General features: G+C 40.9%; 1 protein-coding gene and 2 pseudogenes across 5 annotated transcripts; 1 reads left to right on the top strand and 2 right to left on the bottom strand.

Annotated features, from left to right (window-relative positions):
- Window positions 1–20048: 20048 nt before the first annotated feature.
- On the bottom strand, window positions 20049–66208 carry LOC110589872 (CGRP receptor component). 5 transcript variants are annotated; one of them, XM_021700512.1, is made up of 6 exons: window positions 66097–66208; window positions 54040–54076; window positions 49383–49481; window positions 44924–45018; window positions 27707–27764; window positions 20049–21765 (listed from the first exon to the last, which is right to left on the bottom strand). In XM_021700512.1, the coding sequence occupies exons 1-6, from the start codon at window positions 66102–66104 to the stop codon at window positions 21619–21621; spliced, it is 444 nt and encodes a 147-aa protein (XP_021556187.1). In that variant the 5' UTR covers window positions 66105–66208; the 3' UTR covers window positions 20049–21618. The 5 variants fall into 5 exon arrangements, with proteins under 5 accessions (XP_021556187.1, XP_044771626.1, XP_044771627.1 ...); XM_044915691.1 differs by lacking the exon at window positions 66097–66208 and adding an exon at window positions 54290–54297; XM_044915692.1 differs by lacking the exons at window positions 49383–49481; window positions 66097–66208 and adding an exon at window positions 54290–54297.
- Window positions 31509–32127, bottom strand: LOC110589774 (annotated as a pseudogene).
- Window positions 55201–56193, top strand: LOC110589871 (annotated as a pseudogene).
- Window positions 66209–72089: the final 5881 nt, after the last annotated feature.

The raw sequence follows: 72089 nt of genomic DNA, 5'->3' as shown, positions 1-72089 counted from the left end.
TGAGCCACCCAGGCGCCCCTAAAAAATTTTTTAAAAACTTTTTTTTTTTTTTTAAAGATTTTGTTTATTTGAGAGCGAGAATGAGAGACAGCATGAGAGGGAGGAGGGTCAGAGGGAGAAGCAGACTCCCTGCTGAGCAGGGAGCCCGATGCGGGACTCGATCCCGGGACTCCAGGATCATGACCTGAGCCGAAGGCAGTCGCTTAACCAACTGAGCCACCCAGGCGGCCTTTAAAGTTTTTTTCTAAGATTTTACTTTTAAGTAATCTCTACACCCAATGTGGGGCTTGAACTCACAACCCTGAAATCAAGAGTCGAATGAGCCAACCAGGTGCCCCAAGAGAAAAACATTTTTTTCCAAAGACTTTATTTATTTATTTGAGAGACAGAGAAAGAGAGAGAGAGAGAGAGCGTGGACAAGTGTGTAGAAGGGCAGAGGGAGAGAATGAATCTCAAGCAAACTCCCTACTGAGTGTGGAGCCTGATTTGGGGCTAATCCCGTGACCCTAAGATGATGACTGAGCTGAAATCAAGTGTTGGATGCTTAACCAACTGAGCCACCAGGTGCCCTGAGAAAAAAACAATTTTAATTGTAAGGAAGTCTTATAGAAAAGAACAAAATGAATTGACTGAAAATGACAAATATGTAGGATAGGCAAAGGAGAGCCAATATGGGACATCGAAGTCCCTGGAGTTGAGAACTAAAGCAAGTAAATAGAATAAATATAAAAATCAAGAAAAAATATAAAAAATCAAGATATATATATGTATCTTGATAAAAATATGCATAAATCAAGAAAATATGTAAAATTAAAAAATTAAGAAAATGTTCCTGAGTTGAAGAAAAAGAAAAGAATATTTGAAACTATACACACACACACACACAAACACCATGTACCTAAGAATACTTGACCCAAACAACCACTATCAAAACATATTCTTTTTTTTTTAAAGATTTTTATTTATTTATTTAACAAATAGAGAGCACAAGTAGGCAGAGCAGCAGACAGAGGGAGAAGGAGAAGCAGGCTCTCCGCTGAGCAGGGAGCCGGATGCGGGGCTCAATCCCAGGACCCTGGGATCATGACCCGAGCTGAAGGCAGCCGCTTAACCGACTGAGCCACTCAGGCGCCCCTATCAAAACATATTCTAATAAACTCACTAGACTTTTGGGAGAAAAAAATCTTTTGGGCATCTAGGCAAAAAAAAAAAAAAAAAAAAAGTCGTTTATATGAGAAACAAAATGTGGATTATTTCCAGACTTTTTTAACAGCAAAAGAAAAGAAAATGTGACCCAAGGACTTTATATCCAGCAAAATTGACTTTCAAATATAAAAGAGCACTGGGGCACCTGAGTGGCTCAGTCGTTAAGCGTCTGCCTTCGGCTCAGGTCATGATCCCAGGGTCCTGGGATCGAGCCCCGCATCGGGCTCCCTGCTCAGTGGGAAGCCTGCTTCTCCCTCTCCCACTCCCCCTGCTTGTGTTCCCTCTCTCGCTGCGTCTCTCTCTGTCAAATAAATAAATAAAATCTTTAAAATATATATATATATAAAGAGCACTTACTATTATCAACATGCAAGAACTCAGGGAATACTGTTTCCATGAGCTCTTACTGAGGAATCTACTAAAGAACAAGTTTCAGATAACCAAAATGAGAGATATGAACACAGCATAACCAAAACTAGGGAGATATGAACATAAGGTATGGCGAGGAATGTTATAGATATGTATAGTCAGTTGTGGAACTAAGACTAAATAAGGGTTAAAAGAGGAAGTAATGGTTATATTTCTGGCCAAGTGTGTATAGAATGATTATTACAAAACGCAGGGTCAAAGGGAAAGCATATACAAAAAAATATATTTTTAACTATTTTCAGTAATCATATTGGTAGTGGCAGTATTACTATTGTTATTCTGAGGTTGTTATGTATGTAAAGTGGGTAAAGCAAATAAATAATTATGAGATATTCTAATTCTATCCTATAGAAGAGTTTAAGTAAAAACCCTGAATTTGACGTGAAAGTATTGTTAAAATGAACTCAGAAGTTACTTTATCTTTAAAAATGTACATACACATATATGCATATATTTACATAAAATACATGTATATTATGTACATATCATCCTAGCATATATATATTCATATGTGTATGTATTTTGTGTATTTATATAACTTACTTTTAGAACATATTTTGTATCACATATAAATTCCTATCTCTGTTGACCAAAAATGCCTAGAAATGATGTAGACACAATGACCAGCCAGTGGCAATGCAGATATGGTTTCAAAATACTATTTTGCACTAGAAGAAACCAGGGCTTTTTGAAGAAATGGATGATTCAAGGATAGGAAAGGCACAAGATGAGCCCAGAACTCTTTGCTTGCCAGATCATATGCAGCTCTCAGAGACTCAGGAGCCAACTTTGAAGAGGCTTCCATGGGTCAGAGGACAATTTGAGCTGCACTAAAGATAATAATTATATAGATTGAAGCCCATCAATAATGGGTTAAGTCCATGGGTTAATAATGGCACTTAAAACAAACAAAACTGGGGCGCCTGGGTGGCTCAGCCATTAAGCATCTGCCTTCGGCTCAGGTCATGATCCCAGGGTCCTGGGATCGAGCCCCGCATCGGGCTCCCTGCTCCGCGGGAAGCCTGCTTCTCCCTCTCCCACTCCCCCTGCTTGTGTTTCCTCTCTCACTGCTTCTCTCTCTGGCAAATAAATAAATAAAATCTTTAAAAACAAACAAACAAAACTAATTGGACACCTTTGGAGGATGTTTAAGAGCCAATTCATTATTTTGAAAATTGGTAAATAAAAGGAAAGAATCAAACATGTATCTTGCTTTCCCTACATGAACTTTATTCCTAGATGTAGGGTAAACAAAAATCTAAAAATAATAATAAATTTAAATATCTCTGGTGCTTAAAAGAGAACATTCCCCTTTCTTCCTTCTTTTCAGCACTTCCTTTACAAAACCTGAAATTATAAATGCTAAATAGACTTCTTGCCAGTTTTTCATACCAGGAATGCCTTTCTTGGAGGCTAGCCTTGAAATGTGAACTTGTCTTTTTGCGATTTTAAACCTAGGTGCTGGGCTCCTTAATGTAACACCCTGCTTGTCATAGAGATAGGAGAAGTTTTTTTTTTTTTCCTTTGATAAAAACAATTAACATGTATGTAATGGATTTTATTTACCTGACTATATATAACAGGATTTATTTTTCTTTGCAGTCTCCTTGATGGATTGCCATTATGTGCATTGCAGTCTGGTTTAATGCTTATTCAATGAGATTGTTTCCTTTCCTTCCTGTATTTTGTGGAAGCAAATTTCTGTGTTGGCAGGGGATCTGATTTATAATTATATCTCCCCAAAATGGGTAACCAATAGTAGATGAGGAAAAACATCTCATTATAAAAATATTCCATTTAATAAATAAAGAAAAAGTGATAGAATTAGAATACCACCATTGTGCAACCCCCAGTGAATTAACAGATTCAGGCACTGAGCATCAACACCTGCTAATATCACAAACAGACAAAACAGTACTATATGCCTCTTGCTGAAAGAACACAGTATCACCTATAATCTTGCCAAAGGGATCAAACTGATCTGACCAAGCCTCTGGACCTTTGCTAAAATGCAGGAAAAAAATAAGAGAGAGGAACAAGTTGAACTGTACTATAAATATGCCATCAGCAAAATCCAGGACTGTGGGAAAATCTGTAGATCAAACAGCCTGGGATTTTCATCATGAAATTGTAAGAAAAGCATGGTGAGTGATCTTGAAGATTAAGAGACTGAGCCCCTGGGTGGCTCAGTCGTTAAGCGTCTGCCTTCGGCTCAGGTCATGATCCCAGGGTCCTGGGATCAAGCCCCGCATCGGGCTCCCTGCTCCGTGGGAAGCCTGCTTCTCCCTCTCCCTCTGCGGCTCCCCCTGCTTGTGCACTCTCTCTCTCTCAAATGAATAAATAAAATCTTTAAAAAAAAAAAAAAAAAGAGACTGAAAAGGTATGTTTAAAAAACAACAACAAAAGTGCCAGAGAAAACTATTGTGGTAGGGGATGCACACTTGGGTAACAAAACTATAAAGAAATCCTGTGACGTGGCTACCATAAAGTTCAGGAGTGTGGACATTTTATGCAGGAGGAAGGCAACTGTATTTGGGACAGGGTGAAAGGAGGATCTCTGGAGTGCCTGGCAAAGTTCTGCTTCTTGACCCGAGTGGTAGTTATACCGGTGTTCTTAGAATTCATTAAGCTATGAATCATAATTATAAATTCTCTTCATAATCCAACTCCTTATAATTCACATGATTTATGTGGGGTTTTTTGGTATCTGTGTTTTATTTATTTTACAATAAAAAAAGGTTTAGATTATTTAAACCAAGTCCTGTGATCATTGTCTTCCCCAGAAAATTCTGCATGGAATTAAAACAGAAGTGACTTGCTAATGAACTGGATGGAGGCTGGAATCAAGGGTGACTTCTATTTATATAACAGGGCAAAGTGAGCATCACAAAAAGACCACGAGGCCATGCATAGCTTATAGCTAATAACCAACAAACTTGTTTAGTTTATAGCAAGGAGAGAATAAGATGATCAGGAAGGGCTTTCTGGAGAAGGGTGCATATGAGCCAAATATTGACTTGGATTTGTTTTTTAAGATTTAATTTATTTTTAGAGAGAGCACGAGAGCAAGCGCGAGATGGGGCAGGGAAGGAAGGGCAGAAGAAGAGGGAGAGAAGCAGACTTCCCCTGAGCACGGAGCCCAACACAGGGCTTGACCTCACCACTCTGAGATCATGATCTGAGCCAAAATCAAGAGTCAGTCATTTAACCGAGCCACCCAGGCGCCCCTAGAATTTGGATTCTTAAAAAAGGCATGTAGTACAAGCAGAGGGCACCCTGTACACTGAAGCACAGAAATGAGAAAACAACCATCTCTTGAAGAAATGTTCTTTCCTTCATTGACCAACTTTTACTCATCCTTTAAGTCCACACATTACTTTCTCCAAGAACTTCCCTGATTCTCCCAGACTAGGTCAGGTTCTCTGTTATATGCTCTCTTGGCTCATTCTCATGTCCAACTCTTACCATAGTTGTCATGAAATGATGAACTATGAAATTAGTCATTTAGCATCTGTCCCCCTAGAACATAAAACTTTCTGAAGACAGCAACTCTGGATGTCAGAGTCATGTCCCATCCCCACCGCCCAGCCCTAAGCCTTGAATGGTAGACACTCAAAATAATGAGTGAAACCATACGTCTGGAATGGAGGGTTGTGCAGGAGATTAATAAAGTTGGAAATTTTATTGGGAGACAGATTGTGAATGCTCTAGAATGCTAGGGTTAAATGCTTAGATTTTTATCTTTTTTTTTTTTTTAACTTAAACAACAGAAATTTATTGTCTCATAGTTCTGGAGGCTAGAAGTTCCAAATCAATTACATTCACCAACTTACAGGTGTCAACGGGGCTGGTATCTTTGAAGAGCTCTCTCCTTGGCCTTGTCCATGGCTGTCTTCGGCATGTGTCTCTTCACATGATGTTCTCTCTATGCGTATCTCTCTGTGTCCTAATTTCCTCTTTTTTCCCCTAAGATTTTATTTATTTATTTGAGAGAAAGAGGACAGCGGGGAGTGGGGGGGAAGGAGCAGAGGGAGAAGACTCCCCACTGAGCAGGGAGCTGGACATGGGGCTCAAACCCAGGACTCCGAGATCATGACCCAAGCCAAAGGCAAGATGCTTAACTGATTGAGCCACCCAGGTGCCCCCAAATTTCTCTTTTATAAGGACTCCAATCATTTTGGATTAGGGTCCACCCTAAGGACCCCATTTTAACTTGATTATGTCTGTAAAGAACCCTATGTCCAAAATAAGGTCACATTCTGAGGTACCAGTGTTAGAACTCCAAAATATTTTGTTTTGTGGGGGACACATTTCAACCCATAAAATATGGCTAACTCCCACTCAACATTTGAGACAGTTCAAAAGTTTTATTTATTCTACATAAATTTCTGTGAAACTCTCTCTTCGCTGGAGCGATCTCCATGTTACATGCCCTTCAGTGTGTTTCCACAGTATGTTCGCTTTCCTTTCTCTTGGTATTGATTAAGCAGTATTAGAAGAGCCAGCATATTAAGTTTCAGTGGACTATGCTATGAGTGCTTTTAAAAACAGAGACACTCTATATTATCTTTGTATTTCATATGCCTAGAACCATTTTTGGAATGATACTACAATCTATATTTTTCTAAATCTTAATTTACCCTGGTCACAGTATCAAACTAAAATACCTTTAATATTTTTCAAAGACATATATATATGTATATATATATGTTGCATATTAATATAGTTTTACTTTTAATATTATTTAGGCAAACAATATAGCTTATATTCTAAAACAAATTAATCAGAATATTGAGATTTATATTCTTAAGTAATAAGATTTCAATCTTTTTTTTTAAGGATTTTATTTATTTATTTGACAGAGTGAGAGCACAAACAGGGGGAGTGGCAGGCAGAGGGAGAAGGAGAAGCAGGCTTCCCACTGAGCCAGGAGCCCGACGCGGGGCTCGATCCCAGGACCCTGAGATCATGACCGGGGCCGAAGGCAGACGCTTAACCGACTAAGCTACCCAGGTGCCCCAAGATTTCAATCTTAATTCAAGGATATGTTCTCTGTAAGTGGTTTTCAAAGTACACCCACAGCAGTATGACCCTATTCTGGAGGAAATCTGAAGCATGGCTGGTCTGATTGTATTGGAATGGGTGCCTATAGCCCTACCCTTTTGTCTGATCTTGAGATCCATGAGTTGGCTTCTGAAGTTCTTGGTAATTCAAGGATTGAATACAACAGAGTGTAAAAATCACTAATCTAGGGGCGCCTGGGTGGCTCAGTCATTAAGCGTCTGCCTTCGGCTCAGGTCATGATCCCAGGGTCCTGGGATCGAGCCCCACATCGGACTCCCTGCTCAGCAGGAAGCCTGCTTCTCCCTCTCCCACTCCCCCTGCTTATATTCCCTCTCTCGCTGTGTCTCTGTCAAATAAATAAATAAATAAAATCTTTAAAAAAAAAATCACTAATCTAAAGGACAGAAAGTGAAGACTCTGAATACATATTGCTTTCTAAAAATCCTTGTTTCCTTTATTAACCAAAAAATCATAATTTCTGAATTTTGGCCTATATTTTTGTATTCAATATTTAACTTTCAGGGCATCTGGGCGGCTCAGTTGGTTAAGCGACTGCCTTGGGCTCAGGTCATGATCCCGGAGTCCTGGGATCAAGCCCTGCATCGGGCTCCCTGCTCAGCGGGGAGTCAGCTTCTCCCTCTGACCCTCCCCCCTCTCCTGCTCTCTCTCTCTCTCAAATAAATAAAATCTTTAAAAAAATATTATATAGTTCTATACTAAAAATAGTATATAGTTTGAATTTTAGCTGCTATAATTTAAACCAGTGCAATAGTTTCCATTAAACTATTGAAACCATTCAACATGTTCTTGGCACTATGAGAATACGTCTTTTCTCTTGGTTCCAGGAGGCTCAGAGCCAAAGTGAGTGCTCAGTTTTAACTACACCAATATTTCTGGTTAACAAACCTGCTTCTTCTGCCTTCTACCCTGGCTTTCTAAAAATTTTTATTGGGGTAAAATATACACAACATCAATTTACCATTCTCACTATTTTTAAGTCTACAATTCAGTGGCTGTAAGTACATTCACCACCATCATCTCCAGAACTTCTTCATCTTCCCAAACTAAAATTCTGTCCCCATGAAACAGCAACCCCCCATTTTCCTCTCTGTCCAGCCCCTGGCACCCACCATTCTACTTTCTGCCTCTGTGAATTTGGCTGTTCTAGGTATCTCATAAAAGTGGGATGATACAGCATTTGTCCTTTTGTGTCCGGCTTATTTCACTTAGCATAATGTCTTTAAGGTTCAATCATGTAGCAACTGCCAGAATTTCATTCTTAAGGCTGAATAACATTCGTGTGTGTGTGTGTGTGTGTGTGTGTGTGTTGCATTTTCTTTATTCACCCATCAACTGATATTTGGATTGTTTCTACATTTTGGTTATTGCAAATAATACTGCTATAAACATGAGTATACAAATATCTGTTCAAGTTCTTTGGGGGTATATACCCAGAAGTGAAACTGCTGTTTGATATGGTAACTCTACGTTTAAAACAACTGAGGAACTACCATCCTATTTTCCACAGTGAAAGCACCATTTTACATTCCCAAAATCAATGCACAAAGATTCGAATTTCTCCACTTCTTCATCAACACTTGTTATTTTCTGTTTTATTTTATATTAGCTGTCTTAATGGGTGTGGATCTCATAGTGGTTTTGGTTTATATTTCCCTAATGACTAATGATGTTCAGCATCTTTTCACAAATGGAACATTTGTGTATCTTATTTGGACAAATGTCTATTCAAAATCCTTTGCCCATTTTTGAATTAGATTTTTTTTTTTTAAGATTGTATTTATTTATTTGACAGAAAGAGAACCAGAGAACACAAGCAGGGGGAACAGCAGAGGGAGAGGGAGACAGGCTCTCCACTGAGCAGGGAGCCCCATGGGGAGCCTGATCCCAGGACCCTGGGATCATGACCTGAGCCAAAGACAGACGCTTAACTGACTGAGCCACCCAGGTGCCCTGTTTGGTTTTTTTCTTGTTGAGTTCTTTATACATCCTGGGCATTAGTTGCTTACCAGATGTATAATTTGCAAATATTTTCTCCATTCTGTGTGTTGCCTTTTCACTCTCTTGACAGTGCATTTTGACACGTGAAAGTTTTAAATTTTGATGATGATCAACTTACTTATTTTTTCTTTTGTTGCCTGTGCCTGCCGAAAAAAAATCATTACCAATGCCAATGTCATGCAGCTTTCCTCATATGTTTTCTTCCAAGAGTTTTACAGTTTGTTTGTTTTTTAAAGATTTATTTATGTATTTTGGGGGGGGGAGGGCCGGAGGGAGAGGGAGAGAAATCCTCAAGCAGACTCCCCGTTGAGCGCAGAGCCCAATAGGAGGGTCAGTCCCAGGACCCTGAGATCATGACCTGGGCCAAAATCGAGTCAGAGGCTTAACTGCCTGAGCTACCCAGGCGCCCCAAGAGTTTTTATAGTTCTAACTCTTTGATCCACTTTGAGTTAATTTTTCTATATGGTGTAAGGTAATGCTCTATTTTTATTCCTTTGCATCTGGCTATCCAATTTTCCCAGTACCATTTGTGGAAAAGATCGTCTTTCCCATTGAATAGCATTGGCACCCTTGTTCAATTGACTATACCTATAAGGGTTTATTTCTGGACTTTTTATTCTATTCTATTGGTTTCTATGTCTGTCTTTATCCAGTACCACACTGTTTTGATTACTGTAGCTTTGCAGTAAATTTTGAAATAAAGAAGTGTGAGATCTTCAACTTTTTCTTTTTCAGGATTCTTTTGGCTATTTGGGTGGTCCCTCAGGATTCCATATGAATTTTAGGGTGGATTTTCTATTTCCACAGAAACATCAATGGGATTTTGATAGGGACTGCATTAAATCTGTAGATCACTTAGTGTAGTATTGACATCTTGACATTATTAGGTCTTCCAATCTATGAACATGGGATGTCTTTCTATTTATTTGTGTCTTCTTTAATTTCTTTCAGCAATATTTTGTAGTTTTCCATATACAAGTCTTTCATCTCCTTGGTTACATTTATTCCTAAGGAGTTATTTTTTTTCAAGGCTGTTGTAAATGGAATAGTTTTCTTAGTATCTTTTTCAGATTGCTCATTATTAGGGTATACAAATGCAATGGATTTTTGTGTGGTGATTTTGTGTTCTACCACCCTGACTGAAATTGTTTGTCAGTTCTAACAATGTTTTTTGTGGAATCTACGGTTTTCTACATATAAGATGATGTTATCTGTCAACAGAGATAATTTTACTTCTTCCTGTCCAATTTGGACACCTTTTATTTCTTTTTCTTGCCTAACTGCTCTGAAGAGGACTTCAAGGATTACGCTGAATAGAAGTGGCAAAAGTGGGCATAATTTTCTTGTTAGGATTTTAGAAGAAAATGCTTTCAATCTTTCACTATTGAGTATGATGTTAGCTGTGCATTTTTCCCATATCGCCTTTGGTCGTGATGTGTAATCCTTTTAATATGCTAGTATGTTGTTGAGGTTTTTGCATCAATATTCATAAGGGATATTGGTCTTTAGTTTTCTTGAAGTGTCTGTCTGGCTTTGGTTATCAGGGTAATACTGGCATCTTAGAATTACTTAGTATGTATTCCCATTCTTCAATTTTTTTGGAAGAATTTGATAAATACCGGTGTTACTTCTGTCTTTAAACGTTTAGTACATTTCACCAGAGAAGCCATCTGATCCTGGGCTTGAATTTTTTTGGTTACTGATTCAATATTCTTAGTTATTCATATTTTCTATTTCTTCATGATCATCTTGGTAGGTTGTGTGTTTCTAGTAATTTGTCCATTTCATCTGGGTTATCCAATTTGGTGGCATACAATTATTCATAGTACTTTCTTATAATCTTTCTAATTTCCATAAAATCATAGTATTATCCTTTTTCCCCCCATTTTAGTAATTTGAGTCTTTTTTTTCTTAGTCAACCTAGCTAAAGTTTGGTTAGTTTGTTGACTTTTTTGAAGACCCAATTTTTGGTTTGATTTTTTTCTTTATTGTTTTTCTATTCTCTATTTTATCTGCTTCCTATGCATAGAATGTTTGTGTCCCCCCAAAATTCATATGTTGAAATACTAACCCCCAGTGTATTTGGAGGTGGAGTCTTTGGGATGTGATTAAGTTAGGAGAATGGAGCCCTCATGAGTGAGATTAGTATCCTTTTAAGAGACCCTACAGAGCTCCATCCCCTCTTCTACCACAAGAAGACAGAGTTAGCAGATGGCCGTCTATGAACAAGAAACACATCCTCACCAGACACCAAATCTGCCAAGGCCTTGATCTTGGACTTCCCAGCCTCCAGCACTTTAAGAAATAAATTTGTTTACAAGCCACCCAGTTTATGATATTCTGTTATAGCAGCCCAAACAGTCTAAGACACTGTGACTCTTTATTTCCTTCCTTCTGCTAGCTTCGGGTTTAGTTTGTTCTTTTTCCACTTCCCAAGGAGTAAAGTTAGGTTGATGATTTGAGATCTTTCATCTATTTTTAAATTTAATTTTATTTTAGAGAGAGAGAGAGAGAGCACACATGTGAGCAGGGGTGGGAGGCGCAGAGGGAGAGAGAATCTTAAGCTCATGGGGCTCGATCTCATGACCCTGAGATCATGACCTGAGCCAAAATCAAGAGTCGGACACTTAACTGACTCACCCAGGTGCCCCTAAATCTTTCATCTTTTTTAATGTAAGCATTTATAGCTACATATTTCCTCCTTAGCACTGTTTATGCTGCATCACATACATTTTGGAATGCTGTAGTTTTGCTTTTATTTGTCTCAAAATATTTCATAAGTTCCCTTAAGGTTTCTTCTTTGACTCATTGGTTTTTATTTTTTTTTTTAATTTTTTAAAGATTTTATTTATTTGACAGAGAGAGAGACAGTGAGAGAGGGAACACAAGCAGGGGGAGCTGGAGAGGGAGAAGCAGGCTTCCCGCTGAGCAGGGAGCCCAATGCGGGGCTCGATCCCAGGACCCTGGGATCATGACCTGAGCCGAAGGCAGAAGCTTAACGACTGAGCCACCCGGGCACCCCTGACCCATTGGTTTTTAGAGTGTGTTATTTAATTTCCACATAATTATGAATTTTTCAGTTCTCCTTCAGCTGACTTCTAATTTTATTCCACTGGGATGGGAAAACATATTTTGTCTAATTTCAATAGTTTTGAAATGTATTTGTCTTGTGGCCTAACCTATGGTTTTTACTGGAGAATGCTCCATGTGCACTTGAGAAAATTGTGTATTCTGCTCTTGTTGGATAGAGTGTCTATATGTCTGCTAGTTTCAACTGGTTTGTAGTATTGCTCAGGTCCTTTATTTCCTTATTGATTCTATCTGGTGTTCTATCATTATTGAAAGTGGTACTGAAATCACCTACTATTATTGTAGAGCTATCTATTTCTTTCTTCAATTCTGTCAATTATTGCTTCAAATATTTTGATGGTTTGTTATTAGGTACATAAATGTTTGTAATTGTTATATCTTCTTGCTGTATTGAACCCTTTACTAATATATCTTTGTCTCTTATAGCCTTTTAAAAATTTTAAGTCTATTTTGTCTCATATTAGTATGTTCACTGCTACTGTCTTTTGGTTACTATTTGCATGAAATATCTTTTCCTATCCTTTCATTTTTAATCTATTTGTGTCCTTAGATCTAAAGTGAGTCTCTTGGAAACAGCATGTAGTTGAATCATGTTTTAGAAATCCATGCTGTCAATATGCGCCTTTTGATGGAGGAGTTTAATCTATTTACATTTAAAGTAATTGCTGGTAGGGAAGGACTTACTTTTGCCCTTTTGTTGTTTTCTGTATGTCTAACAGCTTTTTTGTCCCTCATTTCTTTTATTGCGGCCTTCCTTTCTGTTTGGTTGATTTGTTGTTTTTGTGACATATTCTAATTCCCTTCTCATTTCCTTTCATGTATTTTCAAAATATTTTACTTGTGGTTATCATGGTGATTATATATAACATCCTAAACTTATACTAATCTTTCGTTGATACGAACTTAAATCATAAACAAAAATGTTCTTTTACAGCTCTGTCTCTACCCCTTCTCCAGTTGCCACAAATGACATCTTTGAATAATGGGTACATTTAAACATAGGTTTATGATTATTTTTATGCTTTCTCTCTTAAATCCTGTAAAAGAATAAAAAATAAAATTATAAATCAAAATCACAGTACTGGTTTTTATCCTTGCCCTTGTATTTACCTTTGCTGGAGATCTTTACATCTTCATATGATTTTGAATTACTTCTCAGAGTCCTTTCATTTCAATCTGAAGTTCTTTCCTTAGCAGTTCTTTAGGTCAGATCTAGTGGTAGTAACTCCTTTAGCTTTTGCTTATCTAGGAAAGTCTTAATTTCTCCCTCATTATTTTTTTGTGGTAAAAATATACAATTTACCAGCTTAACTATTTTTAAGTGTATAGTTCATTAGTGTTAAATATATTTATATTGTGCAACCAATTTTCAGAACTCTTTTCATTTTGCAAAACTGAAACCCTAAACTCATTATATACAACAGTAACCCATTATCCCCTCCCCTCAGTCCCTGACAACTATCATTCTACTTTTGTCTTTATGAATTTGGCTATACTCTGGGTATCTCATATAAATAGAACCATACAGTATTTGTTTTTTTGTGACTGGTTTATTTCACTCAGTGTAATAGCCTCAAGGTTCATCCATATTGTAGCATGTTAGATTTTCCTTCCTTTTTAAGGCTGAATAATATTTCATTGTGGGGATATACCACATTTTGTTTATCCACTAATCTGTCAATGGACACTTGTTTTGCTTCCATAATTGGGGTATTGTGAATAATGCTACTATGAACATGGGTATACAAACGTCTTTGAGAGCTTGCTTTCATTCTTTGAGTATATACCCAGAAGTGGCCACTTGGTTACCATAGACTTTTAACTGTTTTCCTGAGCTCCCTCAAGCTCATTTTATTATTATTATTATTATTTTTTTTTTTTTTAAAAGATTTTATTTATTTATTTGAGACAGAGAGAATGAGAGACAGAGAGCATGAGAGGGAGGAGGGTCAGAGGGAGAAGCAGACTCCCTGCCGAGCAGGGAGCCCGATGCGGGACTTGATCCCGGGACTCCAGGATCATGACCTGAGCCGAAGGCAGTCGCTTAACCAACTGAGCCACCCAGGCGCCCTCATTTTATTATTTTTTAAAAAGATTTTTATTTAGGAGAGAGAGCACAGAGGGAGAGGGAGAAGCAGACTTACTGCTGAGCAGGGAGCCCAATGTGGGGCTTGATCCCAGGACCCTGAGATCATGACCTGAATCGAAGGCAGACACTTAACCAACTGAGCCACCCAGGCACCCCCCGCCCCCCCAAGCTCGTTTTAGCTAGCTTTTGATTGTTTTCAATGTCTCTGTGAGAGAACAAGAGCTTAGAGCTTCCTAGCCCTCCGTTTTGTTGATGTCACTATGGAATTTTTATTCTCAATGCCATAGGAAGACTTGCAGTTTTTGAGCTGAGGATATGATGTAAAGAAAAAGTACTTCAGGATATTAAGTACAGGCGATACACAATGGATCAGAAAGTAAACGGTGGAGGCGTTAATTAACCTTACTTTGCAGGCTCTATGTATCTTGAGGCTTGACTTTGTGGCCCAACTATACAGCACTGATCTTGGCATATACTGTGTGCTCAGCAAGCCTTTGTTGAACTAGATACGCAAAATTATAGTTGTTGTGACTGAGCACAGAGTCCTTAAGGCAGCCTCAATAGTGTGTGGTAGCGTAAGGCAGTCAAAACTAAACACACTCCATGAGACTTCTGTATCATGCCAGTGAGTAGAATCTCAGCCAGGATTGGGCATGCCATCTCTTGAAGCATTTATGGAAAAATCCCAGATGTCCTGCAGAAAAGTAAGGAAGGTTATTGGTGGGTAGGGAACCCTCTTCTCCCTACTCTAGAAGCATCTAAACCAGGGGTCAGCAAATCATAGCCTGTTGCCCGACTTTGTGGTTTTATTGGAACACAGTCACACTCATCTATTTACGAATTATCCAAAGCTGCTTTCGTGTTGTAACATCAGAATTAAGTAGCTGTGACAGTAATCTTAAGAACTGCAAAGGCTAAGGTATTGTCTGGTCCTTGCTGAACCGTTCTAAACAACACAGTGAAGTCTAAGGGGCTAGAGGTTGCTGTAGATTATCATATTTAATAAGGGCCCAAGATGACAGATAACTAAGTAGTCCACAGAACCTGACTGGTAAAATTTAGTAGTCCCCTTCTTTTCAGGGACAGAATGGTTGGAGGGCAATAGGTTTCAACAAATGGTACCAGGACAAATGGATATCCACACGCAAAGAGCGAAGTTGGACCCCTTCTTCACACCATATACAACAATTCACTCAAAATGGATTGAAGACCTAAATGTATAAAATGTCTAGAAGTTACAGAGGAGTAAATATTTATGATCTTGATTTAGGCAATGGATTCTTAGATATGATACCAAAACCAGAAGGAACCAAAGAAAAAAGGTATGCTGGACTTCATCAAAATTAAAAACTTACGTGCTTCAAAAGACACCATCATGAAAGTGAAAAAAACACTAAAAAAAAAAAAAAATGAGAGAAAATAATTATTTATCTGCTAAGGGTTTAGTATCCAGAAAATTAAAGGACTCTTGCAATTCAACAATAGAGACAAACAACTCAATTACAAATGGGCAAAGGAGGGGTGCCTGGGTGGCTCAGTTGGTTAAGCGACTGTCTTCAGCTCGGGTCATGATCCTGGAGTCCTGGGATCGAGTCCCGCATCGGGCTCCCTGCTCAACAGGGAGTCTGCTTCTCCTTCCGACCCTCCCCCCTCTCATGTGTTCTCTCTCAAATAAATAAAATCTTTTTTTAAAAAATGGGTAAAGGAGAACAAGGAGATTGATATTACATGACTTCAAGACTTAATACAAAGCTACAGTAATCAAGACAGTGTGGTATTAGTGAAGGAGTACACAGATAGAAAAATGGAACAGAATAGAGCCCAGAATTATCTATACAAAGAGAGGCGACTGATCTTTGACAAAGGATCAAAAGCAATTGGATGGAGAAAGGACAGTCTTTTCAACAAAGGGTGTTGGAGCAACTGGATATTCACATGCCAAAAAAAACAGATGCAGACCTTACATTTTTTGCAAAAAATCAGTCAAAATGAATCAGACCTAAATGTGAAATACAAAACTATGAAACTCCAAAATATAACACAGGAGAAGATCTAGGTGACTTCACGATGATAATCTAGTTTTCATGATGACTTTTTAGGTACAACATCAAAACCATGATCCATGAAAGAAAAAATGGACACGTTGGACTTCATTAAAATTAAAAACTTTTGTTCTGTAAAAGACTGTTAAGAGAATAAATAGACAAATCAGGGACTAGGAGAAAATATTTGCAAAACACCTATTTGATAAAGGCCTAGTATCCAGAATGTATTTTAAAAACCACTTAAATCTCAACAAAAAGAAAACCTAATTAAAAAATGGGCAAGAAATCTGGACACTCACTAACGAAGAAATAGATGGCAAATAATATGAATATCTTATATTTTAAGAGAATTGCAATTAAAACAACACAATACCATTACACACCTATTAGAATGGCCAAAATCCAAAACACTGATACCACCAAATTCTAGTGAGGACATAGAACAAAAGGAACTGATTCATTGCTGCAAAATGCTATAGTCACTTTGTAACATGGTCTGGCAGTTTCTTACAAAACTAAACCTACCCTTACCCTATGAACCAGCTATTATACTCCTTGGTAAGATGAGCTGAAAACTTCTGTCCACACAGATGTTGACACAAATGTTTATAGTGGCCTTTTTTTAAACTATTTATTTATTTATTTGACAGAGAGAGAGACAGCGAGAGCAGGAACACAAGCAGGGGGAGTGGGAGAGGGAGAAGCAGGCTTCCCACTAAGCAGGGAGCCCGATGTAGGGCTCGATCCCAGGACCCTGGGATCATGACCTGAGCTGAAGGCAGACACTTAACGACTGAGCCACCCAGGCACCATACAGTGGCCTTTTTTTTTTAAAAAAATTTTTATTTATTCGAGAGAGAGAGAGAGAGAGTGAGAGAGAGCATGAGAGGAGAGGGGGTCAGAGGGAGAAGCAGACTCCCCACTGAGCAGGGAGCCAGATGTGGGACTCGATCCAGGGACTCCAGGATTATGACCTGAGCCGAAGGCAGTCGCTTAACCAACTGGGCTACCCAGGTGCCCAGCCTTTTTTGATAATTACCAAAATCGGAAGAAATTAAGATGACCTTCAATAGGTGAATGGATAAACAAACTGGTACATCTAGACAATGGAATATTACTCAATACTAAAAATAAATGAGCTATCATGCCATGGAATGACATGGAGTAACTTTTTTTTTTTTTGGTAAGATTTTATTTGTCAGAGAGAGAGAAAGAGAGAGAGAAAGAGAGAGAGCACAAGCAGGGGGAGCAGTGGGCAGAGGGAGAAGCAGGCTCCCTGCTAAGCAAGGAGCCTGATGCAGGACTCGATTGCATGACCCTGGGATCATGACCTGAGCGTAAGGCAGACGCTTAACCATCTGAGCCACCCAGGTGCCCCGTAATCTATGAACTCTAAGTAGTAAAAGTTTATCAACATTGGCTCATCAATTGTAATGAATATACCACACTAATGCAAGATGTTAGTAACAGGGGAAACTGGGGGGGGGGGGGGGGGGGGGGGAGGGGCCCTTATGGAATTCCCCTTTTTTTTTTTTTAATTTTTTTTTAAAACCAAAAATTCTTTAAAAAAAAAAATTTTTTTTTAAGTGCAAAGGATTTCAATGAGCATTTCTTCAAAAAATGGCCAGTAAGGACATGAAAAGATGCTCAGCTTTAATAGCCCTTAGGGAATTATAAATCAAAACCACAATGAGATAGCACTTCACAACCACTAGGATGGCTGTAATCAATAAGAGGGACAGTAACGAGAGAGAGATTGGATTCCGTCATGCACTGCTGGTGGGAACATGATATGGTACAAATGCTATGAAAAACAGTTTGGCAGTTCATCAAATAAAGAGAGTTATCACATGACCCAACAATTCCACTTTCAAGTATATGCAAGAGAAAAGAGAACATAAGTCACATTTTGTACATGAATGGTCACAACAGCACATTCGTAACAGCCAGAGTAGAAAAAGCCCAAATGTCCACCAACTGATGAATGATGAATGAATAAACAAAAGTGGTATATCCATTCAATGAACTATTGTTCAGCCATAAAAAGCAATAGTACAACATATCTGAACCCTGAAAATATGCTAAACGAAAGAAGTCAGATACAAAACGTCACATTCTGTTAAGACTCGATTTATATGAAATGACCTGGATAGGCAAATACATAAAGTAGAAAGTAGGTTAGTGGTTGCCAGGGGCTGTGGGGGAGATGTTAATGAAGAGTGACTGCTAATGGGTATGGGGCTTCTTTTTAGGATGAAAAAAATTCTGGAATTAGGAGCAATGGTGGTACAACCTCGTGATAAATTCAAAACCACAAAATGGTGTAATTTTTTTTTTTTTTTAAAGATTTATTTGACAGAGAGAGACACAGCGAGAGAGGGAACACAAGCAGGGGGAGGGGGAGAGGGAGAAGCAGGCTCCCCACTGAGCAGGGAGCCCGATGCAGGGCTCGATCCCAGGAGCCCGGGATCATGACCTGAGCCGAAGGCAGACGCTTAACGACTGAGCCACCCAGGCGCCCCAAGAATGGTGTAATTTAAAAGGGTAAATTTTATGGCATGAAAATTACATCTTAATTTTAAAAATATATAAAAGGATCTCTAAGCAGTTTTACTTCTTATCCCATTTGTTCATTGTGTAATTAAATAAAGTTGATGATTCTGTTCAGAGTATGTGATCTGTTTTACAGTTTAACTGAGAAATGATCCATGTGGCACAAGTGGGTGTTAAATTAGCTTCAGGGGAGAAAATGATTTAGCAAAGACTATTCTGGAGCATTAACTTACTTCTCACTAGGGTGTAAGCTTTTGAGAACTGGTACACAATTATTAATTAGGGAAACGGTACCCATTATTTTATGAACAAACCCTGAATAAATGGGAAGTCCTCTGAGGTGGCAGTAGGTCATACTGTAACTTTTTTAAAAAAAGACCTTATTTATTTAGAGAAAGCGTGCATGGGAGGGGGAGAGGGAGGGACAGAGAGGGAGGGAGAGGGAGAATCTCAAGCAGACTCCTCATTGAGCACGGAGCCCGACGTGGGGCTCGATTTTACGACCCTGAGATCACGATCTGAGTCAAAATCAAGAGTCTGACAGTTAACCAACTGAACCACCCAGGCGACCTCATACTGTAATTTTTAAGCAAAACGGGGCAAGGGAAATATCTGGGTAAACCTCTAACTGGGAGTCAATTTTTTAAGAGCTCAGTGGTATCTTCCTGTGATAGATTACTAAAAAATCTTCCTGTGTCAAAAACTAGGGCTTTCCCCTAAAAAAAAAAAAAAAGTGAACTGAGATTCTAGGAAAGTCTGGAATAACAAATGGAGACTGGTCGACCTAAAAATATATCTAGCTACAGTAACTGAGCAAGACACTGGCATTAGTTCTCAAAATCTGCCTCCCTCACATGCCTGCCCCAGTTCCCCTCAGAGCAGCCTCTCCTAGGGGACCAGACACTGGGTGTCAGCCGCTATATGGGACATAATTCAACTGTCAAGTACACATTCAGTAACATTCACAGAGGCCAAGGACAACAAGCACGTGGATGTACTTTTTTTCTTTTTAAAGAATACAACAGTCATATGGTCAAAAACTAAAACCACATAGAAGGATATAAAATGAAAAGTAAGAGGCCCAGGCTCCCCTGCTCTCCTTCACAGATGTGATACTGATTAAGTTTCTTGTGCAAATATCTTATTTCTGAAATGTTACTAATGTGACAGGAATATTATACAGAATATGTTTCTTATCTATAAAGCTTAAGTCTTCCAGAGCCTTAAGGTCATACTGTATGACCTTTATCAGAAACTGAGGTTAAATTCAGGTCCCAAATACAGAAACTTAAAATTTTCTTGCAATCTAAAATAGATTTCAGACCTAAATAGGTTCAACTTTTTTTTAACAAAAAATTCACACATTGTACCTTTTTTTTTAAAGATTTTATTTATTTATTTGAGAGAGAGAATGAGAGAGAGAGAGAGAGAGAGCACGAGAGGGGGGAGGGTCAGAGGGAGAAGCAGACTCCCTGCTGAGCAGGGAGCCCGATGCGGTACTCGATCCCGGGACTCCAGGATCATGACCTGAGCCTAAGGCAGTCGCTTAACCAACCGAGCCACCCAGGTGCACATTGTACCTTTTAAGTCAGATTTTCTTTCTTTCTATCCATGGCAAAACAAACTTCAAAGATTTATACAAATACCAAAAGTTGGCAGTCACTTGGAAACAATCATTAACTAGATTAATCCATTCAGAAAATGCACTGAATACACTCAAGATTAAAATGAAACAGTGACACAAATATGATGCCTCGACAAATAAATCAACGGTTCTTGGTAAAACTCCCAATACCGAAGAGAGATTTAAAAACAAATGCCCTGCGAATTTGCCTGTAACGAGGTCTCAGCTGATCCTCAGATAATAAGGTTAAGAATGACATCACTGTAACTGGCAGGGGTGGTGGGGAGGTTGAAATAACCTGGGAATTGCAAGGGTGTGGGAAGTAATCCAACTAATAGCAACACCGAAAATATGTAATCTCACAACAAAATGAGTACTGATTTGGAAAATTAATGTCTGTGGGCATTTTCTTCCCCAAAGGGGGAGCAGAGCGAATGTGGGAAATTAATTTTCAGCAGTATTCCTAGGACCTAAGGCAACTACACGTCTGGAGCTACTGAACTCTCCAAAGCCTCAGTATCAACAAGCTCTTCACATGGTCATTGTCCTAATATTTGAAACTGAAAAACGGATGCAACCTTGCCATAGCCAACAAATTCAAATTCTTACTAATCAACCTCTGGTTCTTCATATCCCGTCCCTATCTGAGCCCTTTCCAAAGATGCAAACAAGCTGCCCCTTGTGCAAGTGAAGCTCACCTGGGCTCAAGAGGCGGCGAGCGCCCAGGGCTCCTGTCTCAGGGCAGGAGATGGCAGGTGATCGGAAAGGCAGCCGAGGCAGGACTTCTGTCGCCCCCGTCCGCAGTCTGCTGGGCTGCTTTTCAACTGGAAGGGGCTGGCGCCCTAACACCTCAGACTGAACAGTGAGCTGGTAAAGAACACCCCTGACAGCAGAGGGAAGGAGCCTGCAGACCTGAGGAAGGGTTGGCCAGGCGGCTCTTCTCTCATCTTCGATGTTCTCGAGGACAAGCTTCCTCTAAGGTGAGCCAAGTTCAGCGGCTCCTTCTGACCTAGAGCAACTATGTGCCGCTCTGGGAGTTTCTAGCCATCTAACCGGATTCTCCTCACTCAGCTCTCGCCCCAACAGCGCTCGGCGCCCCTGTATGGGAAGCTCCTAGGGAAGCAGATGAAACTCATTAGGACATAGCCCATCAAAGGCAACACAAGGGTTCCAGCAGCTGTGTACGGGGCCCTGCCCGCCACTGAGGCAAAGGCCACAGAAGAAATATTTTTACCACAGAGGGCTGCACAGTCATTGTCCTCTTTGACTCTGTCCTCTCTCTAGCTCTCTGCCCTGACAGCCTCAGTCTGTCTTCACCATGTTTCATCTCCCAGAGGCACGAGTACTTCTTTTTAGCTTATTTTTGTGATTTCTCCAACCAACCATGCAATCAGGCCTGTTGGGATAGAGGGTAAGACCAATTGAACAATCCTCTGGATAGCTGAGAAATGGCTGCTGGGCTTTTCAGTTTCATGAGGCAGTTAGGCCGGCTGTGTCCTCTATGCTGGGTCCTCTTCATCCATCGCCACGTCATCCGTGTTTTTCTTCTGTTCAGCCTCTGGCCCTGCAGGCAGAATGCTTGTGACGGTGTGGAGGAGGGCTTCGATCTGCTCCTCTGTGAGCCGTTCTTCACTCTCTTCTACCATCTGCAGAAGAAAACCTCTAAGGGTTACAGATGAGCTGCACAGGCGGAGTCCCCCTCACCTTCCCCACCCATGTTGTTCCCAGTCCGCTGGCCTCTGGCATGCCGAGCTCGGGGCCTGGCTCCAGAGCCCCCTCGGGTCTCTGGGTCCTCTCCAAACTGGCTCCAAGGGAGGCAAAAGCCAGCTCCAATTCCTATGCGACTGCTCAAAATGGGTTGGGGCAAAAAGCAAGTTGCAGGTTAGCATTTTTCTTCAAAGAAATAGAAAACCCAGGGGCACCTGGGTGGCTCAGTCTTTAATCGTCTGCTCAGGTCATTTTCCCCGGGTCTTGGGATCAAGCCCCACATCGGGCTCCCTGCCCCGCGGGAAGCCTGCTTCTCCCTCTCCCACTCCCCCTGCTTGTGTTCCCTCTCTCGCTGTCTCTCTCTGTGTCAAAAAATAAATAAAAATCTTAAAAAAAAAAAAGAAGGGACGCCTGGGTGGCTCAGTCGGTTAGGCGTCTGCCTTCAGCTCGGGTCATGATCCCGGGGTCCTGGGATCGAGTCCCGCATCGGGCTCCCTGCTCCGCGGGGAGCCTGCTTCTCCCTCTGCCTCTGCCTCTCTCTCTCTATCTCTCATGAATAAATAAATAAAATCTTTAAAAAAAAAAAAAAAAAAAAAAGAAAAGAAAACCCTACCAGTTCTATACCCATCCACGTGCACACACAAATATGTTGTATGTGCAAAGAAAACTCACCTCTGGGGAGTGAAATGGCACTTTACATACTTTTGTATTTCACAAGCACAGCTGTAACTCACGAATTAGATCAACAACTCATCTGACGATTGCTCACTGCGTGCCAAGTGGTTTATCTATTTTTCCCTCATCCCCACCCCTGCCCCCCACTAACAGCTCTTTAGGGAGCTCATGTGCCTGACTGCACACAGCACTTCATATCTGTTATTTCTTTTAACCCTCACAACAATCCTGGCAAAGGACAGAATGAGAATCCAAGCCAGGCCTGCCCAACACTAACACCAACGAACAATCTAACACACATCATGTGGTCCTGGTCATTTCCTGGAAATGTGGGGCAAGAGTCTGATGAGTGATCGCTGGAAAATGATCCCCCGATGCCTCACTAAATTAGGTCCACTTAAAGCCCAGTCTAACAAGTCCTGGAAATCTACACATGGATCTAGTTCTTGATACATTAATGAATACATAGTCAACAATGTTTTGTTTTTTTTAAAGATTTTGTTTATTTATTTGACAGAGAGCGCCAGAGAGCACAAGCAGGGGGAATGGCAGAGGGAGAGGGAGAAGCAGGCTCCCCACTGAGCAGGGAGCCCGACGCGGGGCTCGATCCCAGGACTCTGGGATCATGACCTGAGCCGAAGGCAGACGCTTAACCATCTGAGCCACCCGGGCGCCCCGTCAACAATGTTTTTAAGGGTAATATACAGGCAGGCAAATTACTTACCCATGTTCACTTAGTGACACCAGCCATCTATCACAAACAGCTAAAGGTGTCCAGGGTTCTGTTTTGTGGCATTTCCCACAGCAATCTCTGAAATCTGGCAACTAAGACCAAGAGGAATTCCACAAAGAAATCCTATCAGATTTAAGTAAAACAAGATGACAGGCTAGGCTTACAACCCTGAAGAGGATTTCAGTCTGACTGCCTCACTTTACAGACAACAGTAGAGAAGCTCATTAAGTCAGGTGATGTGGCCAAGATCACATCACAAACTCCTGGCAAACCATCCGTCTCTTCATTCACCTAGGTCCAAAAATGTTTCTACAACCAGAGAATAATCCTGAGTGTTCTAGGGTGGAGAAGCTCCTGAGTGAACCAACAGGGCTACTTCCTATCATGCTGTGAAATAAAATGACCATTTCCTAAAGATTCAAAGGCTCCGTAAAATGTAACCTCTACTGAACAAGAAATAATCCTCAAAAACCCATTTTTTAAAACCAGACATGCAAAATTAGGGTGTGTAAAAGGAAGTAATCTAACATAGACTGCCTCCAAAATATGAAGGAGTTGGAAAGGGGTATATCCGATTTGATTATTTAATCCTAAGAAAAGATGATCTCCATTTGAGAGAGGAATGTCTCCAAATACATGAACTGGCACGTGCAGTTGATTATGAACTGTTTCCTGACTCAGGGGAAGTGGGAAAGGAGATTCAGACTAGTCTCAGGACAATGACAACCTCCCACCAGTATTTGCACAGGGGCTTTCCCAGAATCACTGCCACCAGAGCTTCTCAAGCATGCGGTCCATAAAGTCAGGCCAATTTAGAGATGAGTAAGTGCAGGCTCAGCATTATGAAGAAAACCTGATGTGGGTCTCACAGCAAGTAGTGTAAGGTCTTTTGACTTTGGATTCCAGCTCTTTCTAGAACACCATACCTCTATTCTTTCCTCTCGCAGAGATGCAGACTAGAGTCCACTGGTTTGAAAGAATTTAGTTATATGACTTCTGAGAGGCCTTCATTTTTATTTTTTTATTTTTATTTTTCGTTAAGATTTTATTTATTTCTTTGACAGAGAGAGAAGCAGCGAGAGAGGGAACACAAGCAGGGGGAGTGGGAGAGGGAGAAGCAGGCTTCCCGCGGAGCAGGGAGCCCGATGCGGGGCTCCATCCCAGGACCCTGGGATCATGACCTGAGCCGAAGGCAGGCGCTTAACGACTGAGCCACCCAGGTGCCCCGAGAGGCCTTCATTTTTAGAACACCAAATATAGAAGACTTGAACAGGCCACCTTCTTGCATTCTGATCTCTGGGTCTGGCAGATGCAACAATGATCAGGCGTCAGCTATATGTGTTCATGGCAAGAAGAAGCTTCCATCAGCACACAACCCTCAGGGTCAGAAACTTTGCTTTTCAAACTAACATTCCCAGTCACAGCAAGAAAACAACTTCATTACGCAAAATGAACACATATACACAAAAAAGAAACTTTTCAGAAACCAAAAACTTACTAACCCCTCTTGGATCAAGGCAAAATGATACTAACTGTATTACTCTTCACCTTTTCTTCCCAACACAGAAGAAACTGAGCCCAAATAAAGAAACGTAAAGCACCAACTCAATGTTCTCAAACACCCAATGTTTCAAGTTGTTTGGAATATAAGGGCGAATGAAATGTAAAAATCCCAAGTATTTGCAGATGTGTCAACAATAAATTTTTATCACATACAAAGGCCATATCAATTCCTAGGGGCTGTCAAACTGGGCTGCTAATACTCCAAAAATGGTTTTTTCTCATTCTAAGCCATCAAGGCTAACTTCCTACTTTATCCAAAACAACAAAACAACTCAAACCTAATAACTATGGACACTTCTAGCTATCTGACCCAGAATGGTTCACTTAATCTCTGTAAATTTCAATTTTCTCTAATGTAAAATGAAAGTAATGCCTACAGTAAGGACTAAATGAGAACATATAGTGTTTTGTAAGCCATAAAACTCTACCTAATCCAAGACATTTTATAATCACTAACTTTTTTTTTTTTAAAGATTTTATTTACTTGACAGAGAGAGAGACAGTGAGAGAGGGAACACAAGCGGGGGAGTGGGAGAGGGAGAAGCAGGCTTCCCGCCGAGCAGGGAGCCCGATGCGGGGCTCGATCCCAGGATCCTGGGATCATGACCTGAGCTGAAGGCAGACGCTTTAACGACTGAGCCACCCAGGCGCCCCAATAATCACTAACTTATAACAGACATATATGGTAGTGCTGTTCAGGACAGTGACTTGTGAGGTCATGAGGTTCACTGTCCTGTCTTCAGGCCAGAGAGCTCACAAACTGACCCGAATGAATACACAACAGAGAGTGGCAGAAATCACAGAAGCTGGTGGCCTCCTCATTTCCTCAGACTGAGGCTCACAACAAATCATGGCTGAGGTATAAGTAAAAGAAGCTACAGCCTCCAAAACTGAACACTAATAAATGCTGGATGCTGAAAATACTTCTGGGACACGGGGAGAATAAATGGCTGTACGGTTAATGCAGGGAAACTCTCAAGTCCTCTGTACTTCAAACCTGTGTGAAAACCTCATTTCTTATCCCTCTCTTGGGAGAAGAGATACTGCGACAAGCCTTGGTAAATGTTTTGCTACCCTTTGTAGCCAAATCCCAGGCTGGGGAAAATCTGACTATAAAATGGTCCGACTGCTGGGAAACAACATACACAGTATTTATCAAGACCTACTACTCACCTGTGAAAAGGAGAAAAAGAACAGTCTCAGGGGACGCCACACATATCTTTCTTCTCTCTATGCAAAGCACATGGCTTGGAGGAAAGTAAGGCTTTGAGTGAGACAGACCCAACTAGCCACTCACTAGCAAAGACTATGGTGAAGGCATCGAAGGTGACATATACAAAGCCCACCACATATAGTGGGCACTCTTAATAGCAGCTAATCGTACCGTAATGATAGAGCTTTCTACGGGCTCTGGGATGAGGTCACGCTAATCCTCATCTCCTCTCTCCATCTGTCATTAAGCCATGAATAACATATGTTGCTGATTAAAGTTGGAGGAGACAGGACATGTGATCTTTAACCCAGAGGGACATGGATTAGTTTCTTGCTGATTTGTTTTTTCTTTTCTAAGCTGAATCTCCAACACAGTTGAAAGCATCAGAATAAGGGTTCAAAAAAAAGGGATCTCTAGCCTGAAGCCCAGTTCCCCCAGAAAATCACCCTTTATGGGAGGAATTTTTCTAATTTAATTTTGGGTGCATTCTGAAGGACAGAAACAACACTGGGAAGACAATAAAAGTTTTAGTCAAAAATTAAGTGCCCGTGAACCTTTAAAAAAGGGTCCTTTTTAAAGCAACTCTAAACATCATAGGTATTTTTGGCTACTTTCTTCCACAAATTTCTGAAGGAACTTTGACAAAGGATAAGTATTTCTAAAACTGACTTTGCAAACTCCTTAATTCTCATTTTGTTAATTCTCCAATCAGTTTTCTTACTGTCAGTTAAATGGCCTGCCTAATATTTGGAGCTTAACAGTGTTGTCTGCCCTCTGCAGCAGAGGGAAACTGCCCCAGGACACCAACACAGCAACTGCTCAGTTTGTCTCACTGGGCCTCATTTTCATATTCTCCTTAGACCATGTGTGGCTTCTACTCTGGCTGCCTCGCACAATTCTAAAGCTTTACGCTGCGATTGCTGTGTAGACTGTGCAATGAGAAGAATCCACTGAATGGTGGTATGCACGGAAACAAGATGATCGAGTCTGTGGTTTTAGAACGTGAACGCTGACCGCGGTGGAGAAGGTGGACTGGACGAGCCAGACTGAGGCAGGGATGTCGAGAGAGGACAACCGCGAGAGCCACACTGAGAAATGACAGAAATGAACACAGTGCAGCAGGGAGAGTAGAGAGAACAAGGGAAGACAGAAGCAACAGAACCTGGGGACTAATGCATCTGAGATCAAAGGCAGAGAATGACTTCCAGGTGTCTGGCTTGGGAGACTGGGCCAGGAGGCTGAGTGAGAAAGAGAGCATGGGGGGAAGTGCATTTGTGCTCTGTGAGCCAAGAACAAAAACAGGAAGAGTAGGGTCGAAGGGTGGGAGTCGGGGAGGAGAAATTCTGCCAGAGTCATGGTGAGTCTACTGTCTTCATGCAACATCTGGTTGGCAATAACCCCTACAGGAAAGCAATGGCCAGAATGGGGCAGGACATCAAGGGAGACAAAGAGCTGCTGAGACGCAGGCCCAAACCCTAAGGAAGGAACTAAATTTCCTCTAGTCTTCTACTTTCTCTAAGTCCATACTAACTAGGATTAAACTGGTGAGGTCTCCTTTCACTGACGAAATGGGGGTAGTCGGGCAGTCTTTTCAAGAAACGGCAGTTCCAGCCTTGTCTGTTCTCAGTCTTTATTACCCTTCCTCCCTCTCAGATCCAGAAACCAATCCCCTCACGTTCAAGCCTCCTTCACTCACCAGCTGGATCTCAACAGCAGTCATAGGCCTGTGATTCAGCAGCTGAAGCTTTTCGGCTCTGTCAAAAGAAAAGTACAAAGCATTTGAAACTCTTATTCCCTTCAGAATCCTGAGTCTTGACCAAGCTGTTTAGAGAACACTGGGTCAGATAACAAATGGGAGAACCAGCTGGAACATGGCCTTCAGTTTCTTCAACTGTAAAATGAGAGAATGGGAATAGGAGAGCCTATGTCAGAGACTCTTAGAGGGTACAAATGTGCATTAGAATCCTAAAAACAACAGAGGTATGGATTAAAAGAAATATAACAAATAGTAGAGGTGCAGTGTTAATAAATTTTATCTGAAAAATATGAAGAAAATAACACTTTCTTAATCCAGATTATAGAAAGTAAAGATTAATAAAATAATCTTGGTTGGTTGGTATCACTTAGACATGGCTGAGAATTCCTTTTTGAGATTAATATTAAACGTCAGATTTTGACTTGTTATCTTCGAAACAAAAACCAGGACTAGAAGGGGGTAGGGGGCTCATGTATAGAGGTATAAGACACAGTCCTCTGCCCACAGAGTTCACAATCCAGTTGGGGAAAGAAGATAAATACAAGCAAATTTTAACAAACATGCAAGTAACAGTTGAAGGCAATAATTATCACCTGTCACAAGGTAATATCTAGCTCATTGCTAAAGGGGTGGCTGAAATGTGTGGACTCTCCAAGGTGATACAGGACTTAAAAGAAAAAAAGAACATATTCAGTTACCACCCCTGTGCAGGTGACAATTTCTAAGTTTCCCCTCTCAGTCTGACCTGGGAGCTCCAGATTCATCTTTCAGTTCAACTCAGTAAATATTTGTTGAGCTTAAAGACATTCTGAAACAAACAGATGAATGAGCCACAGGCCCACAGCCGCATCTGGAGAAGCAGCACATGAGCCAGTCTCCCTATGCCTCGGTCTCACCATCTGTAAAACCGGAATGATAACAGAACTTAATATCTCACCAGGGGGTTAGGAGGGATGAACATCTTTCCATTTATAGTGCCAGCAGCTACCATTTATTGCTCACTTCCCATATGGCAGGCACATTGAACCCTCAGACTTAATCAACGCTGAGATGGTAAATAACTTGCCCAAGGTTACACAGCTAGTAAATGGCAGAGCTGGGACTTGGCCATCAAAGCTTCAAAGCTCATGTTCTTAACCATCTGCTTCTAGTATTCAGTATTCAAAATGATGACTGTCACAAAGCTATTTCTCCACAAATGGCAGTCATCAGGAAGGCACTTGTAATTAAGTTCTACTCCTCATAATCCCCCAAACATTTACTCTAGACTCAAAGATGACTTCACAGAGGAGGAAACCCTTGCACTGGGCCCTGAAGGGTTTTCAGGGCAAAACGATGGAGGAATGGACAGGCAGAGCAGGAACAGCCTAAGTAAAAGACCAGAAGAACAAAAATTACGGAGTTTTAGGAAATGGTTGCATGAGAGGCTGAGTCATCAGGACAAGACCACACGGGCTCCAACTACAAGGCTGCACGTGACTCTGCGGACACCTAAAAGCAACCAAGGAAAGGAGTGATATGCTCTCAGGTAAGAAAAAATGAGGCAGGGCTGGCAATGAGAGGCTGGACATGTGAAATGCTCCTGGTCACCCTCAGGTATAGTCAACAGGACCTGACGCCTCAGCTGGGTGGGGACAGGGTGAAGGAAGAGAAGAGTCAGGGCTCAGTGTCAGGTTTTCAGCCTGTTTGGGAAAAATATATTACTTGAAATCTGAATTCGAGTTTGTGGTGCTTCTGGAACAACGAAGAGATCTCTGTTCAGCCATTCGTCTAGTTTTAGTTTTAGTTCTAGTGTGACCTAGAACTAAAGAAAAAGACCAGAGCTGGATGTGTTAGCAAGGAGTTTTACAAAACCATGGGAGTGGATATCACAGTCCACAGACCAACTACAGAGTAAGTGAAGACCCAGGACAGGGCACCATAAAGCACCTCCAGTCAGGGGTCTGAGAGAGAAGGTGGTGAAGGAGGAGCAAAAAGAGGCAAAGAAAACCTAGGAGAGTGGTGTTAGGGAAATCAAGAGAGGAAAAGCTCTGGGAAGAGGGTATTAGCAACAATGTCATGCTGAAGGGCGGGAAAGTAGGTTGACAGTATAGAAGTCACTGGATTTGCCAAAAAAGAGGGCACCAGTGGCCTGTGCAAGTAGTTTGGTGGGATGACAGTGATGGTGACAACTGGATTGTGGGGACTGGGGATTGACTGTGCAGAAAATAACCTTTATTTTTTCTGTAATGTAGTGTCACCACTTTATTAAAGTCTTCAAAACAGTCTTTATTCTACATTTTGAGTATAAAAAATCCACAAGTGCGCCACAGTGCAAAGAGAAACATACAACAGAGAATTTCCATAATAATTAATGGCACAGCCAAACACCACACGTACAGAACACAACATTTAGATGAACTGAAATTATAAGATAAAGCCCAATTTCCGAAAACAAAAATCAAAGTACTAAGGATCCCAAACATTCTTAACCCTAATGAGATTTCACTGGACTCAAATCACTTGGAGGTGAGGCATTCACAATATGACCCCATTAACCCAGCTTAGGAATTCTTGGGAGCCATGAGTGGCTGCATCAGGCAGGCTGACAACACATGGCAACCAAATTTTGATGTGAAAATTCCCCTTTATTTGACTCTAAAGTTTTTTGACTTTTGAAAGGCATCCTTTTTTTTTTTTTTTTTAAAGATTTTATTTATTTATTTGAGAGAGAGAGAGAGAGAGAGAGAGAGAAACAGCATGAGAGGGGATAGGGTCAGAGGGAGAAGAAGGCTCTCCGCCGAGCCGGGAGCCCGATGTGGGACTCGATCCCAGAACCCTGGGATCATGACCTGAGCCGAAGGCAGTCGCTTAACCAACTGAGCCACCCAGGCGCCCTGAAAGGCATCCTTTTGAAAGGCTTTTGAAAGGCATCCTCCTCACTGCCCCTCAGATTTTAAACAAACTTGTTTTCAGTACAGTTTGTATTGATGTTCTTTGTTCAACTGAACCCCAGTTTTTCCGGCACCAAAGCAAATTTAGGTTTGGCTCATGTCTGATGAAACAACCTATGAGGAGGGTCTAAGAGGCAGATGCAAAAGCAGAAGCAATGGGGTCTGTGCTTAGGGTACCGAAGGGGTTTCAGAGGATCTTTGTGAAAGACTAGTTAAAAGACAGCACGCGGGGAGATGTGCAAGGAGAGAAGGAAGTTAGTCTGACTGGCCTGTCCCGCAACTCTGATTCAATGGAGAATGTCGGGAGGGAATAGAAGACAGGGTTTGAGGGTGGGACATGGGGCAAAGGATGGAAAGGCAAAGTCAGACAACTAAAGCGTTTTACTTATGACATGTACTATAAATCAAAGACTTAAAGGAGACTAAAGACCAATCAGAGTCATTTGGCAACTTTAATTCTTAGGAAGAAGAAAGTTCCCTCCAAGCCTAATTTGATATTTCATTACTAAAAGCAAAGACCAGTGTGGTATAGTATAATTCTGGAGGAATTTAAGGAAGATCCTTAGGGCTGCTTCGCCTACATTAGTTTATGAATGGCTACCTCCCCTACATCAAAATGCTTCAGGGAGATACTGATTACCATAATATGGTGTCTCATTAAATTTGAAAAGTGTCCAAAAGTTTGGGCACCAGAAAGACCCCACAAGAGGTGTCTGAAGTGAAACGTGAGGTTGGCAGGACGAAAGCAGCTGAACTGTGACAGTGCCGAAGGTACGTGATGTCCTTCCCAGCACTGGTGGTCTGGTTCCTCACCAGATCCTGGAGCTACCATCTAAGCCACCCATGAAGAGGTTCCCCTTCCACTGGGTTCCAAGGACACTGGCTTCCTGCGTGACTGTAGGCTGAGCAGCCCTGGGAAGGCATCCTGGGGGTGGAGGAGGAGCGCTGCCAGTAGCCCCAGCTCTGAATCTGGTACCTGCAAAACACCCTCCTTCCACCAGCACTGCTGAACCAGGTGGACAGATGGAACCAAGTGGATAAGAAGCCACGGGGATTGTGGAGCCTAAAGGGCCAAAAGCCACAGTCTAGGCCCTGGGAAGATACAGCGAGGTGCGAGGGAAAGCAGCTGATGTGGCAGGGACTGGGGCAGCCTGTGGATGCATCAAGCTCAAGCAACAGAGCTCTGAGTGGGCAGATGGAGCATCAGCACAGGCGGAGCCCGAGAAGACACGAGGCCTGAGGGTACACTGGACGCCCGCAAGGCTGCACACGGTAGACTGGCCGTGTTAGATACGGACCTTGCCTGCTCACAGTGGTTATGAGTCTGGTTCTGCTCAGCATCACAGACCCAAATAACCTCTTGACAGGTAGAAGTAAAAGAGCAATTACAGCCTGAGGAGGGTAGGTTCTGGAGGGACACTGGAGCATGTTGGCCAGCTAAGGAGATAAGCTGAGGAAAGACTGAAATTATAGGGGAGAAAGGGAAAAAGACCCTCAGAAAAACAAAAGTCCAAAGTTTCAGCAAAGAGGCTCATCATGTTCCACTGAGACCACAGCAATGTGGCGGGGGCGGGCGGGGGGAGCAAATCTGAAGGGATATGAAGGGAAAGGAGTTCATTTTGGATAATTTTCTCAGTGAAGCAGAAGTGAAGTTACCATCTGGGAGGTTAGGATGGGACCAGGAATAAGACCAGCAAGCAGGTTTGTTTGTTTGTGAGAGAGAGAAAAGGAGAGGGAGGAGCCCATTGCTGGGCTCAATCCCAGGATCCTGAGATCCTTTTTTTTTTTTTTTAAGATTTTTATTTATTTGTCAGAGAGCGCACAAGCAGGGGGAGTTGCAGGCAGAGGGAGAGACACCCTACTGAGCAAGGAGCCTGACACAAGACTCGACCCCAGGACCCTGAGATCTTGACCTGAACCGAAATCAGATGCTTAACCAACTGAGCCAGCCAGGCGCCCCCAAAGCAGTTTTAAAGATCCAACTGAGCTGGAAAATATGAACCCTCATTCTAAATAAAATTATTTATTTTAACCATCATTACCCAACAGTATGAATAAAGAATAGAGAAAGAGCAGGAATAGAGAAAAAATATAGCTGAATAAATGAGCATCTCTGCTACAAATCAATCAAACAATGGAACTCAGTTCATTGACCGGTCATTATCCTGCTAGGCTCTGAACTGTTGGAAATGTTCCTACACTTAAACAAAAGGATCTTGAAAGTCTTCTAGCAACAAAAACACTCACAGCTGCTCCCTCAAAAAGCCCACTTGGAGTCAAACCAGCCAAGTTCTCTGCTTCCACATTCAAGGAGCTGAGCACTGCAGGAGCAAAATCACAGAACCACACTCACTGCAGGCTCTGGTTTGAGGGGGCGGAGATTACAAACATTCCCCTCACTTCATAATCAAGCCTATTTTTATTGTCTCTACTATCTCCCCTTTACTTTTCAACTCACTGCACTTTAGATCCTGCCCCAACCGATCACCAAAACTCTTCTTGGCATAGGGCCCAGTGGACAACTTTAGTGGATGTTTCTCTGTCCTGTTCGACCCTGTCTCTGTGATATCTGACACTGTTGATCACTCCTCCTTAAAACTATCTACCCCTGCAGCTTCCACAACACCATTCTTTCCTGATTCTCTGATCCGACTAGTCCTTCATCTCTTTCCAGGCTTATTCTTCTGCTGCTTGCTTCTGTAGCATTCCCATGGTGCCATCTTTCACCTTCTGACCCCCCTTACTGAGTTCCTCATCCAAACCTCACAATCTCATCCGCTACTATAGGTTTCAGGCAAGAAGTCCATGTTTTCATGCTATGTGACCTAAGCTCCAGATCTCTGTAACCAACTGCCGCCTAGATATCTCCTCCTAAACACCTCAGACACACTTCAAGTTCAACACATCCCAAAGTGATCTGACTATCCTTTCCTACACACCAGCTCCATTCTCTCAACTTCTCATCTTGGTAAAGAGGCAAACACCCAGGCCAGAAACCTGAGGGTCATCCTTGACTCCTCCCTCTTACCCACTGCCAGTATCAAGTCACTGAGAATTAATAACTGTTTCTTTTTTTAAAGACTGTTTTTTTTTCAGGATATCCATCCCCTCCTCACCATTTCTATAAGCCATAATTCTTCTTGGTTAGAGGACAATGGCCTCTATCCCCAGGGGTCTGCCACTTTTTAAACCTACTTTCACTTACAAATAAAGTATCTTTTAAAAGATGAAAATCTGGCCACCTCATTATCCTGCTTGTAATCCTCTCATTGTCCCCACAGGTTTTGATATGAATTTGAATTTCCTTAGTTCAGTCTCCAGAACACCCTGAAATCTGGTATTTGTCAATCTCTCTAGGTTCGTATGCCTTTGCTTTCCCTATGCACTTATATCCCAATTAAACGAAACTAAACACTGCACAGAGAAGCATCAGGCTACTTCTTGATTCTGCGCCTTAGCACATCCTGTTCCCTCTGCTCAGAGAGAACAAACTCACCTGCACCTGGCTGACTCTTCCTTTACATTAAAACCCAGTGTCAACCTCCCAGAGACAAAATGATATACTCAAATTCTGACACTTCAGTGTCTCTCTACTATGACCCTCCTACCATAGCACTTACATTGTATTCATCTTTGTATCCCCCAAATAGAGACAAAGCTGGAGGATAGATTAAAGAAAGAGTTAGGCAGGACTGACTTTCAGGAAAAGTACAAAGAGACAACTGTTGAACACTGAGGAGACCTGGGGCAGGATTCCATGCTCTGAAAGCAGACAGGGTAACCACACGCCAGATAGTAGGGAAACCTGAAAACCCATCCATCTTCTCTGAGCTTTGCTGGCTCTAGAAGTACATCCCAAATATGGTGCCAAATCCCAAGAGTAATCTGTGTACAGAAGAGTCCCTTTTAGGGACTCAAAGTTATTCACAAACCTATCTAAGCTGGGTCTCAAAGGCAGGTCCTCTATTCCTGGCAAACATAGTTGTACACCTTAGGGAGGAGATCTCAGGATGAGAGCCGGGGCTGTAAGCCAGGCTGCAGCTCTTAAGAACTAAATGCCTCAAGCAAAAATTAAATGATTAAAGAACCAAATGCTTTGGGGAATGAACATACTATAGAAAAATAACAGGACTTAAGTGTTCAAGTGCCTTCGAGTTGAGTCTCAATACTACCATTTTGCTGAATAAAGCTATGAAGTTCCTATTATACCTCAAGGACCTAATTTAAGCAAATTAATAAAGTTCCAGTTTGCACCATGAGAACTGGACCATTTAAGGGCTATTATCTTGAATCTTCTCTCCCTGGGAGGATGCTAGAGAAAATCTTTCTTAGGGGATATGTAGATATAAGGATTAAAGAGCACTCCAGCAGTTTCTGTTATAAATGTGATTCTTGTCTTTTATCGCACTGGCTAGTACAAGATGGTCCAGGTCTTGATGGCATATTGCAAGCAGCCCCTGGATCATAGGTACCGAGGCCAAGGAAAGCCAATGGGCTGCAATGGAGAAGCCAGGCCTCAACAGAGAAAGAAGCCTGCCAGCCCCCTCTACTGGTTGTTTGTAGAACAACACCGCCTGCAGCTTTTGCTTCTGGCAGTCATGGACAACCTATGTAAAAACCCTGGCACATGATCTGTTCCAGAAATCAACCATTTAATGAAAAATAGGCACCAAAAAGTCACAAAGAAATTACAAATCCTCAAATTTAGGATCACAAATGGAAAAAAGGAACTTCTCTGAATATTACAATCTGCTTTAAATTTACATAGATTATGGCCAATTATTAATCAGCTTGTAAGACCATTCTCATTTGTGGGTTTCTTTCTTTTTTTTTTTAAATTAAACTCTGTGCCCAACGTGGGGCTTGCACCCACAACCCCAAGATCAAGAGTCTCATGCTCTACTGACTGAACCAGCCAGACACCCCATTTGTGTGTTTCTCGAATGGTAGCCAGGTGCATATCTGTAGCAGAAAACATGTAGGGATTGGGAAGCAATACACCAGACCAGACAAATACTAAGAGCTCTTAAAAACCAACTATTAGGACTTGTGTTGTACGTAAGATAAGAGTGAGACCACTAAAGCCAATCTTTCTGCTGACTGCAACAAACCGCCCCCAGGACTAAATACAAAAGGAATAACCTGAGGACTCTGAATATAAAAGGACTGAAAAGTATATAAAAGTAGGTGGACTGGGGAGGGAAATAAACCTGAAGAACTAGTTAGTGTGGGGGATGGATGTGAGTTTCTTTTGCTTTGTTTTCTCTTTTCTCTCACAGCTGTGATCCTCAGGCCACAGCAAGGCTACGGCAGGAGTTCCAACAGGCAGCTAAGACTCCCAACAGAAATTTCATCTTTCCAGCCAGAAGACTGGGAAAAGGGGCCCCTGAGACCTGGAAATCTGGATGAAACTCACAGCTCAAGGGCAGCTCCCCAGGGAGCCCTGGCAGTGAGTGTAGCCATAAAGAGAGTCTTGGTGGTCCAGAGTGCCAAGTAATATCTTTTTTCCACTTTTCCCTCCTTGCTTTGCCCCAAGGGGCACCAGTAACAACCGTACATGTGGGCAGCTAAATCTTTGAAAGAAATCCAGTACTTGTGGCCAGAGAACCAAAAGTGGGGGCTCAAGTGGGTCAAAGAGTAAAGGGGCAACCCCAGAGAGGTGGGCTAGAGGAGGAGATTCCCCTAAATTTGAGCATCAATCAGCACAAACCCTAGGTTCAGCTTGAGCTACTCATGTGCAGAACAGCCCCCAAACAACAAAAACCAAACCGACTCAGCAAACACACCGAGAAATGAACATGTTAGACCACCACTCCAGTCTCATTTGCAAAAAAGATCCAAAGATGCAGATCAAAGGTTTTAAAAACTAAACTGACATTGAAATCTTGCCCATGGAAGGCAAGAGACTTGAGGTGTGAACCTAACTGGGTTGACTGACTGCTAAAAGAAACAAACAAAAAAAGCAACATTAACCAGAGGCTTTTAACAGGATCCAGAGTCTAGGGGCGCCTGGGTGGCTCAGTTGGTTAAGCGACTGCCTTCGGCTCAGGTCATGATCCTGGAGTCCCGGGATCGAGTCCGGCATCGGGCTCCCTGCTCAGCGGGGAGTCTGCTTCTCCCTCTGACCCTCTTCCCTCTCATGCTCTCTGTCTCTCTTTCTCTCAAATAAATAAATAAAATCTTAAAAAAAAAAAAAAGACTCGATATTGATAAGATATCATTTCTCCCCAAAAACTGATCTATAGATGTAATGAAATCCCAAACAGCAGGATCTGTTCTAGATCCTGATTAAAAAATTTACAATAAGGGGTGCCTGGGGGGCTCAGTCGGTTAAGCGTCCGATTCTTGGATTTGGCTCAGGTCATGATCTCAGGGTTGTGGGACTGAGCCCCACATCAGGCTCCTTGCTCAGCAGGGAGTCTGCTGGAGATTCTCTCCCTCGGCCCTTCCCCTGCCCCCGCTCACTCTTGCTCTCTCTAAAATAAACAGATCTTTAAAAATTTTTATATAAAAAGGCAAAGGAACTAGAAAAGCCAAACAATTTTGAAAAAGAACAAAGCTGAAGAACTTTTACTATTTGATTTCACACTTACTATGAAACTGCAGTGATCAAGACAGAGTGGTACTGACAGAAAAATAGACACATAGATCAAAGGAATAATATAGAATGAAGTAACAGAATCAACAGATTTCTTATAAAACAGCAAAGGCAATTCAACAAAGAAAGGATGGTCTTTTCAACAAATGGCACTGGAACACTGAAATCTACACACACACACAAAGAATCTCAACCCTTATCTCACAACATACCCTCAATATCAACTCAAAATGGATTATTTCTAGAAGAAAATATATGAGAAAAATCTTCCCTGGATATGGCAGAATTTTTGCATAAAACGTTAAAGGCAGGATGCATAAGACAAAAAAGAAAAGATAAATTTGACTCCATCAAAACCTTCTGCTCTGAGAAAGCGTTAAGAGAATGAAAAGACAGGGGCACCTGGGTGGCTCAGTCAGTTGGGCATCTGCGTTTGGCTCAGGTTATGATCTCAGGGTCCTGGGAAGGAGCCCTGCATCGGGCTCCCTGATCAGCGGGGAGGCTACTTCTCCCTCTCCCTCTGCTCCTCTCCCCCTGCTTGTGATTTCTCTCTCTCAAATAAATAAAATCTTTAAAAAAGAGAGAATGAAAAGATAAACCACAAATTGGAGAAAATATCTGCAAATTACATGCTGAACAAAGGATTTATATTCAGAATATACAAAGAATTCTTAAAACTATGCAATTAAAAAAAACAATAAAATAATGGGCAAAATATTTAAACAGACACTTCATCCAAGAAGATAAATGAAGAACAAGAAAATGCTCCACATTATTCATTATTAAGGAAATGTAACTAAAAACCACTGCCTGTGGCTCAGTCAGTTAAGTGTCTGACTCTTGATTTTGGCTTGGGTTGTGATCTCATTGGTGGGAAAACTGAGCCGTGTGTTGGGCTCTGCACTCAACAGGGAGTCTGCTTGGGGATTCTCTCCCTCTGACCCTCCCCTTGCGTGCATGCTCGCTCTGTCCCTCTCTCTCTCTCAAATAAATAAATCTTAAAAAAAACAAAAACAAACCCACAATGAGATACCCCTTCAAACCAATATAACAGCAAAATAAAAATTACTAAAAATACCAAGTACCAGTGAGGATATGGAGTAAGTGGAACTCTCTTACATTGCCAGAGAGAAAGCAAAATGCGGCAGTCACTTTAGAAAAGAGTTCGGCAATTTCTTACAGAGTTAAACTTATTCTCACACAAAACTTTATGAGGTGCTTACAGTAGCTTTATGCATAACCGCCAAAGCTGGAAACATCTCAATGTCTTTCAACTGATGAGTAAATAAACAAACTGTGGTACATCCATATAGTGGAACACTACTCAGCAATAAAAAGGAATAATACACAACAATGTGGATAAATCACAAATGCAGTATGTAAGTGGAAAGAAGACATACTCAAAAGGCTATATATTGTATGATTCCATTTATATGATTTTCTGGAAAGGGCAAAACTATAGGAAGAGAAAACAGATCAGTTGCCAGGCACTGGGCACAGGGGAAGGGATTAATTACAAAAGATAGAATGAGGTTATTTCTGGGGGTAACGGAACTGTTCTACAATACACATGAACTGCTTGTATATTAATGACATGATAAATCTTTTTTTTTTTTTTTTAAGATTTTTATTTATTTATTTGACAGAGAGAGAGGGAGGGAACACAAGCAGGGGGAGTGGGAGAGGAAGAAGCAGGCTCCCCGCTAAGCAGGAAGCCCAATGCGGGGCTTGATCCCAGGACTCTGGGATCATGACCTGAGCCGAAGGCAGACACTCAACGACTGGCCACCCAGGTGCCCCCATGATAAATCATTTTAAAAGAAGTATTTATATGAGTCCAACGTTGACTCTAAGACTTCTGGGAGTGAAAAATTCTCTTGCCTGGATATTGGAAGAGAATAGCTCTGTTCTTTTCCCCAGAAGAAAAAGTTCCTTGTCAATGCCCAAGTAAGGAGAACCAAAGGGCCCAATGGGTCCACTATCTTGATACACACACTAACCAACTTTCTCAGAAAAACAACATGAAACTTTGGGTAAGCTGGAATAATTCACTACTGGGTTACCCCCTACTCTGTGCTTGATTTGGGGCAGGTGTGTAACTTCTCTGAGCCTCAGTTCACTCATCTGTACAACACTGCATTGGCTATCAGGATTAAGTGAGTCAGTGTGTATAAAAGAGCCAAAACCTCACTTCTCCTAATGCTCTTCTCACCTTCCATTTCCCTCATTTTCTATAGAAACATTTCCATGGAAGTTAGCCTATTCTCAGAGCTATCTTCCAATTTCTGAAGCACTTGATTATGTGCATTTCTTAAAATGATTTTCAGCTATTAAAGAAGACCAGCCATCCCTCACTACTTCAAACACCACAAATATTAACCATAAAGGTTGTACCAAAGGCAGGCAACAAAGCTACACTAGTGAGGATTCAGCTACTGCTCTTTTCATTGTAAACACAACGTGCTTCAAGTCTGTTTTATCAGTATTAAAGGTTTAATGATCAAAAAGCATTTAGACTAAACTAACTATTTCAACTGACTACACCCCTACCCTACTAAAAGTGTTTGGAGAAAAACTGAGAACTCGAAGAGGTAACAGACTGATTTACTTGGGTCAGTCAGGATGAAATGATGTCATCATAACAGGTAGAATAATAGTGCTTTATCATTCAGGAATCAAAAGCAAAGACAGCCAAAAGGGAAAAAGTTAAACTAGAAACCTGAAGTAATGAACTCAAATATCCCCATCTTCAGTAGACTCTACATTAGGTCGCTGTGAGAAATAAAATTAAATGAGAATGTTAAATGCACAGAACACTAAATGGACTCAATAAATGGAAGTTACTATCATTGCGAGGTGGAGGTATGAAACTTTCCCAGTTCAATCTGATATAATTTATACTGGTTTCTGATAAGGAAGATCTTCTATGATCCACCCTAACATTAAAGTGAATCCTCCTTAAAGCTTCTAATATACCAAAGAATAAGAATGACTTTGGGCAACACATAAATAAATAATCTTCCTTCAGAAATACATATGTATAGTCCTAGATACACACAACTTACTAAGACTGGATGAGGAGGAAACAGAAAATCTGAGTAGACCTGTAAGTAATAAGGAGATTTAGTCAGTAATCTAAAATCTGAAAAAAAAAAGAAAAGTCCAGGACCAGATGTTTCACAGGCAAATTCTAGCAAACATTCAACCAAGAATTAACACCAAATTTTCTCAAACTCTTCCAAAATATTAAAGCAGAGGGAACACTTTCTAACTCATTTTATGAGGCCAAGACTGCCCTGGTACCAAAGCCCGACAAAGACACTACAAGAAAACTACAGACCACTAGCTCTTATATTGCTGCAAAATCTACAACAAAATATTAACCTAACCAGCCTATTAAGGGATTACACACAATGACCAATTCGAACTAATTCAAGGAATGCAAGAACTGTTCAACACGTGAAAATCAATGTAATGTAACACATTAACAAATGAAGGAAAAAGCCCCACCTAATCATCTCAGTTGTTGTAGAAAAAGCATGTGATAAAATTCATACCCTTTCGGGCACCTGGGTGGCTCAGTTGGTTGAGCAACTGCCTTCGGCTCAGGTCATGGTCCTGGAGTCCCGGGATCGAGTCCCACATCGGGCTCCCTGCTCAGCAGGGAGTCTGCTTCTCCCTCTGACCCTCCCCCCTCTCATGTGCTCTTTCTCAAATAAATAAATAAAATCTTTAAAAAAAAAAAAAAATTCATACCCTTTCATGATAAAAATATTCAAAAAACTTGGAATATAAGGAACCTACCTCAACATAACAAAGGCCATATATGAAAAACCCACAGCCAACACCTACGCAGTGGTGAAAGACTAAAACATGACAAGGATGCCTTCTTTCACCACTTCTATTCAACATAGCTACCAGAAGTCCTAGCCAGAGGAATTAAATAAGAAAAAGAAATAAAAGCATGCATATTGGAAAAGAAGAAGTAAAATTATCTCTGTTCACAGACAACATTATGTTGTAGGCAGAAAAACCTAAAGATTCCACAATGTTAGAACTGATACACAATTTTAGCAAAGTTACAGGATATAAAATCAACACACAAAAATCAGTTGTTTCTATACACTAACAATGAACAATCTGGAAAAGAAATTAAGAAAACAATTCCATTTATAATAGCACTGAAAAAAATTAAATACTTAGGAATAAACTTAACCAAGGAGGTGAAAGACTTGTACACCGAAGACTATAAAATACTGCTGAAAGAAATTAAAGAAAACACAAACGGAAAGACATCCCATGTTTGGGGACTGCAAAACTTAACATTGTTAAGATGTCCATACTTATCCACAGCAAACTACAGATTGAACATAATCCCTATCAAAATCCCAATAGCATTTTTTGCAGAAATATAAAACCATACAGAAATACCAAGGGACCTTAAATAACCCAATCTTAAAAAGGAATCCAGTTGGAGGTGTCACATTTCTTGATTTCAAAACTTACTACAAAACTACAGCAATCAAAACAGTGTAATATTAGCATAAAGATAGACATGCAGCCCAATGGAACAGAAATAAACTCTCGCATATATGGCCAAATGATTTTTGACAAGGGTGTCAACATTATTTAATGGGTAAGGACAATCTTTTCAACAAATTGTGGTGGGAAAACTGAGTATCTACATGTAAAAGAATGAAGGTGAATCCTTATTTTACACCACACACAAAAATTAATTCAAAACGGATCTAACATCTAAACGTAAGACATAAAAGTATAAAACTCTTGAAAAAAATCTATAGTAGAAAAGCTTTATGACATTGGATTTGACAATAATTTCTTAGATAGACACAAATGCACAGATAACAAAAGAGAAATACACAGTTGGACTTCAAAATTTCAGACAAACTTTTGCAAAGATGATTGACATCACCAAACAAAGGCAAAACAAAACCACAATGATACTGCTTCACACCCATTAAGATGGCTATTACCAAAAAAACAAAAAACAAGTGTTGACAAGGATGTGGAGACACTGGAACCCTCATGCACTGCTTGTGGATAAGTAATGGTGTAGTCACTATGGAAAACAGTATGGCAGTTCCACAAAAAGTTAAAAATAGCAATTTGCCTTCTGGGTACATACTCGAACACTGAGTCTTCAAAGAGATATTTGTCCACTCATGTTCACAGCAACATCATTATGCACACAGCTAAAAGGTGAAAACAACTCAGCTATATATCAGTAGATAAATGGATATATAAAATACCATGCAGTGTTCAAAAGGAAGGAAAATTTGACACATGCTACAATAGGGACGAACCTTGCAGACATTATGGTAAATGATATTAGCCAGTAATAAAAGGACAAATACTATATGATCCCCTCAAAAAGGTATTCAGAGTTCATGAAAGAAAGCAGATTGGTGGTTACCAGGCCAGAAGGCAGGGAATGTGGAGAGTCATTATTTAACCAGTGCAAAGTTTCAATACTGCAAGATGAAAAATGTTCTGTGGGTAGATGGCAGTGATGGTTGTACAACAATGTGAATGTACCTCATGAACTGCACACTTCAAAATGATTTAAATGCGGGGGCGCCTGGGTGGCTCAGTCGTTAAGCGTCTGCCTTCGGCTCAGGTCATGATCCCAGCGTCCTGGGATCGAGCCCCGCATCAGGCTCCCTGCTCCGCGGAAAGCCTGCTTCTCCCTCCCCCTGCTTGTGTTCCCCTCTCTCGCTGTCTCTCTCTCTGTCAAATAAATAAATAAAATCTTCTAAAAAAATTTAAAAAATGATTTAAATAGTAAAACAAAAAATAACAATATTAAAAAAGACATAACTATATGTTTCCACTTAGTATCTAGAGTAATCAAATTCATACAAACAAAATAGAATGGTCGCTGTCAGGGGTTGGGGTGAGGGGGAAATGGGAGTTAATTGGTATAGAGGAGTTTTAGTTTTGGAAGATTAAAAACTTCTGGATATTAGTTGCACAACATGTGAATATATTTAACACTAATGAATTGTGCACTTAAATGTGGTTAAGATGATAAATTTTACCAAAAGTAAAACACACATACACACACACACATACTCGAAAGATGTTTGCTTTCAGAGTTCATTTGGATAAGAGAGGCAAGAGAAGTACACTTAGTTTATTGATAGTGTATCAGCTGTGTGTCTGAAATAATACCAATGTTTCCTTCAAAAGAAAATTATTAATTATCCTGAATGAATGACAGAAGCTTTTGGGATTTATCAGCTCTGTATTAACCCTAAAAGACAAGAGCTAGTGTTCTTCTCATGTAAACTCTTAACCTAATTCTTCAAAAAATATATATATATATTTTATTTGACAGAGAGAGAGAGCACAAGTAGTGGGAGCGACAGAGGGAGAGGGAGAAGCAGGCTCGCCACTGAGCAGGGAGCCCAATGTGGGGCTCGATCTCAGGACCTTTGGATCATGACCTGAGCCAAAGGTAGACGTTTAACCAACTGAGCAACCCAGGCACCACTCTTAATCTAATTCTCAATGATGTTTTTAATTCCTATAAGCTTAACTTATTCAAGAAAGTCACCAGGACAAGTAATCAAGCTCTAAAAGAGAAGACAGAATATTAACAAGCCATTTTTGTCCCAAGTAAACACAAATTTCAAATGACTTAATTGGTCAACTTTATAAAGATCACTTTAATTTGTGACCCCCATTTTCAACAAATTTGGCCTGAGTGCTGTAAAGGGGTTATGGGACAGGTCATAGAACTGGGACTCAAAAAAAAAAAAAAAAAAAAATCCAAAAAGACTTTATGATTTAAAAAAATCCCAATAAATTCTGTTTCTGGCTCTAGAAGGATCCTTGTGTCTAAGTCTCAGTTGTCTTATCCACAATACCATAATCCTACTTTAAAAGGCACTATGTGTTAATTATAATTCAAAACCCAATGAAATAGAAATATACCATTGCTGAGGATGGTTTTTTATCATTTTCATTATGTGTGACACACTTTTCCTACTTAAAATAATTTCTACTACAGTGATTTGTAAGGGCACATGCACCCCAATGTTTACAGCAGCAATGTCCACAATAGCCAAATCTGGAAAGAGCCTAGATGTCCATCGACAGATGAATGGATAAAGGTGTGGTACACGTACATGTGTGTGTATACACACACACACACACACACACACAGGAATATTACTCAGCCATCAAAAAGAATGAAATCTTGCCATTTGCAACGACATGGATGGAATTAGAGGGTATTATGCTAAGTGACATAAGTCAGAGAAAGACAAAGCCATATGATTTCACTCCTATGTGGAATTTAGGAAACAAAACAGATGAACATAGGGGAAGGGAAGGAAAAATAAAATAAGATAAAAACAGAGAGGGAGGCAAACCATAAGGGACTCTTAACTGTAGGAAACAAACTAAGGGTTGCTGGAGGGGAGGTGGGTGGGTGGATGGGGTAACTAGATGATGGGCATGAAGGAGGGCACTTGATGTAATGAGCACTGGGTGTTATGTGCAACTGATGAGTCATTAAATTCTATCCCTGAAACTAATAATATACTATATGCTAACTAAATTGAATTTAAATTAAAAATTAAAAAAATTTTTTTTACTTACTTGGTCAACTTGTGGCTTTTCATTGCTGTGAGAAATTCTCTAACAATCTCAGGACTCTGGTGCCTGCATGGTGTTTTTGATATATATTTTAATGTCTACCCAAAAAAAAAGAAAGAAAAAGTAAACATAAGGCAAAAAAACCTGAATGAGAAAAAGGGAAGATAATGGCTATAATTTAGTATTCTAAAATTTTATTTCAAAAATCTTCTATAAAAGGGCACCTGTGTGGCTCAGTCAGTTGGAGCATCTGACTCTTTATTTAGGCTCAGGTCATGATCTCAAGGTCATGGGATCAAGCCCTGCACAGGACTCCACGCTCAGCATGAAGTCGGCTTGTCCCTCTCCCTCCCCCGTTGCACCCCTCCCCCTATGTACCTGCCTGCTTTCTCTCTCAAATAAATAAATCTTAAAAAAATCTTCTATAAAACAAATGCCTTCAGGAGAGTCAATCTTCATATAATGGGAATTCCTCAAAAAGAAAACCAGTGGCTAGAATAGGAAGAATAATGAATGACTTTCTACAAGAAAGCTTTTCTGATCTTAAAAAAGAAAAAGGAAAAACTCAGGGCGCCTGGGTGGCTCAGTCGTTAAGCGTCTGCCTTCGGCTCAGGTCATGATCCCAGGGTCCTGGGATAGAGCCCCACATCGGGCTCCCTGCTCCGCGGGAAGCCTGCTTCTCCCTCTCCCCTCCCCCTGCTTGTGTCTCTGTCAAATAAATAAATAAAATCTTAAAAAAAAAAAAAAGAAAAGAAAAGAAAAAGGAAAAACTCAATTTGACAATTTTTTTAGTGATACATATATATGTATATATACATACATATATATAATGGACTCAGCCATCAAAAAGATGAAATCTTGCCTTTTGCAATGACATGGATGGAACTAGAGGGGTATTATCCTAAGCGAAATAAATCAATCAAAGAAAGATAATTATCATATGATCTTACTGATATGTAGAATTTAAGAAACAAAACAAAGGATCATAGGGGAAGAGAGGAAAAAATAAAACAAGACGAAACCAGAGAGGGAGACAAACCACAAGAGACTCTTAATCATAGGAAACAAACTGACAGTTGCTGGGGGAGAGGGGGGTGAAGGGATGGGGTAACTGGGTGATGGACATTAAGGAGGGCATGAGATGTAATGAGCACTGTCTATTATATGACTGATGAATCACAGACCTGTACCTCTGAAACCAATATTACATTATATGTTAATTATCTGAATTTAAATTAAAAAAGGAAATAAACACGGATTAAAAGAAGTTTGAAAACTCAAAAAAATAAAATAAAATAGAAAATAAAAACAGGGAACCCAAAGAATAAAATAGTCACCAGTCCATATGGATATAAGTAAATAAAAGCATGAGAAGGAACAAGTGTTTCTTATAGAAGAATTGTGTGTTAAATGTGGAAGGAATGAGGGACATAAATCACCATTAGGGAATTGAACCATAGTAATAATTACTGCAGGAAAGACATACCAATGAATACTAAAATTAATACTAAAAGCTTTACTAGTGGGATATTTGCATAGCCTCAAAGCATTCTTCTCAAAATATTTATTAATTACTGTGATGGTTTTTTTTATTTTTTTTTAAAGATTTTATTTATTTATTTGACAGAGAAAGAGATAGCAAGAGCAGGAACACAAGCAGGGGGAGCGGGAGAGGGAGAAGCAGGCTTCCTGCCGAGCAGGGAGCCCGATGCGGGACTCGATCCCAGAACCCTGGGATCATGACCTGAGCTGAGGGCAGACGCTTAACGACTGAGCCACCCAGGTACCCACTGTGATGGTTTTAATACACGTCCTCAAATTCTTTGATCTCCTTCCCTTCAAGAGGTGAAGCCTAATCCCATCCCCCTTGAATGGGCTGAATGTGGCGACTCCTTTCTAAATAATACAAAATGGAAATGGAAAACCAGTAACTTTACAGTAGAGAAACCAGGCATATACCATCTTAACCAAGTAATCAAAGTTCACAGCTTCAGTAAGAAGACACTGATATCATGTACCCTGTACCATGCAATGAGAAGGGCACATCTCTTCTGTGGCATTCTTCCCCAAAAGCCGTAACTTCAGTCTGGTCAGGAGAAAACATCAAACAAACCAAAATTGAGTGACATTATACAAAATACTTGACCATTACTCTTCAGAAGTGTCAAGGTCATGCATGGAAGATGAGGAAAGACTAAGGACCCATTACAGACTGGGGGAGACATGGTAACTAAATACAAAACAGTATCCTTGAACAGAAAAAGAGCAAACTGAGCCACCCAGGTGCCCTGAGGGAGAAAGAATCTTAAGCAAGCCCAATGCAGGGCTCGATCTCAACTGAGAAAATTTGATCTTTGTGTAATTTTTCTTAGTTTTGATAACTGTGCCATGGTTATATAAGATGTTAACATCAGGGACAACTAAAGAAGGGCATATGGGAACTCTCAGCACCATCTTCTTCCTGCAAAACTCTTCTTCAAGACTATAATTATCTCAAAATGAAAGGCTTTTACTTTTTTTTTTAAAAGGCAACCCCACCTAGACATAACTTGAAAGGAACTTCAAACCGGAAAGTAAACAGTAACCTCAAGCATCTAAGTTAAGCGTCTCTCCCAAGTGCAAAAATCAGGTTGGTCTCAGACTCCTCCGTAACAACAAACACTAACAGACTAAGTAATATCTATAGAGACTTGCAGAATGAAAGCTGAACCCAAGAACTCCGTGTTCAGATGAGGTGTCATTCACATTAAGAACACTAGAAATACATTCTCAGGCATAAAAAGTCTCAAAACATTTAACACCACAATAAGTTTCCTTAAGGCACTGTGAATTAAAAGCAAGAACTTAACAAATATGTAACAGAGTGGCAGTGAGTTTAAACTGATTCAAGTGTGTAGTAAGAGTACTTGACAGCTTGAAATTTGGCTACAAAACTCATTACCAACATTTTCTTTTTTTTAAGAGATGAATGGTATAACATAAAAGAACATAAGTGAATAAATGAATGACAGATTTTATTTATTTGAGATTTGAGAGAGAGAGAGAGTACACACAAGCTGGGGGCAGGGGAGGCAGAGGGAGAGGGAGAATGTTTGTTTTTAAGATTTTATTTATTTATTTGACAGAGAGAACACAAGCAGGGGGAGTGGGAGAGGGAGAAGCAGGCTTCCTGCTGAGCAGGGAGCCTGATGTGGGGCTCGATCCCAGGACCCTGAGATCATGACCTGAGCGAAATCAAGAGTGGGGTGCTTAACTGACTGATCTACACAGGCACCCCTGAATGACAGGACTTGAAACACACAGTTAGATGAACAAAACTGGATGGGGAGGAATGGTGACAAAAAGTGCTAAACACCCCTTAATTTCCTTAAAAGGGATTACAGTAACTTAATTCAGGTTTAATTGTGTCTTTGGAGAGATAAAGATAATTAAAACTAGATCCTTTGTAGAGACAAATCAGATTTGAAAGAAAATAACAGAAAAATTAAAATGACAGATACAAAATCAAACATCACATAAAACAAATATGATGGCTTAAACTCTTTTAAGGATAAAGCATAAGGTTGGGAGAAAACATAGTAAAATGTCAACTAGATGTTAAAATTGTAAACTACTTTTGCTTTCTTCTTTATACTCTGTGGTACTTTCTAAGGTTTTTACAATAAAAAACATTACTTTCTGTGTAATAAAGAATTTGGCTTTGCCCAAAGATACGGTTTGGTCTTTGCCCTCAGCTTCTGGGAGGCAATCTCTAGACCCTTGGAATGTTATACTCAATAGGAGTATCTCTGTCTGGAGGCTTTGGTCATACTGAATAGTCTTAAAAATGTGACTTAGGGTAGGGGCTCTGGATCAATGTACCTGGAGGCTGAGATGAACTACACAAGAAATCAATCACTCAATCACACCTATATGATAGAGCCCAAATAAAAATTCGGGACTGAAGTTCAGCTGAGCTCCCCTGGTTGAAAATATTCTGTATGTATTATCACACACCGATTTCAAGAGAGAAACATGTTCTGACTCCACATTAGAGGACAACAGAAGCTCTGAGTTGGAATTTCTCCTAATATCTGCCCCATATGCTTTTTCCCTTCATCAATTTTAATCTGTATCTTTTTTGTGTAATAAACTATAACTATGAATACAATAGCCTTCAGTGAGTTCTGAGTACTTCCAGTGAATTACTGAACCCAAGGGTGGTCTTAGGGATCCTTGACTTGCAAATGGGTGTTAGAATTGAGAGCAGTCTTTTGACTATTCCCTCCAACTTCATCAATGGCTAACCCTCACCACTGGCCAAACTCCTTCCACTTGTATAAACAGAATAAAAACTGGGTTACAGTAAAACTACTCATTAATCAAGTAAGAGGTAGTCATGATTTGGTGGCTAGTCATCTGCAGAATAAACCAACCTCCCTCAATGGTAGTTTGGGTAGCTCCTCCAGAAACATTGGCTTACTTCATATGTGATAGTATTCAAGTTCTGTTGCCCAGAACTGTGTTTGTTCTTTCCACTTTCTTTCCGTTGCTCTTTCAGATCAGTCAGTAACTGGAACACCTAGGAAGTGATAAAATATTTTTATGAACAAATGTGAGAAATGTATCTATTTCAAGGTCAATGATTTTGAAGGATAAGTACCTCTTTTCTTTCACAAACCCTCCCCCTAACTCTTGCATTAGAGCAAATATGAGTCTGAGAAGCAGCTGACATTTTGAAAATGCTTTTATCTAAATCAAATAATCCAAATTCATTAGTTTACTGAAAATATTTCAAATGTTTCCTTATCAAGATATACCATATCACTGATCTCTCCTCTGACCTCAAAAATATACGGAGTATATCTGAAATTAAATTTTCCTAAAATACAATCATCTCAATAGATGCAAAGAATTTTCCAAAATTCAACACCGATTTATGATAAAAACTCTCAACAAACTGGGTTTAGAGGGAACATACATTAACGTGTAAAGGCCATATATGACAAACCCTCAGCTAACATCATACTTAACAGTGAAAAGCTGAAAGCTTTTCCTATTAGATCAGGCCAAGATAAAGATGCCACTCTTGCCCCTTTTATTCAACACAGTATTGGAAGTCCTTGCCAGAGCAATTAGGCAAGAAAAGAAATACAAGGCAGCCAAATTGGAAAGAAAGTGGTAAAGCTGTCACTATTTGCAGATGACATGATACTACATATAGAAAACCCTAAAGACTCTACCAAAAAACTGAACTAATAAATGAATTCAGTAAAATTACAGGATACAAAGTCAATATATAGACATCTATTGCATGTCACATGATAACAGTGAACTATCAGAAAGAGAAATTAAGTAAACAATCCCATTTACAATTGCATCAAAAAGAAAAACCTAGGAATAAATTTAACCTAGGAATGAAAGATCTATATCCTGCAGGATAAGACACTGATGAAAGAAACTGCAGAAAACACAAATAAATGGAATGATATTCCATGCTCATGGATTAGAAGAATTAATAATGTCCATTTTACCCAAAGCAATCTACAGATTCAGTGTAATCTCTACCAAAATTCCAATGGCATTCTTCACAAATAGAACAAACAATCCTATAATTTTATGGAACCATAAAACACCCTGAATAGTCAAAGTAATCTTGAGAAAGAAGAGCAAAGCTGGAGGCATCATGCTTCCTGATTTCAAACTATATTACAAAGCCAAGAAATCAAAATGGTATTGTATCGGCATAAAAACAGACATATCAATCAATGGAACAGAATAGACAGTCCAGAAATAAACCCATACATATGTGGTTAGTTAATTTTTGACAAAGGAGTCAACAATATACAATGGGGAAAAGAAAGTCTCTTCAATAAACGGTGCTGGGAAAACTGGACCACTATCTTACACCACACACAAAAATGAACTCAAATGAATTAAAGAACTGAATGCAAGATGTGAAACCATAAAGCTCCTAGAAGAAAACACAGGAGGTATGCTCCTTGACATTGGTTTTGGTGATGATTTTTTTTTTTTTATTTAACACCAAAAGTAAAGGCAACAAAAGCAAAAATTAAAAAGTGGGACTACATCAAACTAAAAGGCACAGCAAAGGAAACCATCAGCAAAATGAATAGATAACTTACTATATGAGAGAAAATATCTGCAAATCATGTATCTGATAAGGAGTTAATACTCAAAATATATAAAGAACTTACAAAACTAAATACCAAAAAACCAATCTCATTAAAAAATGGGCAGAGGACCTAAACAGACACTTTTCAAAAGAAGACATACAGATGGCCAAAAGACACATAAAAAGATGCTCAACATCACTAATCATCAGGGAAATGCAAATCAAAACCACAGTGATGGGGCGCCTGGGTGGCTCAGACAGTTAAGCATCTGCCTCCGGCTCAGGTCATGATCCCGGGGTCCTGGGATCAAGCCCTGCATCGGGCTCCCTGCTCAGCGGGGAGTCTGCTTCTCCCTTTCCCTCTGCTGTTCCCCCTGCTTGTGCTCTCTCTCTCTCTCTCTGTCAAAAATAAATAAAATCTTTAAAAAAAAAAAACCCAACACAATGAGCTATCACTTCACACTTGTTAAAATGGCTAACATCTAAAAGACAAGAAATAGTAAGTGTTGGCAAGGATGAGAAGAAAAGGAAACCCTCATGCACTGTTGTTGGGAATGTAAATTTATGCAACTACTATAGAAAACAGTATGGAGGTTCCTCAAAAAGTTAAAAATAAAACTACTATATGATTCAGCAATCCCACTTCTGGGTATTTTATCAAGATAAAATAAAAACACTAACTCAAAAGACATATGCACCACCATGTTCAAAGCAGCATTATTTACAACAGCCAAGATATGGAAACAACCTAGGTGTCCATTAACAGATGAATAAAAAAATATGCTTTATATATACAATGGCATATTATTTGGCCACAAAAAAGAATGAAATCTTGCCATTTGCAACATGGATGGACCTTGGGGTATTACACTAAGTAAAATAAGTCAGATAGAGAAAGACAAATACTGTATGATCTCACTTATATGTGGAATCTTAAAAACAAAATAAAAACCAAACTAGGGAGTGCTGCATGGCTCAGTCGGTTAAGCATGTGACTCCGAATTTCAGCTCAGGTCATCTCAGGGTTGTGGGATCAAGCCCTGTACTGGGCTCCACACTCAGCACAGAGTCTGCTTGTCCCTCTCCCTCTGCTCCTCCATCAGCTAGCATGTGCATATGCTCTCTCTCAAATAGATAAATAAATAAATAAATACATAAAATTAAAAAAAAAAAAAAAAAACAAGCTCACAGACATAGAGAACAGACTCATGGCTGCCAGAGGCAGGAGGTAGAGGGTGGGCAAAATCAGTAAGGGAGTCAAAAGGTAAAAATTTCTAGTTATAAAATAAATTATGAAGAAATAATGTACAGCACGGTGACTACCGTAAAACTGTACTGAATATTTGAAAGTTGCTAAGAGAGTAAATCTTAAAAAGTTCTCATCACAAGAAAAAAAATCTTTATATATGGTAATGGATGTTAACTAGACTTATTGTGGTAATTTCACAATGTACAAATATTGAATCATTACACTGTACACCTGAAACTAATGTTATCTGTCAACTGAGCCTCAGTTAAAATTTTTTTTCCTAAAAATAAGTTTTTTCTAAAACAGGATCCTGGGGCGCCTGGGTGGCTCAGCTGGTTAAGCGACTGCCTTTGGCTCAGGTCATGATCCTGGAGTCCTGGGATCGAGTCCCGCATCGGGCTCCCTGCTCAGCAGGGAGTCTGCTTCTCCCTCTGACCCTCCCCCCTCTCATGTGCTCTCTCTCTCTCTCAAATAAATAAATAAAATCTTTAAAAAAAAAAATTAAATTAAAAAAAAACAGGATCCTGCTTCACTAATATGAAATCTAGTAAATTTATTTCTGAGAAAGAAAAATTATGAGGCAAGTGATAAACATAAATTTTACAAAAAAAAAGAAGAAGGGAAAAGAAATGCTACAGAACTTTAGAAGTAAACTTTCCCCACAAGGGAAAACCATATATGTGTTAGTGCTGAGGAGGGTGGGTGGAGGATATATCTTTCCTATTTTAGAGATTATGCCAGAAAACTAAAGGAAGTTAAGCATAGGTTCATAAACCATTACTAGATATAACACAATCCCTCCCTTGCCTGTCCTTATTTTTTCAGAAATAGTGTCATGTGACCTAATTAATGCGACATTTCCCCAATGGATAAAACACCCAAACATTTAGCAGAATCCAAACTGACAAGGAAGTTCCTAAAAGCCAATGGCTTGACTAACAACCATTTCCTTCCTGTTATCAGTAGCAACAATTTAAGGAAGGAGTATGGCCAACTGTGTTAATTCCACTACTTTCTATTTTCTATATCACACAATGGAGACTCAAATCTCCTAAGTCTTCAAGAATTTAGATTCTAGAAAATGAAAAATTGACAGTGAATGTATGAATGCGTCTTTATATACCTGGAGTTAACCTATCAGATGGCTTTGCTAATACCAAACAAAACAAAGGCAAACTAGAAGGCAAGCAAAAATAATGTTATTATCTCCCCTCTCACCAACTTCTTTCATTTTTTCCTCCCTTTCTCCAGCAACCCAACCCCCAGGCCCCCAAATTCCAAATCTGCTAGTTCATACTAAATCATTCACAATGGTGCGTCAACTAAGCTGTCACTTTCAAAACGAAAGTGTTAATACTTGAGACTATTATGAGGATCAAAATAATAACATATAAAAGCATTTTATAGTTAAAGAGTAGTAATTAGGAAAAGGCATAAGCATTTTAATGAAAAATGTTGCAGACAGAAACAGTTCCAAAGTAGATCCTTCCATCCCATGAAGGCACATCAAATGAAGATCTAAAATATCTGGGATCTGGGGGAGGTTGCCCACTATAAACTAAAGTCTTCCCAGTTTCCCTGAATTACTATGTATAATTTACTAAGCTTATAATTCCAAGTGCCATCTGTCCTATCTTAAAGTGGAAAATCCAAATGAATTCAGTCATTTTAACTAAAACTAATTCAATAATCTTCAGAAGCAAAGGGCAAACTACCAGAGAGGAAAATTCAATAGTTCACTTCAAAGCTATTTACCTCGTAGTTACTGAGCAGCGCAGAATTGGCATCCTTCCTGCAAAATAAAGTAAATCATCATCAGTCTGGGCTCACATTCCTTTGTGGGAATTAAATATCTATAAAATACTTCCTTTATCAAGATTTAGTAGTTCAGTTCAGGAATTCAGGGACTATAACCTAAAACTGAGAAATGTCCTAAGTCCTACTGGTTAGCTGGCAGTGGACAATTTCACAGCAAACTTCCCTCCTTATAGGCATAGTATATAACACATCCATTACTAAGTAGGTGATTGAAATACTATACTTATCCTTAATCTATGTCGGCAGAGTTAAGAGAAGTCAGTCATCTGGGAGAAGTCACTTACAGGAAGAACATGGGGCAAAACCAGAGGGTTAGGAAGGGGCGTCAATAAACAGGGAGGGGGCTAGAATTAACTGGAGAAACAGTGCTGTCTCATCCCACAGCCATGTCCTTTCCCCAGTACCATGTGCCTCCCACCAGTTACTGACATCTTGGGCAGGCAAGTCACCCTCCTGAATCACCAGAAATGGGATCATTAACATCACTACTGGGAATTCCAGCAATGTCAAGAATCCTGCTAGATATCCAGAAAGGTGTTCATCTTCTCTATCAATTCAGCAGGTAAAGTTCATGTGTCAAGCAGTGGTCAAAGCGTGGTACCCCTGCAATCAAGGCACAATGTCATTTTTCACGTATTAGTGAGCACAGCAACGTGACTTGTACTAAAGTATAATCAAGCCATTCTACAATACCACATCAGAAGTACTTATTGTTTTTAATAGTCTAGAGGCAGTATAGTGTGATAATTAAGAGCACATTTTTGAAATCAGACAAATCTAGGTTCATATTCTAGCTCTGCCACTTATAAGGTATGGGAGTTTTGATGAGTTTATTAATCCCCCTAAGCTTCTCATTTAAAACAAAAAATGGGGAGTGGAGCGGGAGGTTCTGTGGGACCCAGTTGGACCACGCTGCCAAAGCATCGCCCGTACCCACCACGGCCGCCACATCGGGGAGTCTCCTGCACCACCCAGGGGAGCAAGCTCCAAGCATCTCCTGCTGCGGCTGCTCCTCGGGGCCAGGAGCGGGGAAGCTGAGTACGAGAAACCCCCAGGCCCTAGATCCAAGGGCAGCCTCTTCCCGCCACCTGAACCACCATGACCCACTTCAACAAGGGCCCTTCTTAAAGGGCCCTCCGCCAAGGTCAAGAACAAGATTGCTTCCAACTATGATCATCAGGCAGAAGAAGACCTTCAAAACTGGATAGAAGAGGTGACAGGCATGAGCACTGGCACCAACTTTCAGTAGGGCTTCAAAGATTGCATCATCCCCTTCGAGCTCATAAACAAGCTACAGCCAGGCTCAGTGAAGAAGGTTAATGAGTCCTCGTTAAACTGGCCTCAGGTGGAGAATATGGGCAACTTTATTAAAGCTATTCAGGCTTATGGCATGAAGCCACATGACATATTTGAAGCAAATGATCTTTTTGAGAATGGAGACATGACCCAGGTTCAGACTATGCTGGTGGCTCTGGCAGGTCTGGCTAAAACAAAAGGATTCCATACAACCATTGTCACTGTAGTTAAGTATGATGAAAAACCAACAAGACATTTTGATAAAGGAAAATTAAAAGTTGGCCAAAGTGTAACTGGTTTGCAGATGGGAACCAACAAATGCACCAGCCAGGCAGGTATGGCGGCCTATGGGACCAGGAGGTATCTTTATGATCCCAAAATGCAAAGTGACAAACGTTCTGACCAGACCACAATTAGTCCGCAGATGAGCAGCACCAACAAAGGAGCCAGCCAGGTGGGGATGTTAGCACCAGGTACCAGAAGAGATCCCTTGGATCAGAAGCTAACATTACAACCAGTGGACAACTCGACAATTTCTCTACACATGGGAACCAACAAAGTTGCTTCCCAAAAAGGAATGAGTGTGTATGGGCTTGGGCGGCAAGTATATGATCCCAAATACTGTGCTGCTCCCACAGAACCTGTCATTCACAATGGAAGCCAAGGAACAGGAACAAATGGGCTGAAATTAGTGACAGTGATTATCAGGCAGAATACCCAGATGAATATCACGGAGAGTACCAAGATGACCACCCCAGAAATTACCAACATGGTGACCAAGGCATTGATTATTAGATTGACACAGAGGAGCTCAGTATTTAGTCCATTGTTTTTATTCAGTGAGAACCAAGCTAGCCTTGAGTAATTTTTATCTTGTCTTCTTAAAACACTAGAATGCTTATTGTACCTAAAAGAAATATTGCCTTACATACATTCCCTTTTCCTTTTTCTGCCTCTTCCCTAAATAGTTGCCTTTTAGTGCTGTAACAATTCAATCCTACAGCAGAAGCAGTAACTCCCATATGAAGTAAAAAGGAATACTGTGAAAGGGGAGTACTCTTGTACAGCCAATTCTCTTATTAAAGACCTATGCTTTTTTTTTTTTTAGGATTTTGTTTATTTGAGAGAGAGACAAAGCACAAGCAGAGGGAGCGGCAGGCAGAGGGAGAAGCAGGCTCCTCACTGAGCAAGGAGCCTGACGCTGGACTCGATCCCAGGACCCTGGGATCATGACCTGAGCTGAAGGCAGATACTTAACCGACTGAGCCACCCAGGCGTCCCAAAGACCTTTTTTTTGGCAATCTACTTAATAAACTGCGATTTTCAAACAATAAGAAGCTCTTTTTTTTTTTTTACAGTTTAGTATCTAGCTAAATTTAAGATGCAGCATTTTAGAAATTTACACATCAATGTCTCTACAGTATTGTTTGCTAATTTTTAAATAAAGTCCTGATCAGGGTACATTTGTGATTATATGTGGGCTCATTCTCTTACCTAAACTGACAAGATCTTTTCAGGGTGGTGTTTCTAAAGGAGCATGTACAAAATCGGCCTGCAGACATTCAGGTCTGGGTGGTGCGTTTGCTCTTCCTGTTCGTGCCAGTGTATCAATGTAGAGTTGCTCTGTTCTCTTCAACTGTATTTATTGCTGCATTTCTCAGTATAAACTTACCCCACTGTGTTTTTTATAAATAAGTATTTTTTTGAACATTAAAAAAAACAGGGATAAAGTAGTACCTATAAGTGTAGCCTGGATTCTAAACCAGCTCCACTGAACATTAGGGCTCTGTGAATTTAGGCAAGTTACTTAACCTCTCTGTACTTAAATTTCCTCATCCATAAAATGACAATTGGAGTACTAACCATGTAAGATTATTTATAGGATTAAACTGAAAGATGTAAAGTACTGGAACACATAAGTACTCAATAAAAGCCATCTATTATCACTACCTGGGTTACTACCATAACTTCTGCCTACATCACAAAGCTGTTATGAGGATGAAATGAGACAACAAATTTTAGAAGTGTAGCATTGTTCTTGGTACTTATTAAGATCTTCTTTAATGAAAGCTATCATTTTTTTAAAGATATCACCTCACTGAATTCTCATGTAAAAACCCTGTGATGTAGGAGCTATTATGATTCCTTCTTTACAGATGATGAAACTGAGGCTCAGAGATTTAAAAATTTGCTTAAAGTCACAAAGAAGCCTAACTCAGCGGAAGATAACTACGGAACTGTGAAAAAATGAGGCTGGATTAGACAAATGGAAACCAGTAATGTAGAATCCTAAAAATTCAGGAAGCACTCTGGACTTGACATAATGTATAATAAAGACTACTGTTTGTTCCTAAACCGGGAGCGGGGCTATATGATGAAAATGCTGACACAAAATTTCAGAAACATGGGCCAAATAAATGGGTGATTTCTCTAAGCAATCCATAAAGCAAAACAAGCAGGTGATTAACACAAGAATCTGACCTAGGCCTTTGGTCAGCAGCACAGTGATGTCAGCACTCTAATCAAATCAACATGTGAAGCCTACCAAATGCTACTAGACATTCAACAAATAGCTGGGATTTCACAAAATTGTTGCTTTGCCCAAATGACCACAATTGCACTCAGGTCACAAAGAATATCTTATTAAAAAGGAATCTAACACAGGAAGGACAATGCATAATTAGTGATATGATATGGTTCATTTAAAATTGAAAAGGACAAATCAAACCACATGTCATCTTTGCCTACTTAATCAGGAAGTCAGTCCACAAGGCTTCTTCCTATCTTTGCTTGAAATTGAGTTAAAACTCCCTGTGTGCCCTAAAGTACACTGTAACTAAGAGATCCCTTCCCAGAACAGACTGGATAATACATAATGTTATACATAATGTATTGAAATAATGTTATACATAATGTATTGAAAATAATACAAATGTTATTTTTCCTCAAGGCTAAGGGATCCATCCCAGGTGCCATTGTTACAACTTCCTTTCCAAATCATAGCCTCTCCTTTGTCATGCAGAATATTCTATACCTTAGGAAAATCTGTCCTTGGCTATTCCAAGTTATTGCCCCACTGCCCAAGCCAATACTGTCAATGCAAGAATCTGGAGAACATCATCTGTCTTTTTTTTTTTTTTTTTTTTTAAAGATTTTATTTATTTGACAGAGAGAGACACAGTGAGAGAGGGAACACAAGCAGGGGGAGTGGGAGAGGGAGAGGGAGAAGCAGGCTTCCCGCCGAGCAGGGAGCCCGATGTGGGACTCGATCCCAGGACCCTGGGATCATGACCTGAGCTGAAGGCAGACGCTTAACCGACTGAGCCACCCAGGCGCCCCGAACATCATCTATCTTTACTAGAACCAATATACAAAGGAGAGACACTCTCTTGCATGTGTGTTTTAATGAACCTGTGTTTTGGAACCAGGAGAAAAATGGATGTTTAAACAAGTACCGCATCTTGGAGATTCCGGCTGGCGAAGCTGATTTATTCAATTATTCTTTTATTAGGAAGATAAATAACTTTTTTACTCAGTAAATACTAATGGAATAAATGCCAATATATGCTAGGCTTTCCTTTATTTAATAAAATGTCAATAGGCATAAGATCTACCTTTTATGAAATGAACTGTGCATTATCAAGGAAAGTTTTTTTTTTTTTTAAGATTTTATTTATTTATTTGACAGAGAGAGATACAGTGAGAGAGGGAACACAAGCAAGGGGAGTGGGAGAGGGAGAAGCAGGCTTCCCGGGGAGCAGGGAGCCCGATGCGGGGCTCGATCCCAGGACCCTGGGATCATGACCTGAGCCGAAGGCACTTGCCCAACAACTGAGCCACCTAGGCGCCCCTTGAGGAAAGTTTTTAAGACAGCTTTTATCCTACTATAACCACCACTAAGTGGCAGGTTGCTGGGAACAGGAAATGGTAAGACTGGACAGACATCAACTTAATCAAGTGATCTCATTTAACAGCAGTGATGATGATGTGATATACTGAGAAAGACACATCCCTTACAACAATCCTGTCAAAGAATGTCTAATTTTAATCTAGCCATGAGGATATAACCAGACAAACCCAAGTTGAGGAACATACTTCAAAACAACTGGTTTAGGTTCTTCAAATACCAATGTCATTTATAACAATGTCAATGTCACAAAAACAGGCTAGGAAACGGTTTTCAGAGTAAAGGAGATTAAAGAACTATGACAACTAAAAGTTGTATGACAACTAAAAATATGATTATTGACTGGATCCTGAATCGGTGGTTAAAAAAAATCTAGCTGGGGTGCCTGGGTGGCTCAGTCGGTTAAGCGGCTGCCTTCTGCTCAGGTCATGATCCCAGGGTCCTGGGATCCAGCCCCACATCTGGCTCCCTGCTCAGTGAGGGGTCTGCTTCTCCCTCTCCCTCTGCCCTTCCTCCTGTTTTTGCTCTCTCTCAATGAATAAATAAAAATCTTTAAAAAAAATCTTGCTAAAATGACACTGTTTGGACAATTGGAGAAATTTTGTATTTTAATAATATTGGTACATCAATGCTAAATTCCCTGGGTGTGACAATGGTATTGCAGTCAAACAGAATACATTTTTAAGACTGGGTAAAATGACATGATACCTACAACTCTGAAATGATAGAGTAGAGAGAGAGAGAGACAGTGTGTAGAGAGAGAGAGAGAATGTATACGTTTGTAAGAGAGATAAGGCAAACATATCAAAATGTTAACAAATGGTGACTCTAGATAGAGGATATAAAGATATGGGTTTGGAATTTTTCAAGCTAAAAAGTTGAGAACAATGGAAATGTAAAACTAAAGAATTCCATAAGGTTGAAAAAAGACATTAGTATAACCTAAAATTGAAGACATAAAATGCATTTTCCTCCAGTGTTTTTTTAGGGTGACTATAATCTGTCAATTTTATTTTATTTTTTTAAAGATTTTATTTATTTATTTATTTGACAGAGAGATAGTGAGAGCAGGAACACAAGCAGAGGGAGTGGGAGAGGGAGAAGCAGGCTTCCTGTCAAGCAGGGAGCCCGATGTGGGACTCGATCCCAGGACCCTGGGATTATGACCTGAGCCGAAGGCAGACGCTTAACGACTGAGCCACCCAGGCGCCCTAATCTGTCAATTTTATATTTACAAGCTGTTGTTCCTACTGAGCAGGAACTGTCTGCTCTATATATAGCTTGCATTTCAGTAGACTTCTAGAAACTGCCCACCTACACAAAACTTCATATTTTCCTATAGGACTCAGACTAGTACTGATTTTATTTTTTTTTATTTTTATTTTTTTTTAAAGATTTTATTTATTTATTTGAGAGAGAGAGAGCATGAAAGGGGGGAGGGTTGGAGGGAGAAGCAGACTCCCTGCCGAGCAGGGAGCCTGATGCGGGACTCGATCCAGGGACTCCAGGATCATGACCTGAGCCGAAGGCAGTCGCTTAACCAACTGAGCCACCCAGGCGCCCATCAGACTAGTACTGATTTTAATTACAGGTGTTTAAAGGAAATATTCCAAGTGAATTTTAAAGATTGTTTGAATCTATATTTACAGGCAGGCAGTCATTTAATGTCCTTAAGTAACGAATTAATTGGCTGAAGTTGACTTGCTATTTGAAATACAACCTGTAAATTTTGCTTAACTTGCTGAGTCAATTTAATGGATGTAAACAACTACTTTGGAAAACTGAATTCTGAATAAACAGAACAAAATGATCTATTGGCAGATTTTCTTTAGACACATACACATGCAAACAGCACCTTTTAATTGCCACACAGTTACTTACGCACGCAATGACGAACAAAACTGCTCAAATTCTCCTATGTTCAACCTATGTTATTGATTCAAGTCATGTTCTGAAAAACTAAACTCAAGTACAAGAAAACTGGGCAGATTTCAAAGTCAACAAACTTAATCTGTAGCATTCTCCTAGGAGCTAGCAAACAAGTATCCTCTTTCCAGTCCTATTACCAAACTGTTACAGGACCTATTAGCTAACTTCTCCAAATCTCAGTATTTCCAGCTGTAAAATGAAGGAAATTCTTACAATGACTTAAAGAAGATGATACAGAAGATAATCCATTTTCCCTAACTATGTATATTAAGTTCAAGAATAAAAGAGTGAACACAGGGGTGCCTGGGTGGCTAAGTTGGTTAAGTGTCTGACTCGTGGTTTCACCTAAGGTCATGAGCTCAGAGTCCTGGGATCGAGCCCCATGTTGGGCTCCTCTGAGCTCAGCACGAAGTCTGCTGGAGATTCTCTCCTTCTCCCTCTATCACTGCCCCCCCCAGCCGCTTGCACACGCATATGCGCATGCTCGCTCTCTCTCTCTCAAAGGCACCCCAGAGTAAGTGAGTTTATACAGGGTCATATAGGTCCTAGTAAGGAATGTAGATTTCCTCTTAGTACAACAGAAAGTCAATGAAGGGTTTTATAAAGGGGGTGAGTTGATCCAATTAATATTTTTTTAAAAATTTTGTTTATTTGTCAGAGAGAGAGAGAGGGAACACAGCAGGGGGATCAGCAGGGAGAGGGAGAAGCAGGCTCCCTGCTGAGCAAGGAGCCAGATGCGGGACTCAATCCCAGGACCCTGGGATCCCGACCTAAGCCAAAGGCAGATGCTTAACCAACTGAGCCACCAAGGCATCACAGAACCAATTAATATTTTAAGATCACTCTTGGCTGCTGATCTTACATAGATACATAGGAGCGCCTGCGTGGCTCAGTCGGTTAAGCATCTGCCTTTGGCTCAGGTTATGATCCCAAGATCCTGGGATCGAGCCCCGCATGGGGCTCCCTGCTCAGTGGGAAGCCTGCTTCTCCCTCTCACCTCTGCCTGCCGCTCCCCCTGCTTGTGTTCTCTCTCTCTCTGTCAAATAAATAAAATTAAAAAATAAATAAATAAATACATAAAAAAATTTTTTAAAGAGTGAATACAAAGCTTTCCAGGTATATATCAATAACCCCAAGGCATTAGACAAAGCCAAATAGCAAATACCTTATATGTACACAAATACTTAATTTTCCTACAAATACTTTGTATCCTTTTGCCTGAGGAAAATGTTTCCAAATGACCATCAAAAAGTTTTTATTTTTAAAATTCTATCACTCAATCAAATAAGGCATAAATATTCCTCACCTTTAAAAAATTTCTAGCGTATGTCTATATGTATTATTCACTCAATAGGTATTTACTCAGCGATTGAAGGAAAAAAAAGTAGTAAAAACTCAGAGTCCTTTCATGCCTCCTCCTCCCAGGTCCTAGGAATGCCTGAAAAGGTTACAAAAAGGTTTGTCCTCTCAGAGAAACAGGGCTCTGCTGAAGATCCTAAGGACTACACTGCTGGGGATCACACCTCATGTTGGAGACCGGTAAGAAACTACAAGTTGGGCGCCTGGGTGGCTCAGACGGTTAAGCGTCTGCCTTCGGCTCAGGTCATGGTCTCAGAGTCCTGGGATCGAGTCCCGCATCGGGCTCCCTGCTCCTTGGGAGCCTGCTTCTCCCTCTGCTTCTCTCTCTCTCTCTCTCGGTCTCTCATGAATAAATAAATAAAATTAAAAAAAAAAAAGTCTTAAAAAAAAAAAGAAAAAGAAACTACAAGTTAAGCTTCCAGACCTTTCCATTCCAGGGGTCCTTCTACTCTCAAACCACATTCCTACGAAACCTCACTTTGCCATTAATTGCTGGCTACAAAATTCTTGATTGGTTTCAGTAAGTCACTGACTCCCTGGGAGAAATGGACAGATTGCTAAAGGAGAAAAAAACTTTTGATTCAAACTATTTCACTTAGGAAAATGGAAAATCTATATGCACAGCAATTAGGAAACTAGCTAATCCAATTATATTTTTAACTAATTTGTTAAATTAATGAAGTATTGTTATATTACTTCATTCATCAACTATTTGCTGAATACCTAATGTGTGCCAAATGTAGTACTAAGACCCTGCCTTCATGGGGCTTTCTCATGAGGGAGACAAGACACTGAACAGGTAAACATACACCTATTATTATAACTTGTAATTACTCAAAGGGAAAGTAAATCGTGGTGTTTTAATAAAAGACAAGAGGACTTATTTTGGATTGACCAAAAAGGAAAAGCAACACTTAACCTGAGCTATCAAAAAGATAAAGAGGGAGCAGGACTGAGAAAAAAGTATACCAGGCAGAGAGTCCTCAGGGCCTTGGAAGATTACAGAAACTACCTGCCAGTGGAAAAAGAGTGTGTTTGGGAGGTGGGGATAGTAGCATGAGAGGGTTGGTGAGTAAGTGAGGTTTTTTGTTTCTTGTTTTAAGATTTATTTATTTGACAGAGACACAGTGAGAGAGGGAACACAAGCAGGGGGAGTGGGAGAGGGAGAAGCAGGCCTCCAGAAGAACAGGGAGCCCAATGTGGGGCTCGATCCCAGAACCCTGGGATCACGACCTGAGTTGAAGGCAGACTGAGCCACCCAGGCACCCCAGAGTAAGTGAGTTTATACAGGGGGTCATATAGGTCCTAGTAAGGAATGTAGATTTCCTCTTAGTACAACAGAAAGTCAATGAAGGGTTTTATAAAGGGGGTGAGTTGATCCAATTAATATTTTTAAAAAAATTTTGTTTATTTGTCAGAGAGAGAGAGAGGGAACACAGCAGGGGGATCAGCAGGGAGAGGGAGAAGCAGGCTCCCTGCTGAGCAAGGAGCCAGATGCGGGACTCAATCCCAGGACCCTGGGATCCCGACCTAAGCCAAAGGCAGATGCTTAACCAACTGAGCCACCAAGGCATCACAGAACCAATTAATATTTTAAGATCACTCTGGCTGCTGACTGGAAAACAGAATGGAGGGGGACAAGAGTGGAAGCCAAAGGCAACTGCTTAATCCGGACCAGAGATGACAGACTACAGAATTAGCAATGGATATGGTAAAAAGTTACTACACACAAAATATATTGAAGGTGAAGAGGACAGGACTGGCTGATGGACTGGATTTAGGGGTGTGGAAGGAGGGCTAGATTTTGGACTAAACAATTGGATGGATGATGAGAAAAAAGGGCTAGAAATATACTTTTGGGAGTTATCAGCATATAGATGAGTAAAATGACCAAGGGAGAGAGTGTGGAGAGGAAGGGTCCCAGGACTGAGCACTAGGACACCTCAACATTTAGAAGCCAAGCAAGGGAGGAAGGACAAACCAGGGAAGGAGACTGAGAAGTAGTCCTTGATGCAGGGGGAAATGCAGACAGCATGTAACAAAGCCAAAAGAGTTTCAAGAGTTTTTTGTTTTGTTTTTTTAAGTACAGTGGATACCCAGAGTTTCTGTATCAACTGCTGCTAAGAGATCAAGAAAGTTGAGGGCAGAAAATCAACCTTTGAATTTAACAAGATGGAGGGCTCAGGTAATCATCACAAAACCCATTTCTATAGACTGGTGAGGATGAAAGCCCAACAGAATGATTAAGAATGAGGGGATAAACAACACTTCCAGTTTTGTAGTAAGGGGAAGCAAAAATGGAGCAATAAGTGGACATGAATGTGCGGACAAGGGATTTTTTTAAGATGGATAAATTAAAGCGGGATTGCATAATGACAGGAACTGCTCTAGTAAAGAGGCGAAAATTGGTAATAATAGCTTGGGCTAGAGTAATATAACTGAATGTTTTTCAAGATGCAGATTAAGCCCCATTAGTGAACTACAAAATCAATTTAGTGGGTCAGCATTCTTTTTTAACAAAAGAGACAATATCAGAGTGCATATAGTAAAAGTATTGTTTCATGATGCTTTCATTTCAGTTACATATACATATTGTGTTTTTTAAAAATCTGCGAAATAGGCGCGCCTGGGTGGCTCAGTCGGTTAAGCGTCTGCCTCCAGCTCAGGTCATGATCCCAGGGTCCTGGAATTGAGCCCCGCATCGGGCTCCGTGCTCGGCAGGAAGCCTGCTTCTCCCTCTTCCACTCCCCCTGTTTGTGTTCCCTCTCTCCCTGCGTCGTCTCTGTCAAATAAATAAATAAAATCTTTTAAAAAAAATAAAAATCTGCGAAATAGTAGTATATAGGACCATTAGATAGGTAAAAGAACACAAAGGAAAATGTATTAAATAACCAACGCTAAAGAGCACACAATATAGTTGTGCCTACAAGTTAATGTCAGCCATGAAAAAACCCACATGCGGAGTAGTTGCAAAAACTTCCATCTGCACTCGGAACAATAAGCAAACATCACACACAAGTACTGTTCCTGTGGTCTCAGTCCTGGCTCAAGCTCTTCCTTCTTCCCAGAAAATCTGACCCTTCCATAGCAACTTCTGAGTGAGGGCAAGGCTCTATCCCCAAGCACTATCCCAGCACTTACCCATCTTTTCTGCAAGTACTTCCAGGGCGGACGCGGGGCTTTACACGCTGGGACACCGGGCCGAGCTCCCCACGGTGACCCAAAACACGCCAGGAAATGAATGAGGGAGGGAGCAGGCACACTGAAAGGCCGCCAGGTCAAGTCGCACTGGGTCTCGCGTCCCAGGCACTGGGTGCGAGTAGGGACGAAGGTTCGGAGGGGCAGAGCGAGGGTCCCCTTCCTCCCAGCGTCCCGCCCCAAGGCTTTCCCCCAAGCCCGTGCAGGGTGCCGCCCCATGCCCGCGTCCCTCGGCTCCCCTCGGCCCAGCAGTCCCCAGCTGTGGTCGTCTGCGCAAGGCCGGGAACGCGCCCCTGACGACTTACACTTCCATGTCGGTCCCGCGTCGTCGCCTCCGGCCGCCAGCAAACACCAGCGTCACGCCACGCCGCCGCGGCTCCCGCAGTCCGCGCCGGGAACCCGTCGCCGGATCTGCGCGCCGCGGGGTACGTCGGGATCGCCGCGCTACACGCCGGGATCGCCGCGCTGCACGCCGGGATTCTAGCGGACCAGGCGGGCATCTCTGCGCGGTCGAACTGCGCCGTGCTGTTCGCCCTGCTGGGCTTAAGACTGTTAAACTTATGCAGGCAGGACTTAGCTCATGTTTTCTTGGTCTGGGTGATATCAGAGTATTAACAAACTAAGTTTCCAGAGAGATAATCGGGTTAGTAGCCCTCTGTAGCGTTAAAATCCCAGCCGTCAGAGAATAGTGATGGCGAGGGGCGAGGCGGCTCTGGGCTGCTGGAAATACTGTCTCAGGATTTCGATGTTGGGTGCGCGGTGTTCCGTTTCTGAAAATTCAGTGAGTTGTACACGTATGTACACTTCTCTGTAGGTATGTTATAACTGAATAAAACGTCTCAAGAAGCGGGAAAAAAAAAAAAAGAACTCAGGCTCCCTTCTCCCCATTCTTCCTTGAGAGGTATTTGGCAAAAAACAAACAAAAAATACAAAAAGCCAAGGACAAGCACAGACTCTGATCTTCCCGCCTTTCTAGGAATTTATCCAAAGGGAATTATCAGATGCTTGAAGAAAGATGGTTATGTAGTGATTCTTTTTTTCCCGGGGAGACGGCCTCAATGTCCATCAGTGAGGAATTAATAAATCATGTTTCAGGCATACAGTACTTTATATGCAGCCATGAGAAATGATGTTGTATACTTGGTATGCTGGGGAAATGCTCAAGATAGGGTTTTTAAAAGATAGAAAATGATGTTGGTGTGACTAATATTCTAAAGAAAAATAATACACAGGGGAAAAAAACACCTAAAGGTACATGAGGTAAAGCCACCTAATCTACTATATTTTATGTCTTAAAACAACAGACGTGGAAGGTTCATGTCCATTATCTTCAAAAATTTTTGGTATATCTGAAAATATTTTTTTAAAGATTTTATTTATTTATTAGAGAGAGAGAGCACAAGCAAGGGGAGCAGCAGGCAAAGGGAGAGGGAGAAGTGGGCTCCTCCCAGGGAGCCCAACTCCCTCCCAGGACCCAGCTGAAGGCAGACGCTTAACCAACTGAGCCACCCCAGCGCCCCTGAGAATATTTCTTAAAAAAATCTAAAGATGATGAGTCAATTTCTAATTTTTTTCTCCTTTTTTATAGTCCTATCAGTTATTATTTGCTAATTCCATTCGCTTTGCAAGGCCCTTGCTAAGTGCTTTGTTATTCCATTATATTAACAGTTAATGGTGCAGGCTTTGCAGTCAGGTGCCCTGTGATTCTGTTCACCTACATCATTTTCTTAGAGTGATGACCTTGGGAGATTACTTAACCTCTCCTAACCACAATTCCCTAATACGTGAATCATAGGTCTGTTTGGTAATCTTTATAAAGTACCCAGCATATAGTGAGTGCTCAGCAAATACTAATTACTGTGACAGTACAACTATGACACTCAGGTAGATTCTGTTGTTATTCAAATTTTACTATTGAGGAAATTGAGGCAGGCTTGGAGAGATTATGATTTACCCAAGGTCAGTCATCTAGGAACTTGTCCAGTAGGGGTTCAAACTCAGGCAATTTGAATAAAGATAAGGAGTGTATTAAATTGTTAATAATGACTGATGATTAGTTAGTAAAACATGTGGATAGCAATAAAAAGGAATGGAGAACTGATACAACATGGATGACCCTCAAACACATGCCAAGTGAAAGAAGCCAGATACAAAAGACCACATCCTATATGATTCCATTTCTATGAAATGTCCAAGATAGGCCAGTCTATAGAGACAGGGAGTAGATTAGTGGTTGCTTAGGGTTGGGAGAGGGGCAGGGGCAGGGATGGCAGCTAATGGATGCAGAATTTCTTTTGGGGGAAAAAAAATGTCCTAAAATTAGATTGTAATGGTTGCCCATCCCTGGGAATATACCAAAAAACACTGCATTATACACTTTATTTTTTTTTTAAAGAATTTATTTATTTGACAGAGACACAGCAAGAGAAGGAACACAAGCAAGGGGAGTGGGAGAGGGAGAAGCAGGCTTCCCACTGAGAAGGGAGCCTGATGCGGGGCTCGATCCCAGGACCCTGGGATCATGACCTGAGCCAAAGGCAGACGCTTAACAACTGAGCCACCCAGGCGCCCCTGGATTATACACTTTAAATGAGCAAATTGTATGGTCTCTGAATTATGTATCAAGGAAGCTGTTGATTTTTTTTTTCCCTGGTGTTTGCCTGTGGGGATTACATAAGAAGAGAAATGAGACAAAGTTTTAGCATTTAACTTTGCATATTCAGAATTTTAAAAATGTTTTTCAATGCGCATGTTATTTTTAATTACAAAAATATTATTTTAAAAACAACTAATTTGGGGATGCCTGGGTGGCTCAATCGGTTGAGCATCTCCTTTCTGCTCAGGTCATGATCCCAGGGCCCTGGGATCGAGTTCCACATCAGTCTCCTTGCTGCGTGGAGAGCCTGCTTCTCCCTCTGCCTGACGCTCCCCCTGCTTGTGCTCTCTCTCTCTCTCTCTCTGACAAATAGATAAATAAAATCTTAAACACACACACACACACACACACGAATTTGGGGCACCTGCGTGACTCAGTTGGTTGAGCATTGACTCTCGGTTCCGGCTTAGGTCATGATCTCAGGGTCGTGAGATGGAGCCCTGCGTCAGGCTCTGTGCTCAGCATGGAGTCGGCTTGAGATTCTTCCCCCCTCCCCCTCTGGTCCCCCCTACCTCAAGCACACACGTGTGCATGCGCACACTTTCTCTCTCTCAAATAAACAAATCTTTTTTAAAAAAACCCCAACAACTAATTTACTTTAAAAAATCAGCAAATAAATAAAATGCTACCCTAGACCCAGCTGGCCTAATTTGTGTAGAAGGTCCCCATACCTGCTTTGAGGACAGCAGGCCCCACAGATAAGCACTAAAGATGTTCATTGTGCTATTCACTTAGCAAATATGTAGTGATGACCCATTTGGTAGTGATGATACACATGTGAATAATATGCACCTCCTGCCCTGGCTAGCTGACAGGCTAGTTGGAGAACCAGCTCTGGACATCAACAACTATAATACACAATGTTTAGACACAATGAAGCAGAGGAGAGAATGACTAATGAGGTGGAGAGGCGTCCCAAAGCCAGGGGTGTTTGAGCTGGTTGTGGGGAGGAGCACCCAAGGCCAAGGCTTCAGGGATGGGCTTCCACAGAAGAAAAGCTAGTGCCTCTCTGGGGGCCCCATGAAAAAATAGCTAAGCTCCAGGTTCTCCAAAGGAGGCCACCCTAAGACTTTGGGGCCATATGCACCCTTCTGATGCACCAAAGTAGAAAATGTAGGGGAGACAAGCCAGGCAAGGCTTTCATTCTTCTGAAGCAGATAAATCCTAGACAGCACTCAGGTCTGTGCTGAAATGGCTGTTGTCCATTGTCTGAACAGTCCTGGACCCTCAAGTTGGCAATGAGGATAGATACAGAAGGTTTGCCTATGGTCAAGGCCCTGAAGGAAACACCAGCAAAGTCAAGTAATGTGATTTCTTTTTTAGCATCGCAGGAGCAGGAATTGTAAACCCTTGGTGACCTTCAATCATGGGTTGTATTCCTGGATACCCACAGGAATGAGGCTGTCAAGTGTGATGGTTACAGATATGGGCTCTGTGGCCAGAGAGACTGGGTTAAATCCAGTACCTACCTTACAGAGTCAACGTGTTTAGAGTGGCACCTGGCAAGTGGCAAGCATGAAAAAAAATATGAACTATTATCTTCCCATATATCCAAAGCAAGGAAATAAGATTTTGGATGAAGAAAGCATTAAGTATATGGTGATATATGGATGTCATCTAGTTCCCCTCATCACAGATATACTGTCCATCTTCTTGGAAACATCATGAAGACTCTCATTACCCACCTTACCTCGGAACAGTTGACATGAGTTGAGTTAAAGGCTTCTAGTGAGTAAGAAAATATGTTACATGGCAGTGCGGGACTTGGAGGGTGGGGTGAGAATGAGTGATCAGCCCCATTCAAGGGCATTTTCCATATGGTAGGCAGAAAGACATCCCCAAAGATGCCCACACCCAAATCCTCCAGAACCTGTAGATATATTACTACATATGCCCAAAGGGACTTTCCAGATGTGATTAAGGTTATGGACCGTATGATGGCAAGATTATCCTGAATCATTTGGATGGGCCCAATCTAATCATATGGATCCTTCCAAGAGGAGAATCTTTGCCAGATGATTTAGAGGGAGGTGGAATTATGGAAGAAGAGTCAGACAGATGCACCTGTCCTGGTTTTGAAGATGGAGGAAGGGGCCATGAGCCAAGGAATGTAAGTAGCCTCTAGAAACCAGAAAAGGCAAGGAAAGGATTCTCCACTGAGCCTCCAGAAAGGACTGCAGCCCAGCCAACACCTCAATTTTAGCCCTGTGAGACCCATGTAAGACTTCTAACCTATAGAATTGTGAGATGGTAGAGGCGCCTGGGTGGCTCAGTCGGTTGAGCATCTGACTCTTGATTTTGGCTGAGGTCATGATCTCAGGGTCCCAGGATCAAGCCCCGCATCTGACTCCCCGTTCAGCAGCAAGTCTGCTTGTCTCCCTCTCCCGCTGCCCCTCCCCCTGCTTGTGCTCTCTCTCTCTCTCTCTCTGAAATAATAAATAATCTTTAAAAAAAAGAATTGTGAGATAACAACTTTGTGGGAGTTGTGCGGTAGTTTATTACAGCAGCAATGGGAGATGAATACACTCCCATGCAAATCCTCTCTTCAGTGCAGACTGTCCTGTTTATTCACTGTCCACAGTCACAAAAAGCTGCTTCTCCATTTCTGTCTCTACCTTCTCTGCAGGAGGCTGAGTACCCCTCAGACGACTCCTAGATAGAGCCACATGTCTCGCGGTCTCGGATGTGTGCGTGCATATGCACAAGTGCACGCGTGAGCACACCCCCAGCTCTGGGCCCCCCTCCTGTGGCTGCCGCTAACCTCGTCGCAGTAATGGTAGCAGGGCAGGGTGCTATTGTTCCCAGGCCCTAAGGCCTGGCCTCCTGCCTCACACCATTGCTGTAGGTTTCCTTAGGCTCCCTTAGTTTATTTTCATTCTCTGGCTGCTGGAGTCTGTGGGGCCAGGTGGGGGGACAGTCAGAATGTAAGGCATAGCTCTGTGCCCTTCAACCAAGCAGGAGACTTCACTCTGCACTCTTGGGAGGGAGCTTTTTCCCTGGAGGCTCCTTTGGTCTCAGTCCCATCTCCAGCCCAGGCAAGCCAAGCCTGACTCCTGGGGCCTCTACCGTGAGCTTACACAGTTCTCTGAAACTTATATAGTTCCCCGAAAAGTACTTAGAACAGTGCCTGGCATTTAGTAAGCACTGCATAAGAGAGCTTATAAACAAATATCCTACATATGTTCTGTCTGCTGTCTAGTGTGATTTGTATAGCATAGGGATTAAGAACACAGATGTTAGGGTCAGACTGCTGGCCTTCGTTTGGATCCTGTCTGCCCCACCTACTAACTTTATGACTTAATCTTCTAAGTATCTAATCTTCTAAATTTCCCCGTCTATAAAATGTTGATAATTCTATTTACCTCCTAAGATTAAATGTGATGATAAACATGCAGTGGTTTTGAAGCATGTCTGCAAATTTAGCAGGGCTAAAATTGCAAATAAAACTCTTCCTTCACAGGGTGGAGACTAATCCCCCCACCCCCATCTGGAATACAGGCTGGAATTTTGACTCACTAGTACTGAACAGAAGGCGGTTGAAAGTGACACCACGTGACTTCTGAGGCTGAGGCAAAAAGGCTATGCAGGTCCCATCTGGCTCTCTCTCCCAGGACATGGGTTTTAAAGCCCTGAGTCATCCAG

The sequence above is a fragment of the Neomonachus schauinslandi genome, chromosome 5, assembly GCF_002201575.2.
Source record: "Neomonachus schauinslandi chromosome 5, ASM220157v2, whole genome shotgun sequence".
Classification (NCBI taxonomy): domain Eukaryota; kingdom Metazoa; phylum Chordata; class Mammalia; order Carnivora; family Phocidae; genus Neomonachus; species Neomonachus schauinslandi.
The sequence above is the reverse complement of the archived record's forward strand: the minus strand, read 5'-3'. Positions and strand labels throughout refer to the sequence as shown.

Coding starts and splice junctions, on each gene's coding strand:
- LOC110589872 (XM_021700512.1), bottom strand. Junction 27,765..44,923: donor AAAAGCCACAAGTTGACCAA/GTAAGTAAAAAA, acceptor TTCTTTTGACAG/AGCCGAAAAGCTTCAGCTGC. Junction 21,766..27,706: donor CTGCTGTTGAGATCCAGCTG/GTGAGTGAAGGA, acceptor TTTCTTCTGCAG/ATGGTAGAAGAGAGTGAAGA.